Genomic DNA, 67,948 nt, shown 5'->3' with positions numbered 1-67,948 from the left:
TGCAGTCGCTTAAATTGATGATTAATAAAGACCACATACTGATTTTACAAGCTTACAGCATATATATATGTTTTTAACCCGTCGACTATCATAGTAAAATAATTTCACTAAATTTTTGCTCTTAAAGCCGTTTTTAGTAATATGAGTTTTGGCAGTTAAAGAGGCTCGATTAATTTGGTTGTATTAGTTGTGATTCATTCTCCAATAGATACGCAAAGGTGAAAAATGTGACGTTATTAAGCAAAGAATTTCATTGGATATTGATATAGTATATCTGAATACAGTTTGTTGGTTGGAAATAGGCGATTGCTTACTTAGAAGGTGCTTAATGCAGCGGCAGGCTCATTGGACTCTGTCAAGCATTTTCTATACAGTCAAGAATGCGAATTTTTCAAATAGAACTTTCTGGAACTGTTATCAGAATTTCATATTATATATTATATATAATAAAATATAAATCGATTGAATGTGTAAGTTGGCGACCAGTGTTCTCGAATATTGAAGCTATTAGCGCTGTGTGAGCTCTAGTTCAAAATGGTAGAACACGAAGTACGAAAGCGCAAAAAAGTAAATTCAAAAAAAATTTTTTATTAAGTTTTTTTTTTATTAATTTTTAATTATAAATTTGGGATTAACAGTATTTTTCAATTTTTCCACCCGTGGAACTAAAAAATTTTAACACGGTATTTGGGATAAAAAATTTGGATTTCGTATTTTCAGAATTACTGAATAAAACAAAAGTGATTTAAATGTAAATTACATTTTTAATGCATTATTTGTAAACCTGCATACGATAGCCGTGTTTTCGAGATATATTGGAACACTTTCAGAAAAATAGATCCACCCATACATAATATGATACTAAATTTATAGCATTTACATTTACATTGACATTGACATTATTATTACTATTATTTTAACCAATATGTGAGATATTTTTTTGAAAAAAAAAAACGCAATGTCTTGACTTCAATATGACAGAGGAGTTAATTAATTAACTAGCTTCTCAAAGCTTTCTCGCAAAACACAACTGGAAAGTGATTTTTCAATATTTTTAATTATTATTTGGCAGCTTTAATTCTGTTTAGAGTTGGGAGCTTCATTGAGAGTAATAACAGATTCCGTCTAATTGTTGGTTCAACCATTTACATGTGTGCACACTCACATACACTTGCATAGGCACACACACACACACACACACACACAGTGCGCGTGTGTTTGGCGCAACATTATTATCATATTATTCTTTGGCCTTCATATTCGCTTGCTTTTCGGATTCTCAAGTTTTTATGGGCTACTGAAAGCCATTATTTTCATTTTTGTCGAATGACAACAAGCCGCCGACTTATCCCGCCACTCCACTTCAGCCGTTCAGCCGTTCACTCGCACACAGCGCGACGGCGTTTGTGCCTTAAGTCTTTTGTGCGCGTCGAACGCTTTGTATTTGCTCAAGAAAATAAGAAAAAAGTGGCAACAGCAGCCAGCGCTTTACGAGCTCACCATCTACCCACCTGAACGCCCACATGAAGCAAAGACTAATTTTTTCAAATTATTTCTCAAATTCGTTTATTACTGTGTCGCGGACGATGGCAATCATGACGACGTTGACGGCGACGGCTGGTGGCTGTGCAGCAGGTTTGTCTTCGCTCATGCAGAGCAGAGTTAGCACATAACCACTTGAAGCTTGTCCAGCGCTGCGAAGGTTTTTTCGGATAAATTAAGCTAAATATTTGTCATTTGCTGCACCTGCGGTTGTGTGGTCCATAATGCGCTCCATTCGTTAGTGTTTGGTGTAATTCATGATGTTCGAGTGAAAACAAACACCGTAAAATAGAATGAAGAACATGAAAAAAATAACCGTAACAGTGGAAGAGAGTTACACAAAATCACACCTCATAATGACCTTTCACATTTTTCCAACACACGTCGTCAGCCTCAATTCTTGTTGTTCTCCAATTCTGCACTTCGATGGCAGTGCTCCATATAAGTCTGCGTTAGGCCTCTGTTGTTGTTGTACTTATGCCGGTCGAATGCTAATTGCAAACGTTCAGCAAAAGCCACAACAGCCAAGTTGAACGTCATTCCTCAATATAAATGTGCGCACACACACATAACATACATACATATGTGTATATACTAATATACATATAGCGGTTGTCTGTATATTAATGTACGGCCGACTGACTAAGTCTTTTGTGTTGCAGTGGATTTACATTTCAAAGTGAATAGCGCAATGGAATCAAGGCAAAATGGTCCACGCTTGTCAGTTAGCAGATTCAACAGCGACTGACGGACACACTCTGAGGCACACATATATGTATATTATATAGACAATTGGAGAAGCTTGGCGCAAAAATAGCAATCTGAGTCAGAGTGGCGAGTTTATTCAACCTACGCCTGGGAGTGTATGTTGGGCGCTGACAACAAACGTCACGTTCAGACAGTTTTTACTCACAATTAGCGCGTTCTTAGCTGCTTTCGCCATGGCGAAAATGAAGGTGGCAAAAACGGAGCACACAAAAAATGCATGTACTGTGCTCTATTTCAATGGCGAGGCGACTAGACAAGCGCAAATTAGCAAAAGGCAAAGTTTAGTCTCATTTTCTCGAAACTCGAAAGCAAATTCCAAAGCGGAAGCGAGTAATAAGTGCTGTAGACAACTTAATAATTAATTATACATATGTACATTAGGGTGAAGCGAAAAAAAATTTTTAGCCTGAGGGTTAAATTTGTAGATTATAACAAAAGAAATTTTTTGGCAAAAAAATAAATTATTTTTTAACATCTAGAGGCGGCCTTTTAAAGTAAATTTCGAGTTAAAATTTTTTTGGACAAAAATTTTTTTGATAAGTGTTCTAGAAGCTGGGGAGAGTCCTCTTTTTAGCCAACTTAAAGTTATCAACTTAAAAAAATTGTTTGTGGTCATTATTCGAGTTTTAAAAAAAGTCTTAAACGTCCAACATGCTTTTCTTAAGCGTTAAAATAAATTTTGAGTCAAAAACCGTCAAATTCGGTATATTTTATTGTATATAAACGTGAAGACTTTAAGCCAAAAATTATTTTTTTTTGACCGAAAAAAACTTTAACTCGAAATTTACTTTAAATGTGAGTGAGAATATTTGTTTTCGCTCCACCCTAATGCACATATACATTAGTATTTTAAATACATTTAGTTTTTGTGGTGGCCCTAGAGTAGTGTGTTGGACGTTTGATTGCCACTCAGTGGATCAGGAATTCAAATACCGTTCGAAGCAAGATCTAAAGTTATAGAAGATGTTTTTCGTCTCCAAGGTAATATAAAACTTCCTTCTCGAATACCTGTGTGAATAAAGTTTATCCATATATATGGATATGCAAAATGTGCTCTTAAGCCTCATCAACTTTACCATCAAAGTCAAATTTTCGTCTCACGTGACAATGCAAATGGATATAAATGGCGTCATTTACAGTTGTGATCATTTAGATAATGCAGAAGCTAAATAAATTCAATTCTCAATAGCGAATAATTTTGTATATGAATGAATAATCGAAAACTATTAATATTATTTGACAATAATTTCAAGCGAACTCCATAAACAAATTCCCTAGTATTTTAAAAGTGAGGAGCCGCTGCTCCCTAAACCATCTGCAGCTTAGTATAAAAATAATCATATTTGTCACGAATAATTTCAGAAAACGCTATGCTTATTATAAGAAAGCAGTGGCGCTCATTGTAGCATGCGATTTATGTACTACCCACTGTGGGCTTCCTGTCGTCTTTCTCTTCTGACTGTCTTGATAAATCGGCTCATTTGCATTTAAGCCCCATGAGGTGACTGTAAACCGCTCACTTACGCTTATGCTACTCATACTGACTGGCACATGTGTGGCAAGTGCGCGCATGTGCGACACCGCAGTATAGCCATTGTGTGTGCGCGCGCGCCTCTTTGGTTTCCTCAAATGCAGGAATTACCAGTCACAGCGCGCCGCCGTGGGTGACACTTAATAGCTGGCACTCAAACTTTTGTAAGCGACTAATTTAATGAAATGACTTTTGAATTGTGGCACGCGCTAGGCAGCGGTAAACTATGCAAATGCATAAACAGTTATAGAAATTTAGCGAACTTGTGAGCAATGAAATTTCAAGCGACTGCCATGCACCCTGTATCCACGTATGTGGCAACACGTAACAACGACATGTCATATCCAATCTGGCGGCTGACGAACGCCTACAACGCGCCAACAACAAGCGCTTAACAAAGGCGCAAACAGCAACAGTCGTTGCTAAAAGTATACACCAACACGTATTTGTACATACAACTACAACACAATGGCGTCAACATCATCAACTTGGCCAACAATGGCAGTACATCAGCAACGCTTTCGAAATCCTCCAATTAACAACGCCATCACACCAACGCACTGCGCCAACAAAAACGCCAACTATAATAGACCTCCACCACCATCGCCGCCGCACCCGCCGCCGCGCTTCGAATTAATACGCGCTGTGTGGGTTTTGAACTTGAGTTTTAAATTTCGAAAATTAAAATCATCTGATTACTACGGCGGCTAAGCAGCCGCCACGAGCGGAGCGTCACATGCAAATCATGCTTGTGATTTTAATGGGGATGTGGTGTACGAAAGCGCTGGATCACCAATCATTTCAATTGTCTCTGCAATTGCTGTTAAATGGTCGCGGTGATCTGTTTTCACTGGTGTTGCATGAAATGAGACACCGTTGAATAAAAATCATTTTCACTTGCAAAGAAATCAGCTAAAAAATACAAAAACAAACACGCTCACATTAGTTTAAGTGAAAATCAAATTAAATGCTTTAAAACTGGTTACTCAGTTAATGGCGTACGCCTCCATCAAAAATATATTTTACAACTGTCAAACGCCACTTCCACACACACGCGCATACCTATACTTGTATATGTTAGTATGCATGTGTATAGAGCCTGGTATGCGTATCGGAAATGTGTAGGCGAAGGCAAATTGTGTATTTCTTTTATTTCGTCACTAATCTGCATACTTAATTGTGTTTGCTTTGAGTTAACTTCAAATTTCGATGTTTAAAATTCATTAGAAAACTAAAATATTGGTTGGAAATTTATTTTATTGCATTAAATACTAAAGAAATATTTACCATATCGTAGGCATTACATAGCTAGTACATCTATAGTTCGAAGCGCGTGTGTATTTTTAGTTTAGGTGATTTATGGGTTTATTTAAACGTTATTTAAACTTGCAAGTAAAAAAAAAACGCGTTGTTTTAAGAATTTTTTTAAAAGCATTTTATTTAATAGATATATAAAAAAAAATGAATTTACAGAGTTTCATGTACTTTAATATTTGCCGTTTCATTTCGAAAATTTTTGGATTTCCCTGATCTTGCAGCCGATCTCCAGAAGGACTTAAGAAAAAGGTGTCTGGCGGTAAGCAAGATCTGTCTGCTTAAAATGATCGCAAAACCAAAAACTAAAAAAAAATGATTATTTTTATAAATAAATACAAGTAACAATCGACGAAGTAGTCTATATTTTTATATTCAACAAAATGGCGGCTTCCCAAAATAAATGTTTTTTTTTTTTTAATTTTCACTTCAGAGTGGCTTAAAAAGTCGAAATTATAGCAACATCTTAAGTCTTTTATCTTTAGCTATCAAATATTTCTAAGCTTGTTTTGTAAAAATTTTCAGGTCCAGCCGTTTTAGGTTATGAAAAACGCAATCGAGAGAAATGTTTAAAATTTTTGGAGTCGACAACACTAAGCTAAAAACCACTTAGAAATACGCTTATATCTCTGAATCTATTTGCTGGATCTACTCCTTTCGGAGGAAATACTCAAACATATGTACATGCGATATATTTGCAAGAAAAAAGTCGAAAAGGACCAAACTCTGAGAGAAATGTATCTCAAACATCGTATAATATATTTATGAACATTTTTCCAAAAACAAAAAAAAAATCTGTTTGAATTTTCAGTGGCAGCAGTAATATCATAGCACATCCAACCACTTTTGGAAATAATTCGTTTATTCCTAATTCCTTCATTATATATTTGCTGCTAATGTTTTCGTACCTTCTTATTGAAAATAATATTCTCAATGTATGTATGTATGTATGTCCACTTCCGTCTTAACGAAACAAAGCCTTACAACAAAAACACTGCCGCTACAGCAGTTAATTGCATTGCATTTAAATATACGGAACCTCGAGTCAGCGACAATGCTCACATCAGTGCAAGACATTTTGCGTATTCACACATATGCATATATTTATTCCTCCAGCACAACAAAAAATCTCTTATACCTCACTCAATTGAAAAAACAAAAATTCAATTATTATTCACAAGCAGCCTTTGTAAACGACATAGAGGACGAAAGGTGGACCGACTGAAGAGCGACAAATTTAATACTAAAGCAACTGTAATAACAAAACCAATGCATGAAGTGAAATGCGATTGAGTGTGTGTGTAGCGTTGATGTTCGTACGTCACGATCTTAGCGAACCCCAAGCAATTTTGGACCGTATTAAAGTACTCCACAAAATGTTCCTCTGTAATGCAGCAGTGGACCAGTTCACGTTTGCACGCTAAATTTTTGCTACACGAGCATTAAACGTGTTTTAACGATCGTAATTACAATCCGATATATAATGATTGAGAATATATATTATTTTGTACAGACTTCTGGTCCTAAAGGTTTTCATTTAATATGAACAGTTGTTTCGAAAGTAGTCTTTCACAAATACCCTATAAGTTCCAATCAGAATTAGTTACGAAAGTGATCGAGAGTATTCAGTAGAGCTGGAGAGTGCATGCATTTGTTGTGTTTTTGCTATTTTTGCAGGTCAATCCATTGTTGTACCCTCACTCGGCCACAGCCAATTCTCACTTCATTCGCTTTAAAAGCTGCGTGCACTCGCATTGCAATTGGTGAATGAAAGCAGCCGAAGGAAAAGACGATTTGGCTTTGTTAGCTTTGTATAGTTTTGCCTTTTTATACGCTCACAATATTTGCGCTGGTTTTATGTATTTATTCAAAAGTAAGATTTGACTACAAAAGCAAGAAGTAGAAGAAGAAACTTCTTGCTTTTGTAGCGCACACAGTGTAAATAATAAGCGAAGTGCAAAATAACGGAGGCCACAGCAGAGACGGCAGCTGTTGTCCGCGCGGTAGTCTTATGTTGTTGTATGCTGCTGTTAGGCGATGTTGTTGCTTTTTGCTTGCTCTCAATTTTCCAGTATGTCAGTGATTTTTCTTAATACTTATGGTTTCTTGCTAAATTTTCATTGAATTAAAAGAATAAAAGCAAAATGAACGTTTACTATCAAGCCAGCGTTATCGACTTGAGCACAATTATGAGCGGCTTCATTAACGCGTGTAAAAAGAAAATCTCCGCCTTGCTTTCTGCGCAATATAAATTTTTGAAAACACGTGTGCATTTTCCAACTCAGTAAATTAGAAATGTTTTGGCCGACTTTCATCTGATTTTACTTTAATTTCATTATGCGTGGTGCCTTTATCTGCAGCGAAATTGAACCAAGTTAGGTACAGGTCACTTGGATAAGACATAGCTTCTTATCGTGCTCATATTACACCTATTGACTTTCTCTTCGCTTGGCCCACACAGTGTGCTTTTTAGAATTCGCAAAGTTCTTCGCTGCGAGTTGGTTCACACAAAATAAAAATAAATAAATTTTAATAAATTTTTCTCGTATACTAACGATGTCAGTGCTACATTCTCCATTGAGTATGAAAAATAATAAAAAACTACTTAAATAGAACTTATTTTTCATTAATATAATTTTTTATATATTGTAGAATAATTACAATTACCTAACATATGAACGATTTCCAAAGCACAACCTTTTCCTTCGGCCGCTTCACATAAAAAATATCTCAGCAAGAGTAATGTTTAAAATATTCAATAATGTCATTGTGAATGAAAGTCAAATAGAAAAAAGTGACCTCTTCTCCTTGTCTAAACAGTCCGAAGTATGCCTTTATTAAATAATATTTCCTTAATAATCATTTTACTTTTAATGAATATTGGTTTTCTGCACGAGTACGTCACGATTATGTCGCGCATCGTACGTTTATGATAAAATGTAATCATTAGGCGATTACCACGAGGCGGATGTGGCTTCATTACTCATGTATACATTACCAAAGGCTAATCGACAATACAGGTGTTGAAGCGGGCTTTCTTAGTGTTCGATACTATCAAAATATTGGCAATACTATAATTAAAGTAATGGTAAACGGAATGTATGACTCGGCTGGTATGAACGCGAACATATACTACCTACCACAAAAGATGATCCTGAGTATAGCGATTATGATATTGTACAAATGATATTGTATAATTTCTCGCACACCTTGTTTAATGAGACCTTTTAAGTCTCTTTAGTTTATTTAAAGCCAGAAAACATTTGAAAAGTGAAATTTTTCAACCCACCAAATTCGGTAGTCGCGTGAAAAATTTATATTAACGTTGCTTTTTGAAATTTCATAAAAATTTTGCTACATGACATTTTCTCTAGATAATTTGTTAAGCTCGCTGGACCAGCAACATCGTACGCAACTCTCGGCTTATAACGTTTCACACACAAAAATTCTCAAGTAATTTTCACAACATCGCTTGAATTCGAAAAATGCGCATTGATTTTCAGAGATTTTCACCATTTTAGGGAAAAACGACAAACGTAACAGTTGTTGTTATTATTGTTGGCAAATAGTGGCGCTTGCGCGGCGACTTTTAATGCCCGCATATTCGTAGTGGTGTCACCGTTAGTTAAACGCAACTGCAAACTCGCGCTGCTAGCCAAATATGGACCGCTCGTCGGCTGATACTCATTCGTAAATTGTTTTTCAGTCGATTTGCTCCGTAGAATTGCCGTTAAGTCGAAATATTTATTAAGAAGAATAAAAAAGTTGCTGGAAATTATGCGCTGATGTTGACTTTTCAGCAACACAGAGGAATGGTATAACTTGTGAGATCTGGGGCTTTTAAGTTGTTTGTCTTTGAAATTTTATGTCGCGCAGATGCAATGAATTGTGTTGAGATTCAGAACTGTCTGTGTATATTTTTTATTACTGAGTATTTGTTGTGGCTGCAGCTGTTGCTAAACTATTCTAGCCGCATATTAGTAATTTATGGTATTTTTAGTATCACGTTTAAATTAGAAAATAAATCATCTGAACTCTATAACTAAGCTTCTTTTAGAAGGTATACTTGTACGTTCATTATAGATTCTATGCGTTGTTTTAGTACCAAAATGTTCCAGTTGAAGAGGTCTTTCTAGCCAAGTTGATGATTTAATAAACTCATTTAGCTGTAGTAAGTGTTTTGGTGTCATCCATAAAAGGGAGGTTCTTTCTTGTCTTGCCACGAAGTTTATAACATCCCGAAGGAAACGTCGGAGTCTCTATAAAGTATATATGTATATAAATTATCAGGTGAAGAGCTGAGTTGATGTAGTCATGCCCATCTGTCCGTCTGTATATACGCGAACTAGTTCCTAAGTGTTTGGGATCTCGTTCTGAAATTTTGCACATGTCCTTTTCTCTCCAAGAAACTGCGCATTTGTCGGAACCGATATCGGTCCACTATAGCATACCATACAAACTGAATGAGCAAAATCAAGTCCTTGTATGGAAGGCTTTTCTATTTGCCGAGATATTTTCAATAAATTTGGCTGTGGTATTTATTTGGCGAGAGGCCCAATAAAATGTTTTAGCCACAGCTACTTTTTCCGTTCAAATATGAGTGTATTCAAAGATATACTCGATACACCTTTTAGACCAATATCATCAAACATATCTTAATCCGCGTTGAATGGATACATGGACACCATGAGAACTTCTGTCGATGAAGCTTTCCGGAAACTATGGTAAACGCTCAAGAGCTGACTTAGGTCAAACACCAGTACTCGTACAAGTACGCCTAGATCTCAACTAGTTTAAAAATAATTAGTAGTTTTAAGCAATGAATCGATTCGTTGCTCAAATTGACTCATCTGACACAAAAGCATGAACTACATACCAATTCAAATTGTAGAATCGAAGACATACTCGACTGGTTAATATTCCTACAGGGTCGTTTGTTCTTTAATGAGCTCTGGTGTCGATTGTGCGGTTGAAACTTCTGTCTGTACATAATTCACTTGGCTATAACAATAAACCACAAACAGAACAGTCAAATGTATAAACAATACAACAACTTTGGAAAAAAACAAAAAAAAAAAACAACAACAGATGTTAGTATACATTTGTATGTGTTTATCATATACACTTTCATAGAGCCCATAGTACATACAAAAGAAGTACAAATGATAGAACATTGTTGGTAGTAACAAAGCGTGGCGCTGCAACCGGAAATGAAGCGCACTCAAACGTTTCAAAAACTGTTGCTGAAAATACGAAAAGAACAACTACAACAACTAACGCGCCAGCCAAATAAAACAGGTGGCAAAGAGAGGAAGAGCGTACATGCAAGCACCGTGACAATCGTCGATAGTTGTCAGTCGATGGGACGTCGATGTGCCGGAAGGAGGGATAGGTGTTGAGCCAATAAGCTGACTTGAGCTGTTAGAAATTTCAATACGAATACGAAACATTTTATGCGCTTTAAAATTTGAACTCCAAGGTGTCAATGTACGACGCGATAGTGCAGTATTCCGGAGTAATTGCCTTAGGAAGCGTCACACTATTACAGAAATCAATTTTAGGTAATTTTTATTATTATTTAAATATTTTACGCATCCGCCCACGGCTTAGTAACGGCGCTGCGCACACACTTTAGTTCCTCTGTCTTGTCACACTTCTCTGCTTATATGGGGGCAACTGTGTATGATTTATGGAATGAGCCGATGTATTTATGTACTCGTATGTGTGTGTGTGTGTATGTGGTGTGAGTGTATGCAGTCTGTTGGAACCACTTGCTACCATTTAAGCTGGTTACGCTCTGATTTATAGCACTCTTTATTTGTACATAATACAAATATTTATGTAGTAGCAACAACAAAGACTAAACGGTAGCATCAAAATTGTTAGGTTACATGTTGTCATTGCGACAGAAAAGTGTTGTATTGCATATGAAACGGAAGTGCACTTGTGCAACGGAAATGCACAGAGGCATGCATATGCATTACAATGCTTTTAGCCAGAGTGCAATAAATACTTTTAAACAAAAAGTGAACGAAATGAAACCAGACAAATATTTGTGACTTCTAGAGCATAGCTGCTATGTGTTTTGGAATGGATTTCCTTTAAATTTTTACATTTGAGCACAGAAATGCTATGGAATGTAAAAATGTGTATATTTTCACCCTAAAGTTGCGTTTAATTTAAATTTATAACATATTTATTGTATAAGTACTTTTTGACATATTTTCATTTTTCCTTATTATGTACGAGTGTATATGGATATTTTGTTTTAGTATTATATTTTAGCATTTTTAGAATTTATTAAATTGCTTTATCTTAAAGAAGGTTGGCTATTACTATATTTGTGCGGTTTTTTGTCTCAATATTTGAGGCCGAGCGTTGCAATGATGGAAAGTAATTACCTCGTGTCTAATAGCTATTTTTAATTTATTGAGTTGACCCCGTTTTATAATCTCATAATACAGCACTCCCTTCTGCTTTGCTGTTGAGGTGGTTGGCCAGGTTTCACATATGATTTTTTGCATTTAGGTTTATTGTAATGTATCCATTTTTCATCACCGGTCACAATCTGATGCAAAAACGACTGCTCGCCTTTCAACTTATCTTGGCTTCAGTTCATTGCTCTTGAATGTATCCCGCCGCGTTTTAACATGCCTGCTTGAGTAACTCTCAAAGATTCTGGGAGCTCTTCTTGTGTATGGCAATAATCTTCATCGAGTAATGCTTCCAGTTTCTCATTTTCAAACTTTTCGAGTCGCCCAGAACCTTCTTCGTCTTCCAAACTAAAGTCACTACTTTTAAATTGTGCAAACCACTTTTGACACATTCGCTCAGTTAGAGCAAATTCAACATAAATATACATCAAACTACGATGACTTTTGGCTGAACATAATTGATAAATATTATAAATAACCAATTATAATAAATTAAATAATCTACAGAAATATATTTAGAGAATCATATTTGTATTTGCTTTAATATTTAAATTGTGTAAAGTGCCATTGCATTATTATCACCCACACAAAACTATGCGTGGCATGATTTCGAAAATTGTCAAGCCAAACATGTAGCACAAGTTGTTGCACGCCGCCGGCTTAAGATGCATAGCTTGCAAAAATAATTACAATTTAACTGCTATTTTAGCAGTTCGACACGTTTTGCTTTTTTATGCCGTTCACAAATAAAATCATCCAAACATTTTTCTACAACACCATAAAAATATATTTACAGGTTGGTTGAAAAGTTTTGCGCTCGAAATGAAAAAATACTGTTTTTGGTATGAAATATATTTTTTTATTAAATATAATATCCCTTAACTTCAATACACTTATTCCAATGATCCTTCAATAATTTTATGTCATCCCTATAATGACTTTTCGAAAGCTGTGCAAAATACTTGACTACAGCTGTAATACATAGCTGCTTCATTCGACGAAAAACGCTTTCCACGAAGGACTTTTGTCAGGTTTCTGAAGAGGTAGTAGTCGCTGTGAGCCAAATCTGGTGAATACGGCGGATGCTCAAGCAATTCGTACTTTCGTTGAATTTTGTCATTGTTAAAACACCTTTGTGAGCAGGTGCATTGTCGTGATGAAAAATGATTTTTTTGTGCTGCAAAGAAGGGGTTTTCTCACCAAAATTCCTTTTGCATCCCAAAACACTGATGGCGTAATCTTCTTTGCTGATCGTTGCGACTTCACCTGCTTTGGAGCTGAACAACCAGCTTCAGTCCACTGTAAATGTTCTTGTTTCAATTTAGCATCATGGTGGTAGATTCAAGTCTCATCCATAGTTATAAAACAACGCAAGAATTCGGGTTTATTCTGCTTAATACGCTTCAAATTATGCTGAGAAATTTGTTTACGACCCAGTTTTTGTTAAATTGTTAACGTGTGCGGCACTAACTTTTCAAACAGTTTTTTCATATGTAAAATTCTTTATGTTAAATATGAAGTACTCTTTCGTCTGAGATGCCTATGGCATTAGCAATTTCACGCTTAGTCAAACTTGGATCTTCACTAACAATTCTATGACTTTGCTCAGTGATTTCAGGTGTGGTTGCGATTTTTGGTCGTCCTTTGCGTGGCTCGTCTTCAAGCCTAGTACGACCACGTTTAAATTCACCAGCCCAAAATTCAATGGTGCGTTTTGAAAGTGCGGACTCCTTATACACTTCTAACAATTGTTCATAAGTTTTCTTTGCTTTTAAACCTTTCAAAACAAAGAATCTAATCACTGCGCGATATTCGGTTTTTTCCATTATAAAAAAATACTCTGACACGTCAACTTCAAATGGCTTGTAAACAAAGAATTAATTGATAGAATGACTTGTAACTTTGCATGTGTTCTCATGACAGATGTACCAACTTGAGAAAAAAAAATTTGAAGCTAGTAGTGCTATTTTTTTATGAAAATAGAAACTCTTCAACCAACCTGTATATACATATATGTATTTAAGTACATAAAAAAAAAAATGCCAACAAAAACCAGTTAAAGTGAATTCGCGGCTAAATCAACAAAGCTATATAAATGCATTCATACGAGATGGTTATTGTTGTTATTGCAGTGAAACTACGCAAATTAAGGTTTTGAGCATTTGCTGCGACAGTCGTGGCGTCGGCGTCTTCATTATCATATCGCAACGTTACCATCTGTTTTGCAGTTGCGTAGTCTCGCTGCTTCGTGTGCTTGTTTTATTTCGAAGTGGCATGCAGCGCCATGGAATTGCCGCTATCGAAACTATTGCCACATTTATAGTCAGTCAACAGCACGCCTTCAGTGCGCGAAAAACACTGAAGCCAAAATAAACACAGTCCTAAACATATGGATTCATAACTGTACTTCTGTCTAGTACCGACGTTCCTTAAACTTTGCTCAATTAGAGATGTTTCGTTGATTTCTCTATTTGCGTGAAGATCATTGTTGTATGTGGTTATGTATGTTTCAAACTCTCGCCTACCTTGCAGTTACAATTTACTTTGCGAAGGCGTGTGTGCGACCCACACACGTTCAAACTAGCAATCTTGATATGTTAGCTTTTAACCGCCTAAATTATAAAATGTACATGTGTATTGTCTACAGCATACATATTTATATTTGTTTACAATCTAAATACCATGACTTTAAAAGCTTAAAAAATCGTATTTGAAACTTCGAACATATAACTAATTCTAGATAAATAGATATACATACATACCATATATACATACATGTACATGTACATATAAAAGTATAAAAGTGTATTCATTTATTAAGAGGTTCGTTCTTAAATCTAATGTGTTGTTAAGCTCGTATATGGCATAACAGTATTTATTTACCTAAAGAAGGAAAGCATGTTTATTTTTCAAATTTTATTTGAAAACAATTGGCGGACTTTCATGATAAAAATCACATCCAAAATAAAAAACGTTAATTTTGGCTGCACTAAAGTTATAATAGCCATGTATTTATTATAGCTTAAAAGAGTATACAAATGTCTTCATCTTGATTTTGGTCGACCAGTATGGCATCGGATTGTATGGAGGCTATATGGTATAGTAATGCGATATCGGCGGTTCTGACAAATGAGCAGCCTCTTGCATAGAAAGAGCCAAGTGCAAAATTTCAGATCGATATCTTAAAAACTAAAGGTCTATTTGGTGAAATATACAGAGATATGGGCATGGAAAAATCGACTCAACTCGTCACGCTCCCACTTTTGCTTCTGGGAGTTACAAACTTCGTGGCAAAGTTTTTATAAAAATATTTAAGTTTTTAATTTTTACGTCAATTTAAATTCGTTTTCATTGAAAATCGCGAGAATGTTTATCGATTTTTGTATCTTTTTTCTGCATAACCTATGTGAAAGGGAAAGTGTAAGTATTGTCGTGATCGTATTGAACATTGATCTGCTGAGATCAAACCGATCAAGATTAGCGATCGTCAGCTGATAAGATCATAAAAATAATTGACACTGGCTAGCTGGTACAGAAGTCTGACAGACATATTTCAACAAAACTGGAATAGCTGTGTGCCAAGCCATTGTGCATTGTTAATATTCCCTACTTCATATATTTAACATAACTACAATAAGGTCGTAATGACGTCAATACTTCGCTTAATTCACACGTGAGGTAAAGCGCGCATCCCACTTCCTTTGCCCTCGAATATTCCTAATCCCAACCCACACATAGACATCCGAGTCAAGTCTGCAGCCATATTGTATTTCTATATGACATTTAAAACGCCCGCGAGTATGAATGACAATTTAGCAATAAAAATTTGCATTTGCTGTGGGTGATTCACTGAAACCACAGCGCACAAAGCACCAAACGCCTTCATACTTTCCTTGTGCTCATCTGGATGATTCGAAACTCAGAGTAGCAACTTTGCTTGCGAACACACGATGTATATGTATGACAATTCCCGTAAATTTGTGGAACACCTTCCTCGGTGGTTGTTGTGAACTAACAGCCCGAATCCAAAGAGGTGAAAAACATACATACATATATGGAAATTTAAGCGTACATATATAATCGGATCTGCGCCAGCGCAGATTGACTGCTGACACTCTGGTCTTTTTGCCGCCTGCGAGGACGTTTGACGGACGTTTCTTTGTCGATTCTGCGCGCGCTGCACCGACGCCCATGCATGTCAACCAAATCGCCGCGGCAATTGAAAACCTACATATTTAGTTTTGTTTTTGTTTTCGTCTTTTTCATTGCGCTCGCCAACCAACTTTGCGGCTTTATTTCGATTTGGCATGGCAGAAATGAAAATTGGTTGCAGACAACAGACAGCAGACAAAGACCGTAGGCTGTCAGCTGGCTCGTAGGCTGCGGAGTCAACATGCCAGCGCCGGCAGGAAGGTAGGCAGACAGACAACAGCCACATCAGCCATGCGCATGCGCAGCTAAAAAAGCAATTGAGAGTAAACTTTTATTTCACGCACTCACATTCACAAATTCATATGCTCGTATATAGCAGTGTGTATAAATATTTGGTGTAATCTGCATTGTTTCGCAGTTCGCTTTGATTGCGTTTGCGATTGTTGTCGTTCCAATAGTAGTGAGTTCTTCGAGCTATGTTGAGAACGCCCACGGTTGACATTTATGGTTACTTGTTGTATATTCGTTGATTTTATTTTGCGCTGTGATCTGCGCCAAGGTGTAAGCGTTGGCGATCATACGAAGTTGCTTAACCCGCGAGCAAAATAGGAAATGAATTCCAATGAAGAAAGCATAAAAAATGGTTTGAAATGTAGACCGTTACAGATCGGGCCTCTCTTCTATTACTGAGCGCTTTTTGTGCAGACGAAATACTGCGACGTACATTATTGGTATTTTGGTGTATTTTCTGGTATATTTCAAGTATGTAATATGTTTTTATATACAATAATGCAATACTTAATTATAAGTTATTCGTAAATATGTATTTCGATAATACATACAAAATGCCACTATTAACACCTTCTGTTTTCTCACAGATTACTATGCTGTTCGCTTGTCGGCCGCTTTGGCTTCATTATGCCCAATTATCGCCGCTGTTTACTAAACTAACAGCAATAACAACTTCAATAGAGTAGTATATCTGATAGTGAATGATGCTCCGAAAAGTGAAACCATTGAAGCAACCATTTCTTACCTTCTTCTCAAGACTCATTGCTACCACTTCTCTTAACTTCCACAACTTGCTAATTATTAATTGTTTTGATAAGCTACCATTTACCTTAATAACCATATATGAAAAAATTCTAAATAGTAGTGGAGGTAAATATAGTATATGTACATATGTACGAGAAAGAAAATGTTTAATGTTTCCGATTTGCTTTGAGGCGCTTTTCGGCAGCAGAGGTTCAAACAGAGACGATTGAAGTTTGCGCCGCAACAGTTTCGGCCTTCAGAAGAATTTTATTGTTATTTGGAATTTCAAAATTTATCACTTCAAAAAAAAAACGACAACTTCTGTTGCACCGAATATTATACCCTTTACAAATAAAAAAGTTTTCCATACTGGAACTTGATTTTGATCGGTCAGTTTGAATGGCAGCGATGTCATAGTGATCCGATCTGAACAATATATTCAGAAATTATAGCTTTGCCTTGGACAGCGAATCCAACAAATGAGTAGCTTCTTGCGGAGAGAAGACGTGTGCAAATTTTCAAATCGATTATTCAAAAACCGAGGTACTAGTTTGTGTATATACAGACGGCCTAACTAACACGGCTAAATCGACTAAACTCGTCACGCTGATCACTTATATGAAAAAACTTCGTAGAATGTCTGAAGTTTCCTCCTGGCTGTTACAAAATTGTTTAATATATTAAGATATACCAGTTTGGAAATAACAAGTTTACTGTTATACTGTTATACAGTATATACCGTACTGTTGTATAAACTAATATTTTAAAATTTTTGAAACGGAATCTAAGAGATCACTGCATCAATCTTAACAAAATATTCTGGAAAAACTAAGTAAGTAGTTGTAATAGAAAATTATTGTATTTGTAAAAGATTTCTTTGAAAACGAAGTGAAATTTTCCAATTTAAAATTATTTTTTAATTTCATAGAATTTTTGTTTAAACACTATATATGTATATTTGATTAGTTGATATTTTCCAAGGAATATTTTTTTCTTTCTTTCTTCACTTTTTCAATATTAATGTAATTTTATTCAGTAAGTAGCGTTGCCAATGGTATGTGAGGATGCCCACAATGAAGTCACGCATATTGTGACTCACAGATGTAAATATGTATTGTATGTGAGATGTGTGTGTGTTGTAGCATTTTGTTGTTTGGTAGTTACAAAATGCCACTACACTCCACAATGTTCCACTATCGTTTACACCTAGTTAATATTAAAATTATAATAATTAGCTTTCTGATTTAATCCCAATGTTCGGGTCGCTCTCACTGTCTGTATGTTGCACGCCAAGCCGAGGTTCGGCAGATTCTGGGTGTTGCGGCACGACGCACTCCAGCCGGGCCAATTTTTGAAGCCAACACGTTCGAATATTCGCTTCGCACACACCACATCGTCATCAATGTTGTCATCAAGGAAGTCTACGTTTTAGTTCAAACTCAAAATTAATCAAATTCACGGCGATTACTCAAAGTTATTATACTTATCTACTCGTATGTGAGCAGCCGGCTTACCTTCACATTTCTTATCGCAAAGGCCACCTTTGCGACTAACGCGACACCATTCCTTGCTGCTTATCTGAAAGAGTCCGTAAGTGGTGCTGCCGTTAGGATTTCGCTTCACTACTTGGGTGTTCCTATTGCTCTCGTGCTCTATCAGGCAAATCCCTGTCGCGGCGGAGAATATTTCATTGAAATAAAATTGTATTTCTAGCTTGTAATGAGTGGTACTTACAGTTGGAGAGAAACGTTTTGTTGATACCGTATTTTTGTAAAAGCTCTCGCGCCAATTGGCAACGCATGTATTCCTTAGCATCCACCTGAGCGTTCAGCAGAAAACAGCTCAGCAGCAGTGAGGCCAGCAGGAAAGTAAGACGAGCCATTTTTAAGTCTCTGTAAGAAATATTGATGGACATAAGGCACAATAATATTGTTAGTCATAACTCTAGTTGGTAAGAGCTGGTATTTTATATGATTTATATTGTTATGTTTTGTTTAGGGACCTTAACTCGATTTCGACTACGATTATAGCTTTTATCAAACTAGAGAACCAAAAGCTAAATATATTCAGCCAGCCATACACCACCAAAAATACGTCTCATCTGGTAAGGAGTAATGCTCTTTGCGCTCTCACTAACTCTTGGAAACTTCTATATTTCACTATCTATATAAAATATCATATCTAGAAAAATTAACTTCTATACCTTTTTTAAATATCTACAAGAATATCTTGATAAATTGGAAAAAAGAAGTTAGTTTGCCGAGCTTAAGAACCTTGATACAAATAAACATATGAACTTTAGTACTCATTACAAAAGGCAAAAATAGAAAAATTAACCGGTGAATTCTCAGATTAAATTTAGTGAATATTTTTTATTTTCAGATAAGTACATTATAGTAGATAAGCTTATTCTAAAGTTACACACTTATTTTAGCTTATTATGTTTTTTGGCTACGTAATTAGCACGCCGTAGAGTCAAAGAGATGTTTTTTAGCACGTGTCTCCACAAAATATGACTTATATAGCCACTAACGGAACTTAGTTTGCAGAAAATAATTCTAGAACACAGTGAATGAGAGTCAGCACTAAAAGAAGGCTGAAACAAAGTGACCTAGGTGGGATCAGTACTTTTGGTGCGCGTTTTGAGGATTTTTCGGCCAAAGATATGGAACTTCTGGTAGTAGAGCCAAGGTGAGTTAAAGTTATATTGATTGAGATACAAAGATCTGAGCTGCGCCTTCCTGTGTGTCAGCATTAAATCGAGGAATACTTCAATCTCGACTGCAGCGTTTTCAAGACTGTCAACTGCGGTTTTCTCAACTTTCGCCTAAATTCGCTGAGCAATTGAGTACAGGCCGTTAGTCATGCCACAACCATGAAGTTTATAGCAAATCTCCACTCAATTAAAAAAATTTTACGAAAAATTATTTAGTTCACTTGGCTCAGAAATTGAATTTAACTAGAAAATCCCACCCGGGTTATGACTAAGTTGTGCATACTGCTGAGACTTCACGTAAACCGCATTGCATTGCATTGCAGTCACGTTTGTTTGTATGTTGTATAGGGCGACTGTCGAACAATACCTTTGTGCTGTTTACCTTAATGTAGCAATGTAAATCACGAAATTGATGGGAGACTGACAAGTTTAATTGGGTACCCCGAATTGATCGGAATAGAATTGCCTATATACGAGTATGTCCGCATGTAAATGAAAATCAGCAAAGACACAAGTAATAAACACAAAATAATTCAAGGTCAGACACAAACAACAAAAGCAATGTAAGCCAAAACAAATGGGGCGGACATAAATTTGAAGAATGAGCAGGCGAATCACTAATCTTTAATTTCTCTTCGCCAGCTTGTTCTTAATGAGCGTGAATGTGTGTGTGCGTTTGTAATTTGTTGATTGTTTGTATGTATGCAAGTGCGTAAGTGTGCGTGTAAGACGTAATATTTACGTATTATCAGCTGTGGACAGGTGAAAGTGCTTACTTATTACAGCCGCACGATAATCTCACGTGCGCACCAACACATATACACACACAGTGACAACAGGTGAGCGCTGGCTTAGCACAGAGTATTTATTCTGAATATGTGGTATATCACGATTTCGACTTAGCACTTAGACGCGTGGCAACTACAACAACACAGTTTTGGCGAAATGCCTTCAAAATATTTATAATATTATATACATGTATATGTATGTATGTATGTTAATACAATTGTTGTTGCACTTTGCGAATTTCGAATTTGATTAGATGCGATTATTTAGTTGTTAGTTTGAATTCGAAGATGTTTTGTTAATTAATTGTTGTTTACATGGTTTCGTGTTCACTTTTAATTAGTTTTGCTTTGTGCGCGCGCAACAATGCCAACGAAAAAAAAGTGCCTCTGAAGATAGCGACAAGCGATCCGATCGTGCGGCTAACTAAAGCGATGTGCGCTTAATGATCCCAAAGCGGTAACTAAACCGTGAATGGAACATGTTTTGGTCTTTTGTTTTTGTTGTATTCTTTATTTTGAACACTGTTCTGTTTACAATGTGAGCGACAAGCGCCAGAAGGTGTATTGGTAACTGTGTGTTTGTGTGTGTTCGTTCGTTCGTTAATTCCTGCTGGCATAGGACACTGCCGATGCACGCTATCCGGCCGAAACTAATTTGGTTCTTTATTCGTCAACTTTTTTCACGCTAAGAGTGAAATGTGAAAACAATGCTCGAGTTAAATGATCTTAATATGAAAGGGTACTGGAAACCTTTTGCTTCCGTTTTATTTGGCGCTAATTATAGAAATATTTTGCGAAATATATTGGTTGATTCCAATGACTTATTTGATTGTAACATCGTTTAAGTTTGCCAAAATTATTGCCAAAGTATTGTTTTGTTCATCAAAATTTCAGGCTCCCAATACAATAAAGGTACACGGTATATATTTGATTGAGGAATTGTACATGGACACGGCGGTTTCTCCGACACGATTATTTCTTTTACACTGCCCGAACGTCGAACGATTTTTGTAAGGAGAAAATTTAGGCATATTTTTCACCTGCTAAATTGATGACTTAAACCGTTTTAAAAACATCGAAGCTCAAATATCGATGATAGCGCTACTACAGAGAACATTTCTTTACGAAATTATTTCACTTACTCTTAACAATTTTTATTTCTAATAAAGGACCAATAATACCATTTTCGGTAATGATTCGACTCCGGCACGTATTCGAGTGCTTGAAGCTAGCCGTAAAAATATGCCACGGACATTTTAGAAAAGTCACTTTATTCGTTTCAGAGGCGTATGTGCACACACCTACATACATTTTTATTATTATACTTTTATACCGGTTGTAGGTTAACGCCAAGAAACCCATTGCCATGATTCGTGTATAATTAGCATATTATTTCTCATTAGATTGTGGTTAAGCGCAACTTTTAAAACATTTTGTATTCAAAACGCTCTCTCAAACTACCGACGAGCCGTACACACACTTAGAGTATATATGTGTGTATATATATACTTATATGTATCTAAATGTTAATGAGAGCTATTTCGAGCGTGGGTGACAGCTGTTTCGAAGTAAAGCTTCTTACTAAAATGGGTTTTCAAAACATAAGTGAGGCGAAAACGCCGAAATACACACAAATGATATGTGTGTGTATGTATACAAGTTGATCGCTTAAAATTTCATGAAAAGCTTGTTTGTAAATATGCATGTGTGTGTATTTACATATTGACTTTTAAGTTTTGTTTATCAGTGTTGCATGTTTTAAGAGATTGTTCAAATATTTCGTTGTGATAACGTCTTTTTATCGTTTCAATGTTCATCTTATCAACCAGTGATAAGAAACTGCCATATTTGCAAAACAAAAACAATAAATACGCTAAAACGGAAATTGTAAGTTGACGACACTTCTGCATACCAATTAGCGTCCAGCGAAGTGTTCAGCGCATATTTTTACATAGTTGATTGATTTTATTTTTTTAAATGCCTGTACTTATCCTCCCCTTATTTAAGCGCTCTTGAATATGCTTAGTAGAAGTATATGATATTATGCTATTTACATATACATTTTGTTTTAATTTAGTTAGAGTTATATTTCTTCAAAATCGATGAGAAAAATATTTCAGAGTGTTTAAGATAAAAATAAAAAATTATTATAAATACATTTTGAGCTACTGTTTACTTGACATTATCATACAAAATTGCTTCAAATTGCTTTTGTAATACCCCACAGTGTTGATTTTTCTCTAACAAATAGTTTTAAATACAAATTTCATTTATGTATATGTATGTATGTATTTGTGACATAATTTATTGAGCCAATTTCCGCTACTTAAAATCGAATTTATAAAACTTAGAAATAATTTAATAATTTTTACTTAGCATAATTATTATGTACGTATATGTGTAGGCATGTGTGTTTGTAGGTGTAAATTTGTAAGCGCATTCTTCATCGCAAATTCGAAAGCAATTGATGTGGTTGACTTGTATGCCATGTGAAGCTTAAGGGTAAATCGTTTGTTTGTATAAAAAGTCATTATTTCTCATTATATATGTATGTTTATACTATGTGCTCGTATGCACTCAAATTCTCGCATTAGATGTCCTTGTAACATATAGCCGCAAAGCGTGGCTGCAACCTTTTGAAGGGCCACCAGTGGCGGGCTCTAACATTCTCTCTCAGCAACAAGCGCACAAACGTATAACGGCAGATAGGTGTAATGGGTGTGCTCAGCACCTGGAGACGTCGGGCAGCGTACGTCCACGACATTTATTGACCCATCCGGGCCAAGCCTGAAAGCCGTGTCTGTTGAAAATTTGCATGGCACAACGGGAATCATCGGAGATTTCATCATTCAAAAAATCTATGGAAAAGATATAAACAATCAACAATTAATTGGAACTAAATTGAAATACATTTTAGTACTTAAATAATTATTGAAAAACTTTAATAATTAAAATGCAAAAAAGTTGTGCCTGCATATTGTTGAGATAAGGCAATCTTAATGGCATGAGTATTACTCGTATAAAAATGTAAACAAATTATAAATTTCATGCATTTTTCGAAGCTTATAAACAGTGGCTTTTGTTTAAATAATAATTAATGAAACTTAAATTTAAAATTAGTGTACTTAAGGATTTATTGTGGGCAAATTGTCTGACAGCTATTGATAACTTTCAGTTCAACAAATGAGTAACTTCTTGGTGAGAGAAGGACGTGTGCAAAATTCAAGATCGATAACTCAAAAACTGAGGGACTATTTCGCTTATATGCAGACAGACAGGCGAACGGGCTTGACTAAATCGTTTTATCTCTTCACGCTGATCATTTATTGTATATATGCTTTAAGAGTGTCTCCGACGTTTCCCTCTATGTTACAAACTTAAGCTCGGTTCAGGCGCTACAAATCTTATTGAAGTTAAGCGAGAGAGTGAGAAACCCTGATTTGCGTCAGCTTTATCAACAAGCACGTTCGAAGTCGCGCAAGAACGTTTGTTGCATTCACAATCATAAATATGTTAAACAAATTAGACTGATGATAATTAAAGCTTGTGACACTTTCTCGCCGCAAAACATTTACTAGAAATGTAGATAACGGTCAAAGTGTGAAATTGCTTGTCGTCAATAGTGTCGTGTTGTGAAATATTCGGATTAGATGAGTTTGAGATCAGTTCTACTGAGAATGAGGTGGGAGCGATGAGTGTTTAATTGTTTTAAAGGTTTTAGAAGGTTAAAAACCGTGGAAATCGCTAGTGACTAATTGATCAAAATCATGATTATAATTTCATTAGAAAAACTGTAGTTAGACAGTTAGAGTTATTGTGCAAGCATCTGACTTCAGCATTGCCTATAGCACCAGCAATTAAACTGTATTTAATCCATGAGCGCAAAGCAGCGATCTTTTTTACAAACATGTTTTCCAAAAATAGTTTTTGAAGATTTCCTAGGGATTACTCTGCAATTGTAGGTATTTACGTATTTTTATAATTTTTAGTATACATACTTACCTTCACATTTTATATTGCATATTCCGCCCTTTCGACCTTTTCGACACCAATTTTTATTATTTATCTAAAAGCGCGAGCAGGCAAAAAAACAAAAAATTAAAACTTGTCTAACCATTTCACTGGGCCATGATAATCTAATCAGCTGACAAGTAATTCAACTAACCTGAAAAAGTCCATAGCTCACACTGTGATTTGCTAATTGCATAACTTTTGAAGTACTTCGGCCGCTTTCATTCTCCACCAGACACACCCCTAACAAAGAAGAAATTAAAATTTAATATTATTTATTATTTTAAATGTACAGTATTCAAATAAAAATGATGTTGAATAACTTATTTCATAATTTCATAATTTTACATTGTTATATTATAAATTTATGTACAATAAATCACAACTGCAAATTAAAAGTTGTTTCGCCAAATTCAAATACTCACAATTTGAGAGATAACTTCTTGGAAAATCATGAGCCAACAATTCCTTAGCCAGTTGGCATCTCGTCAGCATTTTTGCTTCACTGTGCGTCCACAGGCAGCAGCTCAGCACCACCGATAGACTCAAAATTGCTATTTTCGATTTGAAGCGCATTTTGTATTTTCCGTATTGTGAAATTTGTATTAAAGGCTGATAAGAACGGTTATTCCTAGAACCGACTAAAAATAATTTCCACGTTTGTGCTCTTTTTTGTGTGTGTGTGTAGATAATTATTGCAATGCAAAATAATTGCAATAAGTCGGCACTGTGAATTTATTGCACTGCTCACTACTTGAGGTGAGACTAAAATAACGTTAGGTTAATGAATTCTTTGACTTCTGGAGACGCAAGTTGTTGTTGCATACGCACTTATATAAACACTTTCCGATTCCTAGTACACTATGCTATGCAAATATTGCAAATATGCTGTTGAACTGCGTATCGCCTTCAGTATGTGTGTAAGGATTGCGATCACCTTGCTATGCATCTAGGCCGCGCTAAAGGATTGCGAATGTATGCGTTCACTTTCCAAAGCTTCCACAGTTAAAGCTCCACGCTTCAGTGTTACCGCACTACTGTGGCACAGCCAGAGGAATTAAGGTTTTTAAAGCCTCGGGGGCCGGACCACTGCATATTGCAGCATCACCTCCGCTACTAGACATACCGTGCATGTTGCGGCAATTGTAAATTTTCCACGCCGCTGTGACCACATAATTTGCCACTTTTCGTGCATGCATCCATTTCAGCTAATCAAAGTTCGTTTCGTGTTCTAGCACTGCTCTAAATCATTAGCATAAAGTCAACTTCTTCATCAGCTATCGAGCTATGTGCCTCAGTACCGTAGAATCGCAGACAGTAATCAAGACGAAGGCGTTAAAAATAAACATAATTGGATTTGAATGGCGGTGAAGGCAGCGATAAAGTTATGAATTAAATAATAGACACACACGAGTGCATGGGACTTAGAAAAACTCAACTTTCAATTGTATGTGTTCTCGAAGTCTTTAGAGACTCACTTTCGTTTTCGCCTTAACACTAGAACAACGAAGTATGAAAATAGCAGCACGAACATACCTTTGGGGTTATGTTGAAAATTTTACTACCGAGTATTTGCGCTCGATATAAACATTCAAACGTCTAATTCTATTGGTGGAGGTAAAGGAATTAACGTATCATAATGTCCTTGGAGCTCCAAGCAGACACGAATGGCGTTCTCCAGAAGATTCGACTAAAATAATTGATCAATTATAGGATCAGCCATGGGAAGAACAGAAAGTTTTTCTACAAGCAGAACTGATTCCAGACTCAAATTTGCTCCCCTAAGTATAAAAATATTCTAACACAAAACTAAACCTAAGCGTAGAAAATTATTTACCGTCAATGCAGGTTTAATGTCACTAATTGGCAAATTGGTTTGCATCTAATGCAGTTATTTTGCCAGTTTGTTATGCATCTTACAATCATTCTGTTTTTATGTGTCAAATTGTTGACGTTTTCCGTCTTGACCCAAAAACCATAATGCGATGGAAAATCATCAGCATTTCTATGTCTTGAATGCATATACGTTACATACATATATACAAGCGATAGAGTATCTCTAAATGGTATGTCATTGATTAAATATTTAAAAAAAATGGCTCAAAGGTGAAATGCAAGCTCATCTCTATTAATTAGTAGCTAGAAAAATTTGATATAGAAAGTAACACTTTTGAATTAGAAGACTAAATCTAGAATGGCAAAATATTTTAAATAAATAATTTGCAGCTCGACTACTCTTGCACAATGCTACTCGAAGATCACTTGACATTTCTACGCTAAACGCAACAAATTTTGCTCTTGTCTTGATGAATCTTCGCTCAATAATGAATAAATGCATGTTTACTAGGCATTAGATGGAACTTTCTCTCGAGCCTAGGATTTTCTGCAGAACCTAATTATTAAATCATATAATTGTTGGAATAAACAAGAATGAACATCATTAAGCCAGCACGAAGTCGTAGGCACACACTCGATTCACGCGACAGCCGAAAAGACCTGTAAACCAAGTGTAGAGTTGAGCATTACACCCCATAGACCCGAAGTTGTATATTTTGGCACACATACACCTCACTGTGTGCCGAATCTTAGTGTGGAAATCAACCTAAGAACATATATGCCTGAAATTCTGCGATAATACGGAGACACGGAATTTCCTAAGATAAAATATATATTCTCATCACAGACGTGTATGTGAGTGTGGAAACTCGAGCTAACAAGCTAACATACGACAGATTATCGTGCCTTATTACTGGCATAATAAACACTTAGCGAGTCATTTTAGTATAACATAATTTTCTTAGTTGAAGAATTGAGTGCAGAAATGTGTGACTGAATCAAAATGTGACTAAATTTGTTATGATTACGGCAATTGAGTTCACACGCCCGAAACATGTCACAACATACAAACATATACACATTAGAATGAATTATTTGTCACACATATGCTTGTATGTAAAAAGGAAGTATTTTAATGTTTATGCATCCACGCTTTCTTTTCTTGATTCCAGCCCATATTCACAACAATTGCTCACTTTAATCCTCATCGCTTCAATCAATGCGGCGTTGGGCAATGATTTGCATAATTTGCATGTCGATACAGCAACGACCACAGCCACGCCAGCTATGAACCCGACATCAGCACTAACAACAATCACACTACTAACGAAGAGTTCCCCATATATGACGTCCGCTAGAACAATGGCAAACCACAACAACACTGATGATATGTCCAATGCAATAATGTTGGCAGGTGGCGCTATATCCTTAAAGCCCACACCGGCGTCTATGATACCGCACCCACCACCAGCCATAAAGACGACGGGAAAGCTGTTTAACAAAAGCTTGCCGAAGCGACGAAAGGCGGGCGAAATATCCGCCATTCCCGTTTACGATCCCAGCGTAGAGTGGAAGTGTCCGAACGTCACGAGTTCGCGCAGCCTGGAATGCGGTTGTGACCTGCCGCATACACTGCGTTGTACCGGCGATTTACACGGTTTAACGGTAAAATGGGCGCGTATTTTATAAGTTTTAGCAGATTCAATATTTGTTTGTTTTTGAAATACTTCAGGTGCTTGCGAGCAATTTGAGGGTGTCACCCTATACCATCTCACTGCTAGATTGTTCCTTGAGGAATGTCACCTTCTTGAGTGATGCGAAGATTTTCGAAGGCATATCGCTGTATGGTTTGGTAATTTCATCCGGTGAAATTAAACGCGTACATAAATCGGCATTTTTGGGCATAAAAGGACCTCTGCAAGCCTTAGGAAAGTCCCAGCACTTACTTCTTTAATTTTTTTTTTAGCTGATATATATAAATAAAATCTCTTCACCTTGCAGGACTACCAGCGAATGCGCTCTTAAGTGTTCCATGGAACTCGATATCCACATTAACAGCACTCGAGCGTTTAGATTTGTCCAATAACAAAATAAAGGCTTTGGGCACTTCAGATTTTGTGGGACTGTCAAACCTCGTCTATCTTGAGCTGAGCAATAACCAGATATCTAGCATATCACAACGTACCTTTATGAATTTACGGAAATTAGAAGTATTGAAATTGGGCGGCAACCGTCTGGGAGATTATCCAACAAGCCTGAAGGCACTAACAGCCTGCTATAACTTACGGTAAATTTTACTCACCTATATTATAGGTATGTTATGCTTGAATGGTATCACTTTCTTCAAACAGACAACTTGACCTCTCTGCTAATAATCTAAATGGTCCATTAACTGCCTCCACCTTGCCCGGCTTGAGAAGTCTCGAATCATTGGAGTTAAATCGTAACCTCATTAAGAGCATACAAAATAAAGCCTTGCAAAATTTTTCTGGGCTCACTAGTCTCTCGTTGCGTCATAATCAAATTGACGTGCTACAAGATCATGCCTTTTACGGACTGGGTACCTTAGAAAATCTGGATCTCAGTTTCAATGGCATTGTCGCTATTTCCAGCGCCTCACTACAACATCTGACACGCCTCACAACTCTCGATCTCACACATAACTTTCTGCGTGCGCTCACCTCTGATTTGATCACTCCGTTACCCTCCCTACAAGTCTTGCGTTTGGCCGGCAATGACATTTCAATCGTTGCAAAAAATGCTTTGGATGGCGCACGCGAATTGAAGAGTCTCTCCATGCAAGACAATCCTTTGTCCTGTGATTGCACGATACGTTCGTTCGCCGAGTGGTTACAGGTGACTAAAATACAGGCGGCCGATTTAATAAGCGCTACTTGTGTGACGCCGCCTCGGCTGGAGGGCGCACCACTCATACAAGTGCCATTGGAGACTTTAAACTGTGAAATGGACAATGTGGAGAAGGATAATGCCAACATAATCGAACAGTTAGAAGCGATAACGAGACAAAACCATACGACACATATCAAAGATCTTTCGGAGGAGGTAAGTCACGAGATATCGGCCACCAAAATTTGCAATACATCCCTTTTCTTTTGCAGATTGTACTACACGAACTGCATTTCTCAGCCGATTACGGACTGATACTAACCTGGATACTTAACCTGAGCAAAAACGACTATATGTGTGATGCCATCTTCGTCTATAAAGAAGAGAATATCAATGAAATACTGATCGATAACTCACCGGTAGGTTAGAACAGCATATGCCTATATAAATTGATAAGTAAATATCTCACTCAAGACTTACGAACGCATTCGAAATCGGTTTCATTAATCGAAATAAAACCTTTAAATTTCGTTCCCACAAGGTACAGTTTGCTTCCACAGTATTATTGCGACAGTTGTGTTGAAAAAAGATTACCAGAAGCCTTTATCCTTGGGAAATCTGTATTAATAACAACTTATTTTCAAGGGTTTTGAGATTCATTAAGTCGTATCTATTATATTTTGTCAAAAATATTTATATTGATCAGACAGACTTTTTTTTTGCAGATCCATTGTGAGAGCAAGGTGCTGAATGGCCAGAACACTGTCAGTGTTATAGTACCGGATAGTTCTTCCTTGGAAATCGGAGAAAGGTAATTAGCAATCAAATAAGAAAAAAATTAAGTTAATTAAAAGCAAATTTCTATTCCCTACAGTTACCGTTTCTGCCTCGTTATGGTGCAGGAGCAAAATCACGATGCCGATCTGAATGTAGGCTGCTCCAACATTACAAAACTACAACTTAGCAGCCCGGGCTCGGTGCCAGAAGTACGACAGTATCAAAGGCGTCCATACAGAACTGAGCTGCCTTCATATCGTGACAGCGAAACCAGTTTTGCACCGATTGTCGCACATAAATTGGATGAGAATTTCACGAATTCTAAACGAAATCACAATGCCATATATGAAGAGGCAAGTCAGTCACAACAAACTACACAGCAGCATACATATAATTTCTTGGATTCACTAAATAAAAGTTTCCTGCCCGGCTTGGGTGTTGGCATACTTGTAACATCGGTGGTAGTACTTATATGGGGCGCCACACGCATACGACAAGGTTCGAGCAACAGCCGGCCGAGCACACCGACTGCGACCACCTGCTATGCCGCCTCGGAGCATATAGCGCGCCTAGCTGATGCCGAAAATGGTACGCGCTATTTAAAGTTGCAGGCCACGACCAGTCTTTGAGGAGCCCACATCGATGTTTCAATTCTCACCACCAATTTGTTCATCGAGTGGATTCGGCTCCTATGAATTATATTATAAATATATATACTTTTGTACATACATACGATATATTTCTGTGGATCTGAAAATATGGTGAGTTGCTGCCTATTATATGTTAGTTAAGGATCAGCAACTCTTGTGATAGTACAATATTTGTACCAATTCATTAAAGTACGGTTTTTCATTTTCAATCGATTTTCTAGTTGTAAAGTTAACACTATAGCACCTAAGCCAAATATAAACAAATTGTTAATTCCTCTTTTATAGTAATCTACTAGCTGTAAGTTTATTCGATTTCCACTCTTCTCCTGGTTAAAGAGCGCATTTTTTGATTCCTTGTGCCATAGTTGATCGTTTCCTGTACTCACATTCTAATTTATTAGTTGTTTAAGTCGTAAGTTAGCCTCTCACGCTCATAACTTTTTAAATGAAATGTTTCCGATTTAATTTTGTTTATTTGATTAGCACATACTCATTCATACATATGCATATAATTATATTAACTAATTTATTAACACACTTCCACTAATTGTTTGAATAAATGAAAAATATTTATTTATCAAAAGTTAAGTGTGGGCATTTATTTCAAAATACACAAAAATTAAGATATAATTAAAAGGTCCGTAGATGGTACAATAGTTAAATCTGATTATTTATTGGACAACATTATGGAGTGGAGCTAAATTCGAGGAGATAAATATCAATTAAATTCATTACTTTCTTAAATGCTTTAACAAATGATTTAATCACAAGAATATATACAGTGTTATAATTCTATGGTTAATTAAACTGAAACGTTTACCTTTGCAATATGAAGTCAAATTATTGAGTACTATTCAACGGATGGGAATACCATATTGACAAAAAATAGAAAAATGTACGTGTTAGCTCCTAGTCAGACTGATAATTTCGAAATTGCGTGAAATCAGTCAAAATCGTTCACGTAATTTTCAGAAAGTATTATCTTGGTTAGTAAGAGAAATATGTCAATGAAACTAAGTCTGCAAGCTACTCTTAACATGCGATAAACGCATTTGCTAATCAATCTGAATGACAACGGTCGAAACCTCCATTCAGCCTCCTTATAACGGATATACACTGTGCTTACAAGGCTATCTCTTAGAATGGGAGAGATATAGCATTTTAATGGGACTTCATAAGCGAGGTTTGATATCGCGAAAACCGGTGGTTTACCTTATCTCAAGTTTTTGTAAATGTAGGTATATGTCAACCACTTTACTTTCATTTTACGTTTCAGATGAGTTTTGCTTAGGTCCTGCGAGAGTCCCAAATAAACGGGTTTCGTAATTCAAAATTATTTTCACCCTGCTTTGATGGAAATCCCAGACAGACTGACACAGATGATATCATATTATTTTCTCAAAGCCATTTTTTACATTTAAAACCATAAGTTGATTACTCTTACCGCGTACATAAATAGCGGTACATATACTCGTACGTATAATACATTTATTCACCAATAATATTATGTATGTAACTTAGCCCAATTTCCATAATATTATATTATATATTCATGCAATTGTCGCAGGCATAATTAATACATCGATGTAAGTGTATACATACAATCATACATACATACATTTGTGAGCGCGGTTAACTATAAATTATTTCATTTCACATATATAAATAGAAATAAAGTAATTTAATTGCTGGCAGTCACTAAATTAGCCTTAAATATTTGGTATTAATGATGTTGACAGCGAGAAGTTAACTTACAAAATATAAATTAACAACTATGTAATGTAACACGTATGTTAAGTATGTATCGTGACTCAAAAATTATTCGTTCAATCGTAAGACTATCGATTGATTACCCGTTAATCAATTTTTCACTTCGTCCTTTCGTCGTTTATTTATTGGTGATAGTTTTCCGACTCTTCCACTGCAGAGTATTCGAATGTACGTAGATATGTGACTAAACATATTAGGAGTACGAGCCTATGAAAGCACCTATTATATAATTTTTTTTTCAGATGAATGGGTATATTTAAATTTAGATTTAGATTTCACAACTATTTAAATATTAATGTGGAGTCATTGACTCGCGGCATGTGTGCGCCGTCGGCATGACTGATTTATGTATAAACGTACGTCATTTGCTAGTCATTGCATCATTTTAATGTGGAAATATTAAGGTAAATTAAAAATTGTCGTGAAATTACAGCTAATGTGTTTTCATTATCAAACATTCGATTAACTCTTTAAGGACATTTATTTTAAATTTTAAATCAGGTAAACCCATTGTATAGTAAGACTGCTTTCGTACTTGGTCTTGATTTTCTAATGATTCAGAGCTCAAATCAAACAGAGTATACTGAAATGTTCTTGATTGGAAAGTAGTTTATATTACAAGTGGTCTATGGGGTTCAACTTGAGTCTAGACACAATCTTCTTCAAGTTATAAGCAATATCATAAACATTTTGTAGAGTGGCGAATCAAACAAACAACTCTCTTAAATCCAATAGATTAAAATAATCTCTATAGCACTATAACATAGCTCAAAAATGGCATCAAAAGCAAAACAAACTTAACCACTTTTTAGGTGATCAGCAGTACTTGTTTTTAAAGAGAATTTTAACTCGAGTTTGTTGCAACTTTTAAAATTATTATAATATTACGAATTAATTATACAACAGTAAAAATGTACCGTCATGGCATTTGCCTCAAATCAAGAGAACAGAAGTGTTTAACCAAAGAAAGACTTCCACACATCCAAGGTATATACAATAAATAAGCATAGCCCTTATTTCAAATTTGAAATTCACAAAGTACTGTTAATGTCTATAATTAATACTCCAATGCATGTTTTCTATTTGCTTGCTGTTTGGAAGTGACGTTTGAATATTTAACAGTATAGAAAATAATTGAGAACAAATGAAAGCAGATGTAACCAGCGTCGTAGAGCGAACATCGGGGTTTGGGGTCGGATATATTATGCGAGCGCCGCAGTTGTAGAAACAAAGAAATACTTCGACACATCCAAGGCATATATACCCCTTTATATACTAAATAAAAGCTACGTGCGTCCATTTATTGATACATATTATCTTTTTTTATTTCGAGAAATATTAATTTAATTTTTTTCATATATGTATATTTTTTGTTGATGAATCATTGTTGTGAATCATTGGAGAAAAAAATCGGCAAAAAGTTTTTGCAGAGCCAGGGAGAAATTGTCCCCGATCTCCCACTGCTCTCTCCTTCACTGGACGTAAAAAATTTTCAAAATGTACTGGCTTTGTACTGACTTGTATGTGTATATAAATGCGTTTGGAACGAGTAGGTGTGCTTAGGCAATGTGTAGGAGGGTCTTTCAAGCATTACGAAAGCAACTACAACTAATGACGTCATAGCATAGCGGCATCATCATTTTGCCAGAGAAAAGTAGGCACGATAAAAAGCCAAAAATAATAAAAATTACGGCACTTTTGATCGTTTACTAAATTGTTTTAACATTAAATAAATTATACCTACTCTGCAGGGGCGTGTACTATTTTCGAACTGTTGAATAATGTGAGTAAATTTAGAGGGGAACAAACCCTTCCATGCCTTCTTTATGTCACTTGTGTGAAGAGCTTCAAGCAAAATGTTCTTATTGGCAACATTATACGATAGGACATAGTTCTAGGTTCTGTAACAATAAGAAATTTGGGTACCGTGATGACTAGGATATTTTTATTTTTTTGTCTGCTTGAAGCTCCTCTTACAAAGCCTTTATATCTCAATAGGCGCTACTCGTATACATATGTATGTATGTATATACTTAAGTTGGCTTCTACGAGACCATGCTAACTACTTCTAAAATTGAACTATTAAATTGCCCTAAAACCTATACAAGTACTTACGAGTATATACACTGTGTGGAAAAGGAATGAAAAGTGAAAGTGCTCTCATTGCAACGAGCTCAATTTCTATTTCACAGGTAATTTGCTAATTTTAAAAATGTAAATGCAAATGTCTGGCAAAGGCAAGCCAATGCTCATATGCAAATGTGTGAGTTTGTCAGTTTGTAGGTGCGCTCATTTCAAGGAAACCAACCAGTCTATCCTCGCGCCGTGCAATACACACACATAAACGAGCATTTAAATGCGATTAGCGGCACTTCACATGTCGCACGCAATTATGGACATTTCCACCTACTTACATACATACATACATATACAAATACACATTATATAATAGATGTAAGCAGCACTCCCCCATTTGACTAAAGGAAGCATTGACATAAGCGTATGCCCACGTGGTATGTGTGTGGGTGTGCACATTTGTACAGTTATTTGTTTAATTTTTCTTCGCACTTTTTATTGTTGTGGCCACACAAGGCTAGTGACTATGGCAGCTAGCGAAAGTAGCGCTCGACCGACGCGGCGTCGGAAGGCGCTAACCAAGCCAAATATCCTTGCGTACGGCAGCGTGGTCAGCTCAGTTCGTGTCACGATTTTAGCGTAGCCACAACAATGTCGCTGATTGTCGCACGCGCCAAATAACTTTGCCAATTATCGATTTTCACTTAATAATTTTGACTGGTGGCCATTAAAAATCGCAAACAAACCGTCCGAACTATGCTCTATGGGCGAGCATTTCGAGTTTCGGTGGATTAGCGCACACTTAAAAATCGAAGTTCATTGTGTGCCGATGTGTAATAGAATCTCAAAACGGAGCATATAAAGTTATTTTGAAATATTTTGAAAGACCAGTGACAGTGTTTGCCGCACACATTGTTGTTCTATGAGTATGCTGGGTTTCGTGTATCTCTTCTTGATACTCGGCTGGATTCTGATTGTGTTGTTTCTCAAGTGCAAAAAGTCGATCACACCACATTTCGCCTTCACCGAGCACTACACGGACGCAATAGCGGCGGGTGAGTGAAACTTAAAACGGTTCACATTAAATAATTATATTTCAAAACAAAAATGCGCTCATATATAGCTCAACTGACTTGATTTCACTAATATTTGCTAGGTCGTCGGCCATCAGTTCATATCATAGAATTACCACCAGACGAAATGGATAACGAAGAACAATTTTTAGACTCATATCATCAGCAGAGTAACAGCTTGCGAAGGCATTCGAATCGTTCGCAACGTTCGACGCTGCCCGATGAGCGCATTATAGAAACCACATATCCCACAGATGCGGTTGTGAATCCAGCGTATATGCACGACGAGGAATACATCATCAATGGTAATTATGAAAACTTACTCGAACCAGGCACCACGCCTAAAAGTATGCATTTACAGATAATTCCACACAATATGCACAAACACAAGTAAACTCACGGGTGGAAAGTAAAGCAATCGAAAGTAGAAATGCAAAAGTCAAAATTTATTTTTCTCAACTTTCTTTATTGCAGCGCCACCACCTTCATATGAGGAAGTTATGCGCCAACCGGAGGTGTATCCCAAAGTACACCAAAGCACGAGTAAAGTGAGTGACGCGAATATTTAAGACCCACCGTCGCGCTGCATCCCTCCGGTTTCTCTTTTACTAGACGGACAGTGTGTGCGCTCGACAAAGTTATGGGTTACCTCTGTGCGTTGAGTGTGGTGCGAATCTAAAACGCGTGGTACATGTGCCTGCATATACATACATACACATATGTGCACATGAGTGTACATAGAACCTTCAGCTGTGATTTTATACATAATATAATACAAGTTTAAATTTTTATAAATGTCAAATGTGGTTTAAATATATATAATAAATGGTAATGAAGTCTGCATTGATCCGTCTAAGATCCGCTTGCGAGAGAGAGAAATACGTGTAAATGAAAGATTAGTTGTCGCTTGTAAAATATTTTTTTATTTATTTGTATCAACTTTATCCACTAAGAAACTTAAATCGTGTCCATTTGGCGACTTCGCTTTCGGTCGTTTTAAATTAGTATTTATTTATGCATGTATTTACAATTAAACTTTTCAGTCCACATTTTTAATGTACAATATTTGGTTATATTATTTCAAACAAAATTTATTTAAAAACTTATTTTTGGCGCACAAGCTGTACCACAATAATATCAAATATATATCAGATATCTTATAACTTCCATGATATAGCATGAAATTCAATTCAATTCAATTGGCTATTAAAAATGTATTGCGTACTCATTCAATATCGTTATTGTTTGTTAGCTATCTAGCGCCTATCATTTTTAATATCTAAAATAAATATTCGATCTCAAATATACAAAATTATAATATACAGAAAGGAAGTTGATTGTGTAATATCAGGCCGCACGTTTCCACTGCCACACTCCGCTCACATTAGTCAACACAACTCTCCGCAAATCAAAAATGGCAAGGTTTACGCGCAAAACTTTTCGGCGCTGTGCATTTGTATGAAAGCTTCCAAAGCCTTAGGTATGAAACCCTGATATTTAAGCTTGTGGAAGGCGATGCAACGTGAGGCGATGCATTTGAGGGAGGTTAACGAATTCTGGTAGCTTAGTATTAGATTACTAATGCCAGCTGCAATAATTAGGCAAGCGCATTAATTTTAATTTAATATATTTCTCATTGCACACCGTTATTTACCTGCATTACCGACTCTTGCTGGCGTCAAGCCATTCGCATTCACCGCGTCCAAATGTGCGCCGGCGTCCACAAAGAGCTTCACAATCTTTTCGGCTTGTACTAATACGTGTGGATTGTCGCGTGGGGACTGAATCTGAAAATATGTAGAGACAAGTTTGTATACAGTTTTCAGAGTGGCAAATAGTTAGCAACTTACACTTGAGACGAGCGTATGCAGAGGTGTATTGCGATCACGGTCCACAGCTGTAACGGAGGCGCCAACATGGACCAGCAACAATGCGGTGCGGAAGCAAGGGAAACTAGCAAAATATACAAAACATTTTAATTACATGTAATGAGGAGAGAAATATTGTAACTTGTGGCATTTACCGGCATATATCACTTGTGTAGAAATCATCAACCGGCGTTACGCCATTCACAGCCAAATGTAATAGAGTCTGGCCATCTGCCAGGCGAGTATCGCATTTAATGAATTTCAATATCGTTGAGTATAATTGTTCGATTTGTGGTCGCTCTATGTCGATATTGGTGTGCGCTAACAGTTTCGTGATGATCTTGATGAGGTAGAGGGCAGTGACGACATTCTGTTCGTTTTGATCCTAAAACAAAAGAGATTTTCGAATTATATGCAAATTAGAGAGAGAGAGAGAAAAGGATAGCGTGAGCTTTTACCGCCAACATCTGCGGCACATCCTTGGGTCCCGGATGAACTATTTTGTATTTATTGTTTTCTATTTCCTGCTGACACTTAACCAACACAGACAAAACAAGTGAAAGATCCAAAGTTTGTTTTTCCAAGCGCAAAATCTGCGAGAACAGCTGAGCAAAACGCAGCAAGTCACGTTCAACCGAAACCTACAAATACATGCAATTTAGATATGTAAATGGAATGAAGCCGAAATCAGAGGTCTTACATTGTTGATCATGCGCAGATCGATAGCATAATTCCACAGCACTTGACACTGTGCAAAACGTCCTTGATCGGCCATTACCGCACCACGATACACGATCGGCTGCGGCAGATCCGGATAGTGTTTACCTAAAATACGTTCTCGTATCGTCAACGCCTCCATATGTATCGAATGATGATTCAGCCGTATGGCCTGCAGCTCTGGTATGTTCTCCGTTTCGAACCAATCGTCATAGGCCGGAACCGGCGCCATGACGCGCTTCCGTATTACCTTCGGTTCGTCCTCATAGCGCATTTCCATAGCACGCATCATGTGCTGATAGGCTTTCGTGATGTTGTAATTATCCTTATCGTTGGCAAATGAGGCACCCATCAGCTCGATTGCCGTTATTGTCTGTGACGACAAATTAAGACATGACATTAAATGAATACTAACCAATAATTTTGCGTGAGAGCATACACACCTCTTCTTTGGTCATTAGTCCAGGGCGTGATATGAACATTTCCACTACCGCTTCGTGTGTCCGTTCGGCGGCTTGCAGAACTGGCGTCAGTCCGTGCTCGTTTTTTTGCATGCGAGCACCATGGTCGAGCAACAGGCGACACGCCTCTAGATGACCGCACTCGGCAGCGTAATGCAATGCGGTGGCGCCACAAAGCGCCTGCTCATTCGGATTAGCGCCGTTCTTCAGCAGTGTGTCCACAACATGAGCGTGTCCCTTGTAGGCGGCAATCATAATAGACGTGTTGTTGTAGGTGTTGGCCAAATTCACATCGGCGCCATGTTCAATTAGATATTTAACGATATCCAAACGCCCTGAAAACGCGTCAGAGTTAAATCGTATAATGAACGCTAGTTTATTGTGGGAGTGGCGCGTGGTGCGGTCAACTCACCTTCATAGCAGGCGGCACGAAGTGGTGACGATTGTGCCTTTGTGTTGTGATTAACATCGGCACCACGCTGCACTAACATCTTCACCACTTGCATGTGACCCATGCCCGCGGCAACCCAGAGCGCGGTTGCGCCATACACCAGCAATCCGTCGAAGACAACGTTGCACTCGCGCTCTAAATCGATGTCGAACTGAGTGAGCAGCGTCTTCACGAATGTCACATTGCCCATCATGGCCGCCATGGTGAGGGGTGTAACCGACTGCCCATCGACTTCATCGAATTTCTGTAAAGGTGATGAAGAAAGAATGCATTTTATTATAAAGGTGGATACAAAGAAGCGACATTTCATATGTTCATACATATGTATATTTGTAAATATGTACGGTAATCTACAAGGCAATCACTTGCTACGTATTTATATCCGCAAATGCCGTTAAGAATTTACCCTATAAACAAATGACTTACGACGACATTTCATACAAATTCCGTCGTTCTTCGGCCAGCACGCAGTTTTCGGCCGAAACACACGAATTTAAGTGCGAATTTTATTAAGAAAAATAAACAAAGAACATTGATGTACGTAGGTGTATGTGTAAGCATGTAACAAATCATCGAAAATTTGTATTTTGGCAAACAAAAAAAAATAGTATTTAATTTTATTTTTTTATACCCACACATGTATATGTACGTATACAAGAAAATCTCATGAAATTGGGCCTGTTGGGAAAGGTAAATTTGGATTTCTTATTTATGGTCTATTTTTCATGTTTTTTATGGTCTTTAACCCGGATAGCTTTTAGTACCTTCTACAAGTTCCGATTTAAGACATTTATGATGTTTGAATTGGGTTTAAGACTTTTGCAAGCATCTCTTTTGTGACATTTACTCAACAACTATACTAACTAAATAATTGCATTCTCGATAAAATGGCTTTATCGATCTTTATAGATCAGAAATTTTGCATACATCTTTTTCTACCCAAGAAGCTGCTCATTTGTCGGAATGGCCGATATCGGAGCACTATAACATATAGCTGCCACACAAACTGAACATTCGGAATCAAATTCTTGTATTGAAAGCTTTTTCATTTGACGAGATATCTTCACGATAGTTTGGAAAGGATCATTATCTAAGATAATAATGGAATCTACGAAAAAATTGTTCGGATCTAATCACTATAGCATATTGCTGTCATACAAGCTGAACGATCGGAATCAAGTTTATCTAAAAAACATTTTGTATTTGTGAATTGTATTATAGCTTCAGAGCAACCGAAGTAAACTTTTTTTTTTACAAAATTTTGGACCTTTTCAGCTATCAGTTACTTTTTTTGTTAGTAATTAAAGAGTTTATATTGATTTTGATACAAAAACTAGTTGAGTTGGCATCAATTTAATTTAAAATTTCGAAAGCTTTTGGTTTTTTAATAAATCTTTATAAAATCTTCTTCAAATTGGCTTGTCAAAGTTAAAATTACGGCGTGAATGTAACTTTAAAGAATCCTTCTATGAAATGGAATAGAAGTTCCACACATGTAAGTTGCTTTAACTAGAATATACCGTTATCATATACATTGCGAATAGAATGCGTGTCTTTATACACATACATACATATATGCAAATGCCCAATTAAAATAAAATTAAACATGAGCATGCTTATTATGCGGACTAAAAAAAAATCATGGGCAAGGTTTACGCTCTTACTTTTTCTTCGGCACCCTTCCCACCACTTACAAAAGAAAACCAAAGCAAAGCAGGCACGCCGCATTTTGGCCAAATGTCTATGTCTTTCTTTCATGATCACCCTCAGAGTAGCGTGGCATCTACTCAGACGAATAGGCCTCAATGACCGACAAATTGTGTATTATATGCATATGAGACATACATACTTGCCTGATTACTGATGCTTGCATCTCTTTGTCATGTGTAGGCGAGAAATGGACATTGCAGCTCCAAAGGCAATGTTGGACCTTGTACATATTACTGCATACATGCATATGTATATATTTTCAAACTGAATGATTCACATATGTATGTATATAAATACTCACTTTCATAGGTACAGCTGCAGTCACAATAATAGCAGCACCTAATGTTTTATAACTTGAATAACATGATGTAAAGTATGGCGGAAATCAGAGCTGTATAAATATAAGTAGGACTGTTAACAAAGACACAATTCCAAGCTAGTAGCTATCTTTATTGAGAAGAGCTCTCATACTATATTTTCTATTACTTTAACTTTGTTTTATTACTATTATTTTCACCGCAGCTGTATGTGCATATCCTGATTACTGTTGTTGTTGATCCTGATTACTCTTTTTAAGTGGTTTCCTCTCTCGTTTTTCTTAGACCTAGGCAATGATTTTCGAAATTTTAGCATACATTGGTCAACAAACTGTTATCTTGGACGAGGTTTAAATTTTCTGTGAGTCGCGCAACATCTAATGTCCCAATAAAAGCCACTTTACCGAAACACTGCGATCAAGCTTACGGAACGCCCTTGAATGCTCTCTCTCAAGTAGACTTTTTACTGTATTACAACAACAACATGTTATCTTTATCAATAGTAATTTCAAAGCTAAAACATAATTTTGCATATTATAGCGTCTTCGCTATTGTCCATGCAAATAATAAACTTTGAGTAAATCTTATATACATATACATGTATGTGTGTATTGTCGCATTTGGTCTTATCTAAATGAATTTTAAAGTGATTTTTGTTATTTCAAGTTAGTTGGCTTCCTTGTCAGATGTTTTACCTCAAGCTTTGCAATAGGATAAAATAAGAAAAAAGCCGCCACGTATGGGAATGACAGCCCACACAAACAGAACGTTTTCTTCGTTCTTTGTTTTCACTCTTTTTGCGATTTATTTTATTTAAATAAAATTTATTTCTTAATTTGCAAACGGATAATAAACGGCATCTCACCAATTCTTTGCAATAGAATGCAAGCACAACATGAACACACACATAGTTGTACTTATATTTATAATGTGTCTAGGCGTGTAACATTTTCCGGATATTTTTGATAATTTCTAGTGTAGATAATAAAGTCCGCAGTCTGTTGTGGATACATCGTTAAGCGAGTATTTTCGAATGTGTTTATTAACACGACATATTGTACATATAATTAATTACATATACACATACATATGCATACATAAGGATGTAATATTTTATATTCAAGTCACTTTTAAACATCATTTGTTATTGTTATTTTTTGTTTTTTTAGTTATAGATATTAAACTCAGCTGCTTCGAAGGTATGGTCTAAACATAACACATAAATATTTCACTAAAACATGCGGACTTTTTTGTTTTATATGATTCGGATTCATTAAGTACGGAAAACCCCTGATAGCAAAACTGAATCCATATCTAACGGCAATAATCTTCTGTTTAACTAAGCAAGTGAGGACTCTTCTGTAATGCAACAAAACTCACCGCAGGATATGAAATGTAGGATGAAATGGGAGTCGTACTAGTGCCCCTCCAAAATTTTGCACCCGGCCAAGCCGACTCAAATAAACGTTTTCGCGTTCTAAAAAATTAATTTTAATTAAGAAATAAACATTACAACTTCATTTTGATTTTTTAATCACTTCAAATTAATTTTAGTACCGTATTCGTTCTGAATTCATTTTCTTCGTTCCGTTCGTACAAAACTGTCACACTCTGCACAAGGATAAAAAGCCAACTGTTTTAGTCTACGCATATCCTTTGTGGAGTTGGGAAAATTCAATAACATTTTGTGAGCGTGCGCTCGAAAAAATTTACACATACAGCATGTTTATATAACTACATTTCACGAGTCCTTTTGCCAAAACATATGCTTTATCCTGAGCCATCCACACAAAGCGCACTCTCCCTTATTTTGCATGCGACCCTTGTGGCATACCCCATCTGCTACAAACACACATCAATATATGCATGCTGACGCTCAGCTTTGAGAATGCATACGTCTATTAATATGACTCGAAAGGACTTCAAAAGGTATCACTCGGTCGGTGGAAAATTTAGAATTGACTCGTGTAACCTTAAACGGACAGCTGATATGTTATTTTTTACCCCGCTATGAGTACACGAGAGAGCAAAGCATCTGCTTCGGTACTAACGCATACATACAAGTGTGCATTTCTGGAGCGCGTGTCGCTTTTATTATTGTATTGTATTGTAGAAACACATAATGTTAAATAATATATAAAAATTGTGTTATTTTTTTTACTTTTTATTAATTTGTATACATTGTTAATGAAAATCTTAAATAGTATACCTAAATGTAATAAAAACTTTTCACATACATTCATATATGATATTGTAAAATAAAGTTATAGATTTGTAAGTTCTAAATTCTATGTAAATTAATAAAACCACTGACTTTCGCGTTATAATCATATCATAGTTACGATACAGATTTTTATTTACTATGGTAGCATCGATCCTTCATATCCATTGAAGCTTTGCTCTTCTTGTATTGTTGTCTCGTTGTCAATGGGTTCTTCGGTTTGCTTATTAGCCTTTGTAATTTCAAGCCGTTTTTGCTGATTACGTAAATTTTTTCTCATATGATTGTGAACATAGTTAAAAAAGAGCATTGTACGTTCCATGAAAAATACCGCATCCATGTGATGAAAACGCTGGAGGAAGCATTCTACAAAACAAGGGGCACCCATTGGGATTATAACATCAATGAATAGCATTTTATGTAAATACCTCGGAATATATCTGTAAATATGTAATTTTTAATGGCCCGTTTTTTGCAGCGACCATTACCCCTGTAGGAGTAACACTCAGCAGCTTCGTTTTTCAAAATACTACGCCATATATGTTTGATATATTTGTCTGGTTCATCAAAATGCCCTTGAAGTAGCTCAACTCTCTGTAAAGTTAATTTTACTAAAAATAAAAATAATTGCTTTGAGTGAAATTTTGCAACCACACACCAATTGATCACACTGATCTTCATCTTCTTTGAAAATAGCATTCCAATCTTCAAACAGTTGTGCGGTTTTGAATGGCTGTGTAGGCAAGACTGGAGCTTGTATGTTAAAAAAGTCCAATATAGGACGACTAACTTTGTTAACAGTTTTAATCTCGACGGGATCCTTAAGCTCATCTTTACTCCTCCGCAAATTTTTGGATCTGGAGGACTTTGTATCGCTTTTCAACTTGATACACTCAGTTTCGCTTTCACTGTTATCATATCGCTTAAATTTCGACGCTGGCGAGGATATTGTCGGGCTACAACTGCTTTCCCTTTTCAAAGCTGTGCCACTGGAGGCAGAGCCTATACCGTCGGTAACCTCGCGCCTCAAATCGACAATTTGTTTTGTTAATCGGTGGAAAAGTTTTTCAAAAGATTGACGCATGGTCAAAAGCTCTTCCATAACTTCATCGCAACACTTGCAGCGTGGATTTCCGCTTGATCTTGGCATTTTTCTATTTATATAATTTTAGCAAAATTTTAATAAATCAATATTATAAGCATTTTTTCTGCATATAATTTTAAACATATGACCATAAATAATTTTATTTGCACTAAACATAGTTATGTTTGATATTAAGGAAGCTTGATTAGAACAAAGGAAATTTTTCTTATAGGAAACCAATTTAAATTTATGTATTTCAGAAACTTTTTCCTTCCATGTTTTTTTTGAAAATATTTGAAACTTAATTAAATTTAAACACACACATATTACTTAAGTTGCTCCTAAACCATATAGGCGCAAACGAAGAGCCAGTAGTGGTCTTTACACCGGCATTGTGAGAGTGGAAAACCAATAGCCGTACTCTCAGACTTAATAAGTTCATTAACTATCACACATTTTCCTTTTAATATAAAATGCATATATGAGAATATGCATATGTACATATTAAAATAATATGTATATACCTATATATGCACAATGCATATGCACTTGAGTCTTTTAATTATATGTATAAATTCATTGTCTTTTAGACAATTATCTACCTAATTCGCAAATAATATCAAATACATTTTTAAATTCATAAATGCTTTTAGCACGAGATATTCGTATAAAATATTGTTAAAATATACACAAATATACGAGTGTGAACATCTATTATTTTACCGATAAAAACTGATTTCAGTAACTTATTTGCAACCACTTATTTCCAAGTTCCCAATATACCAACTAGTTAAATATCCATTTCTTTTCACTTATAATTGGATCAGTATTATTTTCTTTTGCATACAACCTCAGTATTGATTGTGAATATACGAAGCAATCTCTATTTTTCTTCAGTATTTTCTAATGGCTTATGAAAACTGACATCCACTTCTAGTTCTCATTCCCTTTTCACGCGTTCTGTTGGCAACATATGCGTTGCCAACTATGCCGACGATTAAATAACACTGTTTACAGTAATTTTCCGACTGTAAAGTTAGAGGCTGTTTATAGCTAATTTTGGGTTGCTAAAGCCGAAAATTATAGTAAAATTTTCATAACACGTGACCACCACTATTATTTACTATAATGAGAAAAATAACTGAACGTGATGGAAAATTTTTGAACTCAAATTCATAATCAGGGCAAGTCAAATACCACACATACCTATTGGGACATCAGTCGAAAATTTTACTTCAGATTTCTTGAGTAGTGTAATTAACCGGCTGCAACACCGTACTGTGAGATAATATTATGATATATACATAGATTTCTCATAATTGAACAATAATATATTTTTGATATAAAATTTAAATAAATTTTTTACATAGGAGTATTTATTAGACAACAAAGAACCCATATGCATAGGAATGTGTTCTGTTTTCACTTGAGAATATATTGTATGTAACTAAAAATATTTTCTTAAATAGGTTACATATTTCTGAAAAATCAACAAGATATTTATAAGTTTGCTGATATTAAAGTTTAAAATCCTTTTGGCGCACTATGCAGCAGAATGACATAAGGCAGGGTCAGAATGGGTAATTCCGTAGCGGAAAAGTATGTAACTGACAACTGATTTGAATGTGTGCATTTATATAGAGAGAAACTGATTGACAATGCGTACTCTACCGGAGAAGAGTCTCTCAACTTTTTGTATACGGTAAATACGGAAAAATGGATTACAAATTAATCGAAGTGCAAATGCATCTTTGTCTGTACGAAAAAAGTAAAATGTAATATTATGCGAAATTATGGACGGTAATACAGAACAGCTGACTTATGTTTCCTTGCGCAACGTATTCGTTGTGGTATATCTATACGCTACTTAAGTCAATTCATTCGCATATTTATCCCTCTTCGACGAACAAGTAACCATTCTGACGCCGCCTATAGTTCATTGAAAATATTACATTATATGTAGATGGCAACGCGATTGTTTGCCAAATAGAATGAATGGAAGAAGAATATGAAAATAAGCGAATGTGTCGGGAAATCGTGAGAGACTAAACAAAAACGTGTGGAGATTTTGAGCGGGTTCCAAAAGTAAATATTGTGAGCCAAATATCAAATATAACACATTTTTTTACAATAAGTGCATATTATAGAATACTCGTAGTTTCATTATTACAAATAAGTAAGAATTTAAATATAACTGATCCCATCTCTAGAAAAGATCCGTCGTAGAATAGTGAGTATATGTTTATGCGTAATGAAGCGTGTGCATTACAATACCTAATTTAAATATGTATATAAGTATATGCACAGACGCACTTATTTATAAATGCTATACCCTTGATGCTGAGTTGCTAATTTAATTTAATTTCTTTACTTTTTAGTTGAAATGTCTATTATAAGTGATACACCACGCTGTAACTGTTGCGATGATGTTATGGAGGAGATTGTATCAATGCGCTTGAGTTTTGAAAAATTATTTTATCGATTACGAAAAGAAATAGTTGGACTGAAACGTGAAGTTATAGATGTGTTGGTAAGCAATTCCGAAACAAAGGTTTCATCACCCTCAAGTGAAACATTAAAGGTATTAGAATCGGATATGGCTAAATGTAGTGAAAAGTCTACACATACTGTTGATATTAGCATAAGTGACACGGAAACTGAAAGCTTGCAATCGAAGAAGGTAAAAAAGTATACCGATTCAAAAGCAAGAACAAATAAAAGTGATGTGGAGATGGAGAGGGTTGAGCCGGGTTTAATTGTAGCCACAGCGCGACCAGTTTTGGATTTTTTTAACATACAAGCAAGAGTCATGCCCACACAACCATTTCGAGATGCACAGCAGTTTGAAGACTGGAATATACTTTTAAGAAACGATGAAGATCAACGCGACCAGTTGGTATGTATACCTAGCACAATAGTATTATTACCTTAAAAATAACTCACATTTATCTATATAGCGGGTGGAATTAATGCAGGGTAACTTTAAGGAGCCAGAAAAATATGTTATACAAACTTGGCGTAATATCTTCCACAATGATGCTGCTCATCACTATTCATATAGAGGAACTGGCCGGGATAAACGTGCAATTAAAGATTATATATTTACAGATATTTTTAAAGGTATGTGGACGGTTATCAATAAATACTATTTTAATAATATGTCTTACATACCACCAATCTCACTGCAGAGATATTTTTACAACGCTTTCATCACATGGATGCGGAATTTTTCATAGAACGAACCATGCGTTTCTTTAAATACGTACGGGATCAAAGGCGTAAAGCTGCACTAAAACAGCGAAAACTTCAAGAAAAACCAATTGAAGCACAGAGTGAAGTACGAGAGTCAATGGATGATGAATAAATAACGTAAAATAATATTCAGTCTTGCCAAAGCAAAAGTATATATGTATATTGCACCTAATTTTTTTTTAACAATATAACATTTAAACTTACCTGATTGTAATTATTACGCATTATTTGTGCCAAATATTGTTCGCATATTGTAATTTATAAATAAGCATACAATATTGTAATCATATTTATATTAGATGACGGGATACGCTTTTAAAAATAAAATGCATTTATATACACATTACTCGTAATTGATATTTTATAAATTTAGATATTAAGCAATTCGATGATGCCGCTTTTGCATCTAACTCATCTCTGCTAACTTTTTACAATGGTATTGTTTTGAAATTTTTTGATTGAAGAAGAAATCAAAAAGCAAGTAAAATTTATGAAAACAATACTCTAATTATAAATAAATGAGCAATGCTTCCTTTGACAATTATTTTATAGGCACATTACCTCTTTGTCATACCACTAGTGTCTATTATTATTAAAATTTTGTTAAATATTCAGCGTGATATAGATCTGTTTATTTGTCTTTGATTATCACTTTTACGTTCTCGAATACAAACACACTTAAGTACAAGTGAAAAAAGATTATTGCTCACCAAATTTACTAAATAATTGACCAGCTCTTTATTGTGTATATCATTTGTGGCAGCCAGCAGCCTTTTGGCATGATCCAATCTGGCGGCGTAGTAAATAGTTATAAGTAGAGGCGCATTCACTTTCTCCCCCGGAAAATGGAGCTGTACTTCTTCAGCTAGTTCTTCCATCATAGCGATCGACAATGCACGCACTTCGTTACACATAGAAAAATATGATCACTTGGTTTTATTAGACCAATAACACCAAAATAAAAATTCCGAATTTGCACTATTTTTTATTTTTTCTTTCTATTTGCACAGGTTAGCACTTTGCTATATATTGCGTTTTTATTGCTATATAATATAAATTACACGCACTTTTTATATGCCTTTTTGCATACTCCCACCCATACTTTTCTATTAGTTTTCACAATGATTTTCCGACCGCAGCTGTTTGAAAACTGGCAAAGTTCGGGAAAATATTCATAGAACTGGCTCAGCTGACCAGATGTAGAGTTGCCAATATTTCAAAATAATTAATATTTTTAGTATGCTACAAAAGTATTTGAGCCCCAACGAATTTGCTTACGTAGCTTTGTGATATATGTGCAAATGTATGTGCATACCCATGTCATGATTTCATTATCTAAAGAAATAAAACAATATACCCTAATTAATACACAATTATCTTACGAGTAGATATATTTTGTAACATAAAATATTTCTGAAGGAGACAGTAGTAAAAAGCATATGTGCTACATACATATGAGCAGTGGCTTTTCAAAAGGTGATTTCCACATCTTAACTTATTTTTCACAAAATGAGACCGAATACACACATTTAAAGCTTTTTACATAGAAACTATCTCGTTTATATTAGCACTAAGAACAAGACTGCACCAAGGATGACTTCATCCTTGACTGCATACTTAGTTATAAAAAAGATAAAAATGTAAATATCCGTTTTGAAAAGACACTCCTCATATATGTATCTCAATCAAACCTATCGATCGCGATGTAATCGCTCCAGTCCCCAATGGCCACATCGGAACCATATACGGCAGACCAAACTTTCTTTGGATATAAGAATGGCTTTGATTAAAACTGATTTTTGAATTTTTATTTCAAATTAAGTACAAGAAGTCACAACAAAGTATTATCAAATTTGCTTTTCAAACAGAAACAATACAAAAAAATTTACGAATATTTGTTTTTTTTTTTTTAATTAGAACTCGAGCGGTTTTGTGTTGTATGCATAAAGAAACTTATGTGTGGAAATGCAATAACATTTCAGTGTGTTCAAAAATAGTTATGTCCATTTGCGTTTCATATGCTTTTCAATGCAAATACTAGAACAATAAGGGCACATGCAAATCGGCTATGCCTATTATTTAGAAATATGTTGATATTGGCGCTTGCGTGAGGGATCTGATCTATACTAGTTTGTTTATTTTATCATTTTCTGTTGTAGCAATTACTTATTTTTATTTTTAAGTTGAGGTGAACAGTTGTTGTTTTTGTTTTGTTATATTTTTTTAAATTTTCGTGTAGGAAGCTCGTTTAAATTAAAATGTAAGTGGAATCTATCGAGTGCCGATATGATTCTAATGAAGGATTTGAGTAGGTCATTTAAGGATCAGCTTTAAGATTCCTTGATTTTTGAAAAATGTTGTAAGCGTAAAAATAATTATTATATGGTAACTAACCATTATTGTTCTCAATAATAAATGTTATATGTTTTAACAATAAGTCAATAGTATTTTTGGTTTCTCCCGTTTTTCAACTAAATGAGTCTTGCATTAAACTAAAAACGAAAATATTCTCCCATCTCCACAGCTGGTGGCTTAACGATGCTGAGCAGGCATAGATGATGATAGGCAATTGCTTGCTGCGAATCTAAATTCAATTAGGCGGTATATGGTGAATTCAAAGCGCAACTAAATAGTTGCTCTTATATTACTTCGATATGATCACGTTTTCTTTTTGGGGCGATCTCATATATTTGTATGTATATAAATTCCATAATTTCACTTGCATTGCTGCGGCAAATCAATCCAATTTACTGGTATTGACGGCATAAATCTCAATAACTCAATATATGTGAGAATGAATATTCAATTTCCTTCCTTTGACTTTTTCGTAAAAATCTTACAAACTCATTATATGTATATGAGTTGTTGTTGCTGCATTTCAAAAGTCGAGCTTCTTTCATTTAATTTTTTCGTAAAAATTTGGTGATTAACCTAAACACACATTTAAAATTTTTTTATTCACAGAAATTTTGAGCAAGGAGTTTACGGAACCGGCTCTCTTCTATTAACTTCCTCGTACCTCCTCGATTATATTTAGTGAGTTGATATTTTTTCTATTTAACACAAACTGCAATGCACCAATCAAATCTTTGTTGCAAGTAAAGCTTTTTTGGTATTAAATTTGAGCTAAAACTGGAAGGAAAGTTATTTTAATTTAAAAGCTTAAAATATATTTTAACAAATTTATAGTTCTACATATGCTAATCTGTTTATATCTGTTAAATATAATTATTAAGACTGGTGAAGCTTTATAACAACAGTTCTACAATTTGTATGATTTACTAAACAGATTTACCTGCAGTTGTAAACATGTTTGTATTTATATATGAGTAATACATATGTATGAGTAAAAATAAATTGAGTTTGAAAAAGTACTAGTTTGTATATTTCGTGTGTACATTTTTTTTACAAATACTTCAAAATAAGGTAAATATAAATAATATTTTAAGGATAATAAAACACATTTTTAAACGCACCTTTTAAAATTCAAAATTCCAATTTGTGCAAATAAGTTAACAAGTTTTCGAATTCTTTTAGAATCCTATAAGATGTCAAACTAGAATAGCTAACATTTTGTTATATAATTATACTTTTTTCAACTTTTGTAAAACTACAAGGCAAATGCTGTGATAGTTGCTCTTCTGTCACCGATTAGTCTTGACAAAAGCGTGATAATACATTAACAAATTAATATAGTACTCAGAGCAGGAAAAGGAAAAAACCTATGTAATTATTTAATTAACTTCAGTAATCAATTGTTTTAACGTTATCTACAATTGTGTATTGTAGCTGCAAGCGTTAAGCAAATGTTTACGATTTTTTCTTTTTTCCTTCAAATAATTCTGTTGCTGCCAAATACATGTATGGCTAATCCAAAATAATGCATATGTATGTGTGTATTAAAAAAATAAAATAAAATCATCAAATTCTAATTAATTTTCACATTAGTAAATATTTCTGCTATCTTAAAGGTCAATTATACATATAAATATTATATATGTGTGTTAATACGCTGGCTAAATATGTTATTAGAAAATATTACTTTTTTTGTTGCAACAGCGTCTGCGTAGAATTCATTTCGATCAACATTGATGCTTAATTGGTTACTGCTGCCGTTATGTTGTTTGTGTCGACGGCGCTTTGTAGCTGTGTTTTTAAGGAGTTATTACGGGAGCGGGGGTTACGCTTACCGCGCTGAGGCTTGCCACCGTTAGGCGGAGATGGAGATTTAGTTGTAGAATCGGGCAGCAAGCCGGCCGCGACTTGTTTGTCGCCACCTGCGCCTTGTTCGCTACATGGTCGAGCACTATTGCTGCCGTCGTTTTTAATGTTGCGTACTAAAGACAAAAAAAAAAAATATATATATTATATTCAATTAATACAAGTAAACGAAACTCATTTGGATATTACCTCCGCGTCTATTTCGGCGACGATTATTATTCTTAACAATCGGCTTAATAGTCGTTTTTATTGGATCGAAGTAACTGTCAAATAAATCGGCCAACTCCGCCTTATCTTCTGCCTTGAGCTCCTCAATGACTTGCAGTATTTCAGAGAGACCCTCTTTCTGTTTCTCACTCCAAATTTCATTCAGTGTTTGCAGGTCGTAACCCTGTTCGGCAAGTATAATGCGAAATTTGACAGCACGCACCCGATGGTAGAGTGTTGTTTTGAAGTAGTTCAAAAACACCGGACGGAATGAATTTTGACGCTCTAAATTCTCATTTTGAGTCTGTAGTTCATTCAAATCACATTCGATGGGCTGTGCATACGTTTGCAATGCGGTGAGCAACTTCTCTAATGCAGCAGACGAATCAATGGGCACCTTTTGTTCTTGGTTGCTCAACTGCAGTGCTACTTCATATGCCAGTTTAGCACGCACACTAGCATTGCCGTCAAACAACTCACGCTCTTGTGTTGGAGCGCCCTTATTCAACGACTTTTGGGGGCTCTGACTCTCGGCCGTCCCAGTCGTTGAGCTTATGTTCTGGTTTGCGTCGCCATCGGAAGCATTATTGTTTATCTCGAGTGTTTTGGCGCTCAGGACTTTAGAAAGTTTGCGCAATGTATAGTGTTGCAACGATTCGTTGGCATTGGCTTTGGCCAAATTAAAACCATTGGCGAAAGATTTGACAGTGTTGAGGAATCTATCCAGCAGATTGTACTTTTTAAGCGACTCCAATATCATATATGGAATGAATTTGCGTTCCTCATGATAGACTAGAATGATACCTTGCGATGCTGCATCTTTGGCTTTAAGCGCTTCCAGCCAATCAAGAAAATCTTTCAAGGCAGCGATTTCCGATTTGGACTTGATAATCTGTGCAAGGCCGATGTTGAAAATTAATTACTCAATATTAAAAAATTAAATAAAAAATAGATAACATTATTTTACATTAAAAAAATATCTTTAGATTCCCAGAAATATTGACCAGGATTGCGAAGTTCGAAAATTTTGGATTAAAAATTTAATTTTCAATTATTAATTTGATTTGGGCTGAAAATTTAATAATAAAAATTGAAAATTTAATTTTTAATTCCAACCATCTTGGATTAAAAATTAAGAAACTCTTATTTATTAGAACCTGGAACGAAAAAGGAAAAAAGGAAAAATTTGCATATTTCTAACTGAAACACTGTAACTAAGATCAATTAAATATATAAAGAGACAATAAGAGCTAAACTATGTTGATAAAAATAAGCCTTGATTTTCAAAAGATAACCAAAATAATAGAACATAAAGAATGCAAACGCGAAAAAATGCCATTCTAAAACAATTTCTTTTCCCAATTTTTAATTAAAAGCTAGGCATAAAAAACTTTCAAGTTTCCAATCCGGTACTTTTAATTCGATTTTTGGGATTAAAATTTTTTTATTTTTCAAATCGTTATTTGGAAACAAAATTTTTTTTTATTTCTCAATCCAGCATTTGGGATTAAAAATTGGAAGAATTTCGGAATTACAAAATAAAAAAAATAAATTCAAACGAAGATATAATGACTTGAGATCGATCCCTTAAATATTTAATTGCCTTACCTTATATGTTTGCATTGATTTCAGCATACGATAGAATCCGATTGAGATCACACGTACTTGATGACGTTGACGAGCGGCAGGATTCAAGTTCATATATGGCATAATATATTGTTCAAAATGATCTTTTGGAGTATATGCGGCCAACTGGACGATCTGTGAGAGAGAAAGAAAACAAACATTATTTCCATATCTACTTAAATATTTTAAGTTATTTCTCATAAAAGTACAAAAACAAATAAATAAAAACAGGCAAAGGTCATTGACTTCTAGTCAAGGCAGAAAAGATGCAACAAGTATTAAATTGGAAAACAAAGTTGAATATAGAAAAGAAATTGCAGTTATAACTACACAAACAATAGTGGACCCACCACAAGTTCATGATTTCATAACAGTAAAACGGATTAGGTGCAAAACGGAGCAAAATAATCTTTTGTGTTTTAATTTCGATGTTCACTTCCCTTCCACTGCTTACGGGACATTGTGCAGATGTGAGCAGATACTAAGGAGTTGAGATGACATCAAAGAAGTATGAACAGCATGATTAAATTATTAGTTTATTATTAAATCAAGGTGTGACCGTGTTTTACCTCAAATAATTGTTTGCGGGATTTTTCGAATTTGATTTTATGCGTTTTATGATGTATACTTACTTCATCGATGAGACGACGTCCCGTTGTGTCAATATCGATGCCCACCATAGTGTATTTGCCCTTGGTCAAAGTCTTGCCCACATTGGTTGTATTGACTGCGCCATTGGTGATTACTCCATTAGCGGCGCCCCCGACTGCGGAACTTACTATGCCGTTTTGGCAAGCATTTAATGAAGCGACCATTTTGCAAAATTTCCAATAAAAACAATCCAAGCGAAATCGGACTAATTCGAATAGTTAAATGCGCTGGAAATAGAATTTTTTTAAAAAAACAGCAGAAAGTTCTCTAATTCAAATACATAGAATAATATAATATTAACTGATTTATCATTAGATCGTCTAAAATTATTGGAGAAATTCAAAAACACATTATTTTTAGTTGCAAATATTTTCGTCTAATTAACTTTGCATATTTTCTTATATAATGTTCTAATGATCTTTTGCATTTTACCTGAAGCAGCTGAACTCCTTTTTCTCTGCTAACAAAACGAACTTTTCTGAACGAACTGAATTGAAATTTTTTAAATTTCGATGTTAGTACCTCACGAAAGACAATTAATCCTGTGAATGTACAAAGTAAATCAGAATTTAACAAGTATTTTTCTAAAAACTCTCAAAATTTGAATAGAATTGCAAAACTCATTTTTTTTGTATAAAATACTAAAGTATACTTGCTATAATGAATAAAATTCCAATGGTAGAACTTTAATATCGGATTTATTTCGATATTGCTTGTGGTCTGCGCAGCTTGAATTCCAATTATCAAATAAACTAGTAAAACTCGGTTGCAGCCGTTGGAAGTGCGCTTTGTGAGTTCGTTATCAGTTAGCTTTGTTAAAAACGCAACTAAAAAGGAGGTACCTACTAAGAAAACGAAGTGAATTAGCAGGTTAATCGAATAAAGCAAGAAAAAAAGTTAACTTCGGTTGCACCGAACAAGTTTCTGGCAAGAACTTGATTTAGATCGGTCAGTTTGTATGGCAACTATATTATAGTATACATTTCTTTGGACATTGTAGCAATGTTTCGCATACTAATATATGCCAAACTTCAGGAAGATATCTTGTAAAATTTAAAAGTTTTCTATACAAGGACTTGAATGTGATCGGTCAGTTTTCATGGCAGCTATATGCTATAGTTGTCCGATATCGGCAGTTAAGACAAACGAGCAGCTTCTTGTTGAGAAAAGGACATGTGAAAAATTTTCAGATCGATAACTCAAAAACTGAGGGATTAGTTCGCGTATATACAGACGGGTATGGCTAAATCCACTCAGCTCGTCACACTGATCATTTATTATATATATAGATTTTTTAGGATATCCGACGTTTCCTTCTGGTGTTTCCAGCTTCGTACCAAATTTAATATAAACTGTTCAGGGTATAATGAAGTATCAAAGCGGGTATTTTTAGTAGAGTATTTTCCTGCGAATACTGCTTTTAATTACATAAAAACAAAAACCTCACCCAAAACGGTACATTTCCCGGTTGTTTTGAAAAACAAATTTCTGTTGCTCACATTGTTGTAATATTAACCAGAGAAAATATTGTCATTTATCTGTGATCTTTTTCAAACGAACTATTTATTGTTCGATTATGGTTTTCGCTCTCCAAAAGTGCACCTATAATCTCGACTCCCTGGATGAGTGCAAGTCATCATCAATACAAGTTCTTAAAGGCCTAAGATGGTATTAATGCCTAATATAAAATAATTCCATGCTGTTGACGATTTGAAATTAGGAGTATCGTGAGAACAACATTCTAATACAACTTGTTCACTGTAGATTTGATATCTTTTATATTTCTATCGCCACAGTTACTTTCTATTGGGATTACCGCTAAACACTCACCTTGATGTGGCTAAATTGCTTGACTTTGCAAATTGCCTTATTTTTATATATTCTAAACTAAATGATCACTTTTGAATGTAATGTCTTATTGCAGGCGTTTCTAGGCCACGATGCAATAACCAAAAAAGTAAAAACTCTAAAAAGACAACAAATGTATTCTAGAAACGGTTGCGCACCATACTCACGCAACTGATAAGAGAAAAATTGGAAACAATAGGGATATGGCAATATCTACAACTGATGTATACCTTTCTCCAAATGCAGAATTCCCGAGTCATTTCGCAAAGGTGAGTGTAAATATAAAACAAAATCAATTTAATATACAAAAAATTCATAGTAATATTACCATGAATTTTTGTGAGCGATATTTTTTCTGCTATTAACTTCGTTTCCACAAATTCTCAATCAAAACACATCATTTCTATTCTTAAATTTCAGTTTTCAGTTTTTTTAAACAAAGTTTTCATTCAAAGCTGTGGCAACTCTTACCCAAACCCAAAGGTGGTGAAAAGGTGAAGTAATATTTTATTTTAGCCTACTGCTTTATTACTTTTGTTGTGCTTACCATCGCCATCCGCGTTTTGTTTTGATGTGACATTTGGCGATGAAAGCTGAAATCAGTTGTTATTTAATAACATAAAACAAAACTGTGCTCAGCACACAGAGCAAAATAAGCGAAATTTGTTGATAGTCGTATAATTAAGTAACTATTGTCTCAAAATACATTTTTATTTAGTGAGTTATATTTGCATAAGTAACAATAACGAACAAGCACGCCTACAACACGCTGAGCGTGAAAAAGATAAGCAGACGCCGCTGAGTAGAACATTAGCGATTGTCTCAAATATTTGTTGATTGACACAAATAAATAATGTTGTCTTTCATCAGACGAAAACTATCGGAGTCGGACTCGGGAGGCGGCAACAATACAACGCTTTCGACAGCCCGCACGGTAGACAATATGCTCGCACAAAAAACAACTAAAATGTCTTTGGGCAATGAAACCATACCAATTGGAGAAGATGCTTTGCTGCAAGAGTTGGGCTATAAAAACGCAAATGATCTCCAAGAAACTGTATATGGTAAGCATTTTCTAAAATTTTAGTTTTAATTTCGTGCAAGAAAAGTGTTTACAATAATTGAGTGTTGTTGTAGATGTGCTTCGGACAATAAGAGATCCTGAAAAGCCATGTACGTTAGAAGATCTGAACGTTGTCTATGAGGAAGGGATCATTGTGCAGCCGTCAACAAAATCAAATGTATCTGTGGTATGTTTGAAACCGTATCTTACTGCATATTTAAAATTTAAAGAATTATGTAAATTCATTTGTTTTTTGGATCGATGATGAATACCGTTGCTTTAAAGTTTAAACTGTAAATATGAATAAGTGCGCATGCAGGTAGTTTTATTTAAAAACCTATCCGCTCGCTACAACACTTTGCTCCATTATAGCGTGTTAATAAGTTTTCTTCACACAGGTCCGTATTGAATTTAATCCCACTGTGCCACATTGCTCTTTGGCCACACTCATTGGATTATGCATCCGTGTTAAAGTCGAACGCAGCTTGCCGCATAATATTAAACTGGACATATACATTAAGAAGGGCGCGCATACAACAGAGGATGAAAGTAATTTGACACATGTTTTGCTTTAATATTATGCAGAATGCTTTAAAGTAATTAATTCTGTTTTTTTTAATTTTTTTATTTTGTTAGTAAATAAGCAAATAAACGATAAGGAGCGCATTGCTGCCGCTATGGAGAATCCAAATTTGCGGGAATTAGTGGAGAATTGTATAAAAGAAGAAGAATGAAAAATGACTTAAAACAACTCTAAATAAAATTAATGTAGTGTGTAAAAACGGTTATTTAAAGTAAGAAATGTAACACAAAGTAATTAAGATCAACAAAATGTATACATATGTATATTTATATTTTATATGTACATACAATTTTTTAATATACTACGTTCAAAAGCTGGTTATTGTTAATCTGTCTTTAGAGTCAAAATTTTATATTTTTAAATTTAATAGCAATTTCTTTTCAGTTGAATGTTTTTTTTTTTTATATGGTTGGGACATACATATGTACAAATAACTGTATACCTTGTATATGCATTAAATATTTTATCAATGTAGTAGGTATACAAAAAGCGCCAATTTACAAATAGGTGTTTTAATATACTTAATACCCCATAATTCTCAGCCACAGCTAGTGCTATGCTAACATATGTACATACAAATGAGTGAATATAGTGTATGCACATACATCAGTTTTGGCACGAGCTGCTGATAAATTAACTTTTAGCTCAACATTGTTTATATTGTAGTCGACATTTAGTATCTGTGCTGTCGATATAGCCATTTGTTCAGGTCCTAACTGATAAGAGCGGTTCGTGTGCAATTCCAATATGGGCAATATATATATATTTATATATATATATGCCGGTCTCTAACTATATACAAGTATAGTAATTATCTTTGAAAATATTTTTAGTAATACTATATCATGTGTATGTTGATATATATCTGTGGTTGCGTTTACATTTGCTATAGTTGTTATCATAGCATAGTATGTACATACTTGGATATGGAAGATACTTCGTAAATATGTATTTAAATTTTGTTGCTATATTCATCTGACGCTATCCAATAACCAAGACTGAAAGTGTGGATTGATTAGACAATAAAAACTCTCGTTGACCCCATGTTAAGTATACAGAAAATTTGACTACTTACTGATCCAAACATGGTCGGAATAACTGCCCTTGGTAGGATAAAATCCTGGTAAATTCCAGTACCTTAGAACCGGCTGTTGTGGGAATTAAGCTCAAGTTGCCTCGCGAATCTAAAGTGACCCTTGTTGAACTTCGTTCTGAATACTGTATCAGGTAACATTCTTACTTATCCATAATCGACCCCGACATACCAAATATATGTCCTGCGTGCAATGAGTCTCCGCATGACACTAACTACCTCTTTGCATGCCCAACGAAGCCCTTTCCTCCAACAAACATTTCCCTATGGTCCGACCCCGTCGAAACAGCTCGTTTCCTGGGCCTCCCGTTAGATGACCTCGACGACAACCAAACTATAACTTATCATCCAAGCGGGGACTAGGTAACCGTTACAACAACATCAACAGTATCTTTTTCGTTCGATAGTCGGTTCTATGTATTTCTCCGCCTAAGACAGTTAAGAACCCTGTTCTGTAGGGAGGATAATCTACAGGCATGCGCTAGGCGAAGCTGTTAATTGGAGGTTTTAATCTCCAGAGGCAAATTCCCTCTACTACCATTTACACTGGTCATTGTAGGCTTATGAAGCACAATTTCAACATGGGTATAGTCTCTTGTGCAAACTGTCGGTTCTGCGAACTAGAGTCCGAAACTCTGGAGCACCTACTTCTTGATTACGCAGCAATCTCCAGACGCTGGAATAAGGCACTTGGATCTAAATATTCGGATAGGAAGCACATTGCATCAATGACGCTTAGTAAGATCCTGGAACTCATCAGAGTGCTGGGCTTCTATTTCTATATTAGGAATATTTTCTGCCGCTACGTCAATAACAATAATATTCTCTATTAATTTATTTTAGTTTACTGCTAACCCATCATAAAATTGAAGTCTTGTTACATAGTCTTCGTCTCGGCTTTGACAAGTTTTCTCATACAGACTACCGCCATCTCCGCGAAGAGCTCGATCTCTATTTTCAGGGCGTTGTATACTACGACTCTTGAAAACAGCCTTGTAAGCAGAGTTATTCTCGAGTACCCCGGTAAAGGATCGAATAAAACGAATGGCATTTTTTACAAATATCTCGTTGCGGTCTTCTAAGCATATTAGTGCAATTCTCTTTTTGTATAGTAAACGGTTTTGCAAAAACTTCAAAATAGAAAGTTCAAAATGCATTCTAGCCTACACATGCACACATGCATACAATAAAATTGCAGCGATTTAGCAATTTTAGTCGACGTGGTCGAGACGTAGCGTCAATTTTCTTTTGCACACGAAGCCCATCACGGTACAAATAACAGTAAAAGTAATAAGAAGTGCAGGAGAAATAATGAATATTACAAATGACAGTGGAACTATATTTAAATGAAGATGGAAGCGCCAAAACGGTACAAATTTGCTAAAGAAAAATTTACCAAAAGCTTTTAACATAATCAAAGGATAATGCAAAACCAGCCATGTATGAGTTAGCGGTTAATGGATTCCTGGAACAACTGAAGCAAATCACAACGACCAGACCACACGGACTGGCTGCAGTTGTGAATTAATCGAGACTAAACGATTGCAGTTAAGTGTGCAACAATATTTCTTCTGGTTGCGCGTGTGTTTCCTTCGATACTTTGGAAAGTAAGAAACGGGAAACCAAGTTGGCTCCGATGGTCATATTTTATAGAGAATTAGAACAAAAAATTCTGTTAATCGTGCGGTAATTTTGGAGCATTTCCACTAATTCTGAAGACTATCTCAACCAGTGCATTTATAAGAGATGTGTGAAAGCACTGGGACTGCCTGTAGCACTGTGGCCTGTGGCACGAGAGAAAAGAAATGTATGCAGAAATAAGAAATCAAAAATTAAGACAAAAGTTAAGCAATAACTTACTTTACAAATAGAATCGAGAGAGCTATAGTAGAACAACCTCTATACATCATGTTAAATGTGCTCTCTATTGAGCGTCTCTGAGCTGCTGTGAGTGATACTTTTAAGTTTTTAAGCCTGCCATTGTTGGAAAGAATGCGTGCACACTGAGAGTATCACATTATGAAGAAGAAGATGTGAATTTTTATAGTAGTGTCAAAACGCCCTCTTTGATTATCATCATATCTGATGCTAGAAGTGGTTGATTTGCTGGCAGACTTGCTTTTATGTCGACCACTTTGTATGCCCCGTATTTCTACAAGAGTGAAAACTCTCTTGATTTCGATTGAAAGCTAACCATGTGAGAAACTGTAGTGGCTTGATGAGGTCAAATGAATCTTTCTGATGTAACATTCAAGGGAGGACTGGTTATTTGTGAATGTAATGTAATTTTCTCTCTCCTCTATGTAACTTTTTTATGCTTTAAAAGTTGTTCCAAATGCTAAAGGGTTTTATGTGAAACTGTTCCTGAGAGAAGTACATTTGGAGTGACTGACGAGTGGCGACCTTATTGGATAAATATATATTTGATGTTGGTCGGAAAAGGGATCGATTTGCCGAGTGGTACTTGTTCTCTCTTTCAAAGCAGAAAGCTCCTTACGCTCAACTTCTTCTACTAGAATATACTCCTTTTCTACAGACATATTTATGTTAAGTCTATCATCGTTAACATTTTTCCATTGAAAATAATAATCAAGACATTTTATGCAAATTTACTGCTTTGATGATTTAGCAACTGTACCGGGTTCAACGTTGCGTTTGCTTCTCCTCCTTATTCCACACACCTTATTACATGAATACTGTAGCAAGAATGGGCTTATGTATCTAAAGAGAGTGTGTGTGCTACTGAGTGGCTTCATAGGTAAGTTGAAGAGGAGACCAGCGACTATTAATGGATCAGTTCATTTGAGCTTTTATATGCAGAGATACACACACACACACACACCCACAAGAACCTCTAACTAACTAACTGTGCAGCGTTTGTTATTTCAATTTTGCATATTCAATGCACTTTTTAGTTTTACCAACTCGTTTCTTTCACTTTATGACACTTCCCTTTCTTGACACGAGTTATGCGCGATGTCCTTCGTCGAAGACTCAAGGCTATTGGGTTCGTTATTGCAACTCAGTTACAGCTCTACGCGAACGTGTGTGCGTGTGTGCTTCGATGAAGTAGCTTGGGTACAGGCGTTCCACAACGGTAGGCCAGTGCAGCTGCTTGCGGACGAAAGGGCTCGCAAAGGACCATGGACTGTAATGGCACTTCAACCAAACTGCAAAGAAATTATTGGTTAAAGAAAATAAAAAATGTGCAGCAACTAAAAAATGTCGATGGTTCGCATAAATGAGGTACACTTCTAGGCGCACAGGATGACAGTGTGTACACTTCCTAATCGAGTATTGACGTTGCAGTTGTAACGGTTCGCACGCGACATAGCGACAAAGGGCAAAAACAGTGCCGTCATCAAAGCGGCCGTTCGAAGTGGCAGCGAAGAACACGGATCGTTCTGATTGCTACGCCAATTAGCGTAATGAGTGCAGCAGCGCGAGCATATGGCGCTTTTTGTGCCACTTTCTTTGCACTCTTTCGTGCACTTCATTGTATTCCTATTGTGCACAACACCATTGCAGCTTTTTCCTAACACAAAGTTGGGCACACAGTTTCAGCATTTTCCTGCTTCCTAATGGTGCGCAGTATGTACCTCTGCCTGGGTGTGTGTGTGTGTAGAAAGCACTTAGTACCGATGAAGACACTTAAACCTAGTTTTTACCGTTTTTTGCGCTAAATGTTTAAATGACCTTTTGTGCTCACTGTGTGTGTGTGTGTGTGTGTGAGCAACAGCCAGTTCGAGTGTACCTTCGAGCTGATCGCTGCTGGCTCTACCTCCTTTATCTTCTAGCACTTGCTGTGTGCAGCCAACATTCGCAGCATCAAAAATGGCCTAAGACAAGGCTGGTATGGGAGGTACATATTTCGAGTTAGTACCGATGGTCCCAAGAAAATTCTTGTCGAAAAAAAAAAATTTGGTCTCGATTTGTTAGTACGTCGCGATTCATCATTGCTGTGATATCAAGGTTTCCTTTCGCAAGCCAACTCTGCGCTTCCGATGCTCCGAAGATGGCTCCCTTTGAGCTTATGATTTATAACACAGGTGACTCTGCTAAAAAAAACCAAACCTATCGCAGTACTCAACCTGAATAATCTAATATGAGTTGCATCCCCCACAACTGCAGACCCGGAAAAATTATCATTGACCTGTCATCTGACTTTAAAACGTTAGTAGATTGATAGTATGGACGATGTCAGCATATTAAGGTATTGCTCTTGATATCTTCTAGAGTAAAGGATGCGCTAATAACATTTGGAAGCATACTACGGCATACCGCTATGTTGCCTCATAGTAAGTGTTCAAAGTGAATCTCGAACAATTCTTTGCACAACATGGTCATCCCTATTTTTTCTACTTTCTGCTTGACAAATGCAACGCTTTAAGGTTTCCCACCACCATTTTGTTCATTTACTACAACATAGTTTTTTGCTGGCTCATTTCCGCTGAGCATTTCTTATTATGAAAAGCTTTATTACCACATCTTTTAGCTCGGTTTCATGCGCCAGTCTCCCTAACTGTCTGTCTGTCTGTGGGACTGCTTGTCTCGCGACAATGGCGCTCACTAGATCGACAACCTCCCAGGTAATTCAGCATTTGTCGCATTTTCACATTTTAAACGTTATAATTCTGACAACCGCCGGGAAAGGTGTGTGGCCAGCAGGGCGGCGGACGTCCGGACACTGTGAAAAATAGAGAAAAATGTAAATAAACATGCCATTAAAAGTCAAAAAGCGCCGGAAATGAAACTGCAAAGGAGAGCAAGAGTTAACAATTACAATACAATGGGACACAAGTAATTAAAGCGACTACTCACGGCAATAATACAAACAACAATAGTTAAATCAACTGCAGCGGCAGAAGAAGCAGCGACAAAAGCAATGAGTACGCGAAACAATAACAGTTAAGTGTAATTGCAGGCACACGTGCGCTCAAGCGTCCAAACGGAGAACAATAGGCGAAACACGTTTAATCGGCGAAACTGCAAATGCCACGACGCCATCCCCACCCGTCATCCGCCACATGCTACCAGTTATGCGGCATATGCTGCGCTAAGAAGCAGAATTTTTAAGTGAAGAAACACGCACACGCCAACAACAGGTGGAAGTGGAGTGGTTACTTGGTCTGTAACTGGTTCGGAAAGATTGAAATTCGGGGCAATTTCAAAAAAATCATTCCAGCCATTTATTCATGATTTACTTAATCTTTTTCAAGATGGTTCCACTTAGTTAATGCGAGCTAAAGTTTTGTATTTCAGCTAAAGACTCGATTGTAGATTCCACCTCATGCATGAGGCCGTATCCAAATGAGACGCTGTTATTAAAGCTTTGGTAGATATGGTTATATGGGTCCTGATACTGAATCATTCAATTACGTCACTAGTTCAATTTTACTCTACTGGGAGAATTGGATAGTTCCACACATAACGCCATCTAAAGTTGGTTTATTCTGCGCAATAAAAACTGCGGTAGCTGAGTAGTTTTATTATATCCGCTTCGTGTCTCCCTTTAAACTGGCGGTATGCTACTGAGAAGTGTGAAAGTTACGACGACGCTTCAGCACCCATGGCGCCTTGGCTTGTTCATACATGACGCTTTTACCCACATGTATATAGCGGCGGCATTAATATGGTTCACAGAGTATAGTAGAGACTCACTTGGGTTGGCCTTATGATATGAGAGTGGTGATAAGGACAGTCCGTATCTATGAATTAGCTTGTAAGGACAACCCAAGTGATTGGAGCAGAATCTCGACAAGCTGTAATAAACTAAAGCAGTATTATTTTATTAGCCTGTATTAGTTGGCTAGATTTCCTTAACGTGCTCTATAAGTCACTGCCAACACTAGCAGCTGTGGGTATCAGCGTTCAAGTAGCCATTGAACCGGTCCTGTGTCACGAAGATAGACGTGAATTATAGCTTTAGTCCGACTGGAGAGAAATCGGACCATAAAAGCGCTTGTTCATAGATTGTAATGTTGACAATACTGGAACCAACCGAGCTTGGATGGAAAAATTGGATCGAATATTCTTGGTTACAGCGACTGCATGCTGATTAGGCACAGAAAAGACAAGTTGTGGCGCGGCAATTAGTTTTAGAAACGCGCCTTGTTGCATTGGTACACAAAACAATGACACATTTTATACCGTTATTATTAAAATTCGCTCCCATTCGCAAGTATTAACCGATTCAGCAAAAATTGCCACATCTGTGAGACGCGATTGGATGCGTGAAAAGAGTAAATTCGGCAAGCTGTGATATTAATGTTGCCATTGTTGTTATTGCTGTGGCGCTCACCTCTTGCTGAGACAGCAATCAAGAAAATTAACTCATACACATAAAGAATTAACAAATATGAGCCGATGTATGCTTACCTTGAAGCTGTGCAATAAGCAGGAGAGCAAATATGCTTGAGGACATTAAAATAAAGTGCGTTGCTTGAGCGGCAGCTAGGCCGATGCGTGCGTCCAATGTTGCGCGAACAAAAATTAAGTGCGGCAATTTTCTGTCGTTCTCGCATTTACATTTTCAAGCGGAAGACATAATGACAGCAGCTCAGCTGAATTAATTTTGCCGAATGTGCATGTGCTTACATGTGTTTGTATGTGTGCGAGCTCGAGATTCGGAATTAAGGAGTCAAGTGTCGCTTGTGGCAATTTCCGGTCATTCAATTCGGCGCCATTCAGCGCCACTACAATACACGCATACACATACATACAAACATATACATATGTGCACATTATGCATACTCGCATGGAGCGTGTGTGTGTGTGTGTGTTGCGAGAGGAAATGGCCGCTGGGCCGACAATGCCAATAATATTGTAATAATAACAGTGCGAATTACAACAACAGCAGCGCGAACAAGGGGTGTAATGGCTACATATGTACACATATACTATATGTATGCGAGAAATGCAGGGAATTTGTATATAGGTAAGTGTACTTAGAGCCGTGCGTACGATTGCACCCTTACATACCTATATACATACATATTATATATAAACGCGCATGCCACACATTGTTCTCGCAAAATGGCTTGGCTATTGTGTTATGATCGGCATTGTTGTTGTTGTTGCTGATGTTGACACAATTCCTATATGGTTGTTTGTTGCTATATTGTAACGTCGTTAAGCGCATTGCCTCTCGGCCATACCGTTATTTGCTTTCGCTGCCTTCACACATCTCCTTGCCCGTTATTAACACTACCAGAATACCAGTATAATAACTTATTGTGCAATTTAACACGATTGCAATTCGGAAGTACCGTAATGTGTATTTATCCCTTTCGTATTGGCCACTTCGTCGGCTGTTTGCTCATTTGCTGTAGCATTTGGGCATTTGCAAGTGGGTCAACCATTCACCAACACTTCTGGTCCGCCAACAATGAGCAGCTTAAAACAACTTTTAGAATTTTGAACAGCATTCGTGTTCTTTAAAGTCCAAGCTTTTAACGTAGTAAGAGCGTGAAATACTGAAACAAACGACATAAGTTAATATACAGCGAAATTTGCAACCTGAATCCGCAGCATTTGACGACTCAAGAGCAACAGAAGCCAAGTCTCGTGGGCCATACGGCACAGTTTCCATTTGAGCACATGCCATTGCAATAATTTTAATTTTAAAATAGCCCACAATTATTAATGACTTTGCCGAGTAAAAGTTATGATTACAAAATTATACGCAAACTGCAGCAAGAAATTAAAAATTAATACTCAGCCAGAATTTTTCGAAATAAATAGAACTAGCTGCGGAAATGTCAAAGTGACATGAAAGTGTAAGTGGAGCATTTCTGCTTGTGTGCACGCTGTTTGCGTAAAGCTACTGTCATATCATCATCAACTCAATTATGCTAATTAGGTCATGGTTATACGCGATTTGTTATAAAGCACATGAGAGTGGTGAGCGCCTACATAGGGAATGTAATTTTACACATACAGTGGATTTACTTTACAACAAAGTTTCGTACAACTATTCAGTAATACTAGAGTTATGTGTGTCTTGGCAAACGAATGAATATGGCAGGCTTATTAATGAGTGAGAAATATTGAGCTGTTGCAAGTAGTGGCTAATCCGCACCGTGCACAATCATTTGCTCGCGTATAGAAGTCGCACGTACATATGTATACCATTTCGAGTTGTGAGGATATACAATGAAGCATTGCAACTTTTACATTCAATAACGTTCTCTTCTTCACAAACTTTGTTTCCATTAAGGAGCAAACTTAAGATTTCAGGTGTTAATTAATGATAATAAAACTGCAATCACCACAACTAAACGACGGTCGTTTGCTGTTTATTTTTTGGTAAGATCTTTAATTTTTTCAATTTTCTTATATTTTAGTTTCTTTAATTTTGTTTTCTTATATCTAACTCCAATAATATCAGATCAAAATCGGCTCGTAGCTAAGTTGGGCGTATGCGATTTAATACTGGATGGCTCTGCTTCGCGCCACCGCTTGCGCTATAGCCAGTACTTTTAGAGTAGATTACAAGAGGTCTAAAAAGCTATTGACTCTGAGTAAGGTCATTATCCAATGGATAAGGAAAGTGAAGTGGGATCTTTTCAGCAATTACTATTACACTGAGCAGCTTTCGCGTTAGTAAGGTTGAATACCCAACATATTTGTGAAAGACTCAAGACACTTTGTCGTTGTATGAGGATTAGGAGCTCTTCTGAGATCACAATGAGCCGGAACTCAAAGGTTCAAGTATGATTCGCGTGTTCTCCGTCAAGGCGATCGGCCTCAATGCCTAACCAAACTTAATCAATTCTCCCTGTTGTATAATGCCAGCCTGACGTATAGCCAATTTTCCAATTTTAAATAATTTGAATGAGAACAACTGCAGATCAAATTTCTTTCAATAATTCCTCATACATCGCAGTGCACAAGTAAGTATAAAGTACGCTTTACTAGTTTGATATTCTAAAGCACATATGCAAGCCTGCTACTTAATTCCTTGCTGGTAATGCGCACTTAAGTTCCATGCATGGCTCAGATGAGGAGGGCCATATAAAAGCACGAAAACACAAAAACACTTGCAACTGAGCTACTTCCACTTCTGTACTCCTTTGAAAGCCATAAACACATGCCAGTTGCCTTCACTTCATCACCTGCCAGCTGTTGGCAGTAGCGCGAAACTGAGTTTCCCAAACACCAATCTGCTCGGCTGCAATTTCGATTTTAACAACATTCAACGTCAACAACAAACAAAGTTCCGAATTTCGTCAATTACATAGAGTGCATAAGGTA

General features: G+C 36.1%; 9 protein-coding genes across 17 annotated transcripts; 4 read left to right on the top strand and 5 right to left on the bottom strand.

Annotated features, from left to right (window-relative positions):
- Positions 1 to 17,613: 17,613 nt before the first annotated feature.
- On the bottom strand, positions 17,614 to 21,764 carry LOC106617910 (lysozyme c-1). Its single transcript, XM_070108517.1, has 5 exons — positions 21,614 to 21,764; positions 18,511 to 18,668; positions 18,291 to 18,443; positions 18,049 to 18,197; positions 17,614 to 17,982 (listed from the first exon to the last, which is right to left on the bottom strand). Exons 1-5 carry the CDS (start codon positions 21,646 to 21,648, stop codon positions 17,977 to 17,979), a joined length of 501 nt encoding a protein of 166 aa, XP_069964618.1. The 5' UTR covers positions 21,649 to 21,764; the 3' UTR covers positions 17,614 to 17,976.
- Lrt (Leucine-rich tendon-specific protein) lies at positions 19,322 to 30,984 on the top strand. Its single transcript, XM_070108518.1, has 8 exons — positions 19,322 to 19,467; positions 27,300 to 27,792; positions 27,860 to 28,053; positions 28,127 to 28,414; positions 28,479 to 29,190; positions 29,247 to 29,393; positions 29,700 to 29,785; positions 29,849 to 30,984. The coding sequence occupies exons 1-8, from the start codon at positions 19,349 to 19,351 to the stop codon at positions 30,378 to 30,380; spliced, it is 2,571 nt and encodes an 856-aa protein (XP_069964619.1). The 5' UTR covers positions 19,322 to 19,348; the 3' UTR covers positions 30,381 to 30,984.
- Positions 22,435 to 24,867, bottom strand: LOC106618295 (lysozyme). Its single transcript, XM_014236023.3, has 4 exons — positions 24,717 to 24,867; positions 24,446 to 24,534; positions 24,283 to 24,346; positions 22,435 to 23,138 (listed from the first exon to the last, which is right to left on the bottom strand). The coding sequence occupies exons 1-4, from the start codon at positions 24,865 to 24,867 to the stop codon at positions 23,005 to 23,007; spliced, it is 438 nt and encodes a 145-aa protein (XP_014091498.1). The 3' UTR covers positions 22,435 to 23,004.
- Positions 30,985 to 34,720: 3,736 nt separating the features above from the next.
- LOC106622127 (uncharacterized) lies at positions 34,721 to 36,216 on the top strand. 2 transcript variants are annotated; one of them, XM_036367407.2, is made up of 4 exons: positions 34,721 to 35,302; positions 35,404 to 35,625; positions 35,682 to 35,729; positions 35,795 to 36,216. In XM_036367407.2, exons 1-4 carry the CDS (start codon positions 35,170 to 35,172, stop codon positions 35,887 to 35,889), a joined length of 498 nt encoding a protein of 165 aa, XP_036223300.1. In that variant the 5' UTR covers positions 34,721 to 35,169; the 3' UTR covers positions 35,890 to 36,216. The 2 variants fall into 2 exon arrangements, with proteins under 2 accessions (XP_036223300.1, XP_014096725.1); XM_014241250.3 differs by lacking the exon at positions 35,682 to 35,729.
- A 4-nt stretch (positions 36,217 to 36,220) lies between these two features.
- Positions 36,221 to 48,561, bottom strand: Fem-1 (protein fem-1 homolog B). 2 transcript variants are annotated; one of them, XM_036367390.2, is made up of 10 exons: positions 42,402 to 42,505; positions 42,225 to 42,321; positions 38,779 to 39,061; positions 38,349 to 38,701; positions 37,889 to 38,278; positions 37,647 to 37,829; positions 37,344 to 37,573; positions 37,171 to 37,273; positions 36,975 to 37,107; positions 36,221 to 36,908 (listed from the first exon to the last, which is right to left on the bottom strand). In XM_036367390.2, exons 1-10 carry the CDS (start codon positions 42,419 to 42,421, stop codon positions 36,745 to 36,747), a joined length of 1,956 nt encoding a protein of 651 aa, XP_036223283.2. In that variant the 5' UTR covers positions 42,422 to 42,505; the 3' UTR covers positions 36,221 to 36,744. The 2 variants fall into 2 exon arrangements, with proteins under 2 accessions (XP_036223283.2, XP_014103207.2); XM_014247732.3 differs by lacking the exons at positions 42,225 to 42,321; positions 42,402 to 42,505 and adding an exon at positions 48,112 to 48,561.
- Positions 42,988 to 45,137, bottom strand: LOC138857079 (uncharacterized). 3 transcript variants are annotated; one of them, XM_070108512.1, is made up of 4 exons: positions 45,000 to 45,137; positions 43,724 to 44,219; positions 43,494 to 43,659; positions 42,988 to 43,431 (listed from the first exon to the last, which is right to left on the bottom strand). In XM_070108512.1, the coding sequence occupies exons 2-4, from the start codon at positions 44,213 to 44,215 to the stop codon at positions 43,205 to 43,207; spliced, it is 885 nt and encodes a 294-aa protein (XP_069964613.1). In that variant the 5' UTR covers positions 44,216 to 44,219; positions 45,000 to 45,137; the 3' UTR covers positions 42,988 to 43,204. The 3 variants fall into 3 exon arrangements, with proteins under 3 accessions (XP_069964613.1, XP_069964612.1, XP_069964611.1); XM_070108511.1 differs by having other exon boundaries at positions 44,873 to 45,095; XM_070108510.1 differs by lacking the exon at positions 45,000 to 45,137 and adding an exon at positions 44,473 to 44,667.
- Positions 46,130 to 47,708, top strand: LOC106627605 (uncharacterized). Of its 3 annotated transcripts, XM_036367401.2 has the most exons (5): positions 46,150 to 46,234; positions 46,297 to 46,379; positions 46,528 to 47,045; positions 47,107 to 47,269; positions 47,338 to 47,707. In XM_036367401.2, exons 3-5 carry the CDS (start codon positions 46,533 to 46,535, stop codon positions 47,511 to 47,513), a joined length of 852 nt encoding a protein of 283 aa, XP_036223294.1. In that variant the 5' UTR covers positions 46,150 to 46,234; positions 46,297 to 46,379; positions 46,528 to 46,532; the 3' UTR covers positions 47,514 to 47,707. The 3 variants fall into 3 exon arrangements, with proteins under 3 accessions (XP_036223295.1, XP_036223294.1, XP_014103266.1); XM_036367402.2 differs by lacking the exon at positions 46,297 to 46,379 and having other exon boundaries at positions 46,130 to 46,234; positions 47,338 to 47,708; XM_014247791.3 differs by lacking the exon at positions 46,297 to 46,379 and having other exon boundaries at positions 46,150 to 46,243; positions 47,338 to 47,708.
- Positions 48,562 to 49,182: 621 nt separating the features above from the next.
- On the bottom strand, positions 49,183 to 54,928 carry exu (maternal protein exuperantia). 2 transcript variants are annotated; one of them, XR_004977429.2, is made up of 7 exons: positions 54,763 to 54,928; positions 54,539 to 54,648; positions 54,088 to 54,333; positions 53,438 to 53,590; positions 51,812 to 52,721; positions 51,444 to 51,738; positions 49,183 to 50,533 (listed from the first exon to the last, which is right to left on the bottom strand). XR_004977429.2 is itself a non-coding variant. In XM_036367397.2 (6 exons), exons 3-6 carry the CDS (start codon positions 54,268 to 54,270, stop codon positions 51,497 to 51,499), a joined length of 1,488 nt encoding a protein of 495 aa, XP_036223290.2. In that variant the 5' UTR covers positions 54,271 to 54,333; positions 54,539 to 54,648; positions 54,763 to 54,928; the 3' UTR covers positions 50,764 to 51,496. The 2 variants fall into 2 exon arrangements, 1 of the variants encoding a protein (XP_036223290.2); XM_036367397.2 differs by lacking the exon at positions 49,183 to 50,533 and having other exon boundaries at positions 50,764 to 51,738.
- Positions 54,929 to 55,942: 1,014 nt separating this feature from the next.
- On the top strand, positions 55,943 to 57,947 carry galla-1 (cytosolic iron-sulfur assembly component galla-1). Of its 2 annotated transcripts, XM_036367403.2 has the most exons (6): positions 55,943 to 56,223; positions 56,375 to 56,448; positions 56,825 to 57,018; positions 57,092 to 57,204; positions 57,416 to 57,566; positions 57,654 to 57,947. In XM_036367403.2, exons 1-6 carry the CDS (start codon positions 56,158 to 56,160, stop codon positions 57,749 to 57,751), a joined length of 696 nt encoding a protein of 231 aa, XP_036223296.1. In that variant the 5' UTR covers positions 55,943 to 56,157; the 3' UTR covers positions 57,752 to 57,947. The 2 variants fall into 2 exon arrangements, with proteins under 2 accessions (XP_036223296.1, XP_014103304.1); XM_014247829.3 differs by lacking the exons at positions 55,943 to 56,223; positions 56,375 to 56,448 and adding an exon at positions 56,565 to 56,639.
- Positions 57,948 to 67,948: the final 10,001 nt, after the last annotated feature.

The sequence above is a fragment of the Bactrocera oleae genome, chromosome 4, assembly GCF_042242935.1.
Source record: "Bactrocera oleae isolate idBacOlea1 chromosome 4, idBacOlea1, whole genome shotgun sequence".
Taxonomy (NCBI): Eukaryota; Metazoa; Arthropoda; class Insecta; order Diptera; family Tephritidae; genus Bactrocera; species Bactrocera oleae.
The sequence above is the reverse complement of the archived record's forward strand: the minus strand, read 5'-3'. Positions and strand labels throughout refer to the sequence as shown.

Excerpts from the sequence above, each read along its gene's own strand:
- Lrt (XM_070108518.1), top strand. The coding sequence starts at position 19,349 with ATGAGAGTCAGCACTAAAAGAAGGCTGAAACAAAGTGACCTAGGTGGG. Across the intron at positions 19,468-27,299 it reads CTTCTGGTAGTAGAGCCAAG|CCCATATTCACAACAATTGC; the intron begins GTGAGTTAAAGT and ends TCTTGATTCCAG. Across the intron at positions 27,793-27,859 it reads GCGATTTACACGGTTTAACG|GTGCTTGCGAGCAATTTGAG; the intron begins GTAAAATGGGCG and ends GAAATACTTCAG.
- LOC106617910 (XM_070108517.1), bottom strand. The coding sequence starts at position 21,648 with ATGGCAATGGGTTTCTTGGCGTTAACCTACAACCG. Across the intron at positions 18,444-18,510 it reads CAAAACGTTTCTCTCCAACT|GGATTTGCCTGATAGAGCAC; the intron begins GTAAGTACCACT and ends CCGCCGCGACAG. Across the intron at positions 18,198-18,290 it reads TTGCGATAAGAAATGTGAAG|ACTTCCTTGATGACAACATT; the intron begins GTAAGCCGGCTG and ends ACTAAAACGTAG.
- LOC106618295 (XM_014236023.3), bottom strand. The coding sequence starts at position 24,867 with ATGCGCTTCAAATCGAAAATAGCAATTTTGAGTCTATCGGTGGTGCTG. Across the intron at positions 24,535-24,716 it reads AAGAAGTTATCTCTCAAATT|GGGTGTGTCTGGTGGAGAAT; the intron begins GTGAGTATTTGA and ends CTTCTTTGTTAG. Across the intron at positions 23,139-24,282 it reads ATGCAATATAAAATGTGAAG|ATTTTTTGAATGATGAAATC; the intron begins GTAAGTATGTAT and ends TCTTTTCCATAG.
- LOC106622127 (XM_036367407.2), top strand. The coding sequence starts at position 35,170 with ATGAGTATGCTGGGTTTCGTGTATCTCTTCTTGATACTCGGCTGGATT. Across the intron at positions 35,626-35,681 it reads CGAGGAATACATCATCAATG|ATAATTCCACACAATATGCA; the intron begins GTAATTATGAAA and ends ATGCATTTACAG. Across the intron at positions 35,730-35,794 it reads AGTAAACTCACGGGTGGAAA|CGCCACCACCTTCATATGAG; the intron begins GTAAAGCAATCG and ends TCTTTATTGCAG.
- LOC138857079 (XM_070108510.1), bottom strand. The coding sequence starts at position 44,591 with ATGAACTTATTAAGTCTGAGAGTACGGCTATTGGTTTTCCACTCTCAC. Across the intron at positions 44,220-44,472 it reads AGGAGCAACTTAAGTAATAT|AAAAATGCCAAGATCAAGCG; the intron begins GTGTGTGTTTAA and ends TTATATAAATAG. Across the intron at positions 43,432-43,493 it reads ATTTACAGATATATTCCGAG|AATGCTTCCTCCAGCGTTTT; the intron begins GTATTTACATAA and ends CTTGTTTTGTAG.
- LOC106627605 (XM_036367402.2), top strand. The coding sequence starts at position 46,533 with ATGTCTATTATAAGTGATACACCACGCTGTAACTGTTGCGATGATGTT. Across the intron at positions 47,046-47,106 it reads AAGATCAACGCGACCAGTTG|CGGGTGGAATTAATGCAGGG; the intron begins GTATGTATACCT and ends TTATCTATATAG. Across the intron at positions 47,270-47,337 it reads ATTTACAGATATTTTTAAAG|AGATATTTTTACAACGCTTT; the intron begins GTATGTGGACGG and ends ATCTCACTGCAG.
- Fem-1 (XM_014247732.3), bottom strand. The coding sequence starts at position 48,315 with ATGTGTAACGAAGTGCGTGCATTGTCGATCGCTATGATGGAAGAACTA. Across the intron at positions 38,279-38,348 it reads GACTAATGACCAAAGAAGAG|ACAATAACGGCAATCGAGCT; the intron begins GTGTGTATGCTC and ends TTGTCGTCACAG. Across the intron at positions 37,108-37,170 it reads TGCATACGCTCGTCTCAAGT|ATTCAGTCCCCACGCGACAA; the intron begins GTAAGTTGCTAA and ends ACATATTTTCAG.
- exu (XM_036367397.2), bottom strand. The coding sequence starts at position 54,270 with ATGGTCGCTTCATTAAATGCTTGCCAAAACGGCATAGTAAGTTCCGCA. Across the intron at positions 52,722-53,437 it reads AATCAATGCAAACATATAAG|ATTATCAAGTCCAAATCGGA; the intron begins GTAAGGCAATTA and ends GGCCTTGCACAG. Across the intron at positions 51,739-51,811 it reads TCGCCGAAATAGACGCGGAG|TACGCAACATTAAAAACGAC; the intron begins GTAATATCCAAA and ends TTTTGTCTTTAG.
- galla-1 (XM_036367403.2), top strand. The coding sequence starts at position 56,158 with ATGGCAATATCTACAACTGATGTATACCTTTCTCCAAATGCAGAATTC. Across the intron at positions 56,449-56,824 it reads AACCCAAAGGTGGTGAAAAG|ACGAAAACTATCGGAGTCGG; the intron begins GTGAAGTAATAT and ends GTCTTTCATCAG. Across the intron at positions 57,567-57,653 it reads GCATACAACAGAGGATGAAA|TAAATAAGCAAATAAACGAT; the intron begins GTAATTTGACAC and ends TTATTTTGTTAG.